A 63,650-nucleotide genomic window follows, 5' to 3' on the forward strand; every position below is an offset into this window, starting at 1 on the left:
ACTCCAAAGGTAATCATTTAAAAAAATATATCTCCATGCCCCGGCTGCAGCTGAAACCAACTAAATCTGCATCTCTGAGAATGAGTTCCAGGCACTGACAGTTTCAGAAGCGATTCCAACATGCAGCCCTGGGTCAGTGCTTCTCCAACTTTGATGCGACACAAATCACCCGGGAGGCATTAAAGTAAAGACGTGGGTTCCGTAGGGTGGGCTTTGAGATTCTGCTCCCAGGTGCTGCCAGCACTCTGGGTTTGTTGATCACACTTTGCTATCCAAAAGAGGGTCTTCCTGGCCTACCCCAGGTTCCGTGCCCACCATATGGGGGCAGAGGGTTCTGTGCCAGGTCACCCTACCAGGAACAAGGCTTCCACCAAGAGAGAGTCTACAAGACACAGAGCTGCCCGCTGCAGAGAATCTTAAGGAATCTGAGGATCCTGTCATTTTCAAAGTCTAATGAATTCATGGTTGGAAAGGACGTGAGAAACAGTGAGGCTGCATCTAAGTTTGACAAGATGGGGGAACAAGTGCACACGAGTGCTCACAGTGGGGGTCAGCAAACTTTCTGGAAAGGACTAGGTATTTTTGGCTTTGCGGGGCCTACAGTCTCGCTCCCAAGTACTCAACTGCATGACTGTGGTACAAACACAGCCACAGACAATACATAAACAAATGGCCGTGCTGTGCGCCAATAAAACTGATTTACACACACAGGCCTGGTCTGTGACCCGTGGCTTACGGTCCGCAATCATTCACGTGTGTTGTTGAGGAGGGATGCGCCCTCTGGTAGGAACATGAGAACCTAAAAATAGCAGTCTCTCCTGGAGAGGAAATGTGGGTGTCTGGGGGACACAGCAAGGAGACGTCCTTCCACTGGTTAGCCTACGTTATCTATGGAATTATGTATTGTGTTTATCACCTATTAAAAAATGAAAAACAAAGAAAGGACTTCCACACATGACACATGTGCAGACAGCCTCCTGGGAGGACATGCCTGCTCTCACTTTCACCATCTCTTTTTCTAAGTGTCCACAAGCCAGAACCCCGGGACAGCCTCCACATCAGAGGAGGACAGCCCTCGCTATGCAGTTCTCCTTACCTCTCCTGGCTTTTCCTCCTCCTTCTCCTCCTTCAAGGTGGTGGAGGCTACCTCCTGCAAGGCCTCCCAGCAGCACAGGAATATCGGCCTCACTCATCCTTCCCGTCAGCACGGCTCCTTTGGCCACCACCATAAAGAGCAGCAGAGGCACCACGTGCAGGGAAGAGCAGAGTCTGGAGCCGCAGAAGGCCCGGGTTCCGGTCCCAGCTCTGCTGATTCTCAGTCCGTTTCCCATCTCACCAGCGGCTGCCAGGATCCCACGAGGAAGTGAAGGAAGGCAGCGCCACAGGAAAGCCCCATCTACATGAAGATCACCAAGCCCACCTCCCCAAATAGAGGTGCTTCCTAGAGGGTCAGTGTGTCTCATCCTTGCAGGCCCTGGCAGGACGCTTGGCACACAGCAGGCACTCAATGGTGAGAAAGAGATCAGCGGGCGCAGGCAGAGCTCCTGCCTGTCACCAAGCCAGGGAGGCCGAGGACAGACCAGAAATCCATCCCAGCTCCAGGTAGGTGTCCGCCTTCTGGTGCCTTCCAGGGCTTCTCAAATATCTGTCCCCACCAGATGTCAGCTGGGCCTATTTCTAGCAACAAATAGCCAAAATCTCTCGTACATAATTTGCTTTGTAAAAATACAAAGTCAGCTGCCTGATTAAGAGGAATCTTCAGGAAGGCCCTTATCTGGCAGAAAAGATCAGTTTAATGTCAAACCTGGCAAGGACCTCTGTGTTCATCTAATTCACTCCCATGGTTTACAGATGGTCGGGGGAGGGGGGTGGCGGAGGTGGGCAGTGTTCAGGGAGCAGAGAGGGCAAGGAATTTGCCCCAGCCCCATGGCCAGAGCTCCAACTTCTCAGAGGAAAGGTCTGTGACCCATAACAATACGTAGATCAGGACAGGCTAGAACAGCCTGCGGGTAACACATGACCCCCAGACCTCAGTGACATGTGACAGACCTGTTTCTCACACCACATGGCCGTGGCAGGTTGGCTGCAGCTCTGCTTGAGGTCGACTTTGGGCCAGAACCCAGGGGGATGGAGGAGTCTCTACCTGGAACGTGGCCAGTGCTAGTCGAGAGGGAGAGGACACGTGAGCCATATGCTGGTTCTTGAAGCATCCGCCTTGAGACGCACACCCGTCTACCCATCTTTCACGGACCATGCCCGAGCTCAGCAGCGCTAGGATGTGCAATCCCACTGCGTGGAGGGAGGATGAATTTTTGGCAAGGAGACATCCTCTCCAGGAGAGATGCTCAGCCTGATCGCTGGTGTGTCAGGACAAAGACAGAAACATTCAGAGGTGCAAGGACTCGCACATGTTCTGAAAACAAAAAAATTCAAAGAAATACTCCAGAAGAAAGCAAATCAAAATCAAGAACTCAGAAACAGGTTTATAAGAAACAGGTGAGCAGTGAAGCTGGGTAAACAGGGAGTTGGGCCAAAATATTTTTTAATAATATGACTGACATTTAGTGTCACTATTAAGAGATTGAGATAGAGACATTTGTGAAAAGTTTAGAATTCTGAACTGTATTCTAGATGATTCCAGCGAAACCCAGGAGAGAGAGAATGTGTGTGTGCACTTGTAGGAAGATGGGCAGAAATCTGACTTTCTGCTGAGTTTCTTGTTCAGGGTGAATAGAGGCCTTAAATATGTGAAATTGAGAGAAATATAAATTCAAACATATTTAAAACTTTAAAGTTATCCACCAGTAACACAGCAAGAAGATGTTGAATGCTCAATTTACTATAGGAAAATTTTTTGATCAAGCAAATAGGGGAAGCAAAAAACCCCCCCACCAATTAGAAAACATAATAGGAAAATGAACTTAATGGCAAATAACATTGCAACAGTGATCACAAAAAAACCAGTTAAATTCACCTATTAAGAGACTGTCTGAATTTCACTAAAAAAAAAAAAAAATCCAGCAATGTGTTTATAAGCCACCCATCTAAAGTTAAATGACAGAGAAAAAGGATGTACAATTCAAAACAAAAAGCACCAAACAGGATACCAAAGATATTTTACGTTGATGAGAAAATACCATCCATGAGCTTTTTCAAATTAAGCAACATATAACTGAAACTTATAAAAGAAGCTAAGAAAAACAGGAAAACGTGACAATACCAGAATCATTTAATGTACTTTTCTTAGAAATGGACAGATAATACAGACCAAAAAAACGAGGGAGAGGGCAAGAAAGAAAAACAAGAGATTTTAATACTTCACAAGCCCAATTTAATAGATTACATAAAACTTTATACCAAACCAATAATATGCATTATTTTAAATTGTTGATAGAACATCTGCCATGATCCCCTCCCCCCAAAATCATTCTCAAGTTCATCTGGAAAAACAATTGTGCAAGAGAACCTAGAACTTTTTGATAAGATAAGAACATAGATGTAAGGCTGTTGGTTTGGGTGTGGTGATCCATGGGGTAGCCTAGTCCCACGCCGGCCAGTGTGGCATCCCCTCCTGAGCCACCTGCGGCTGTTGAGCACCTGAGCTGCGGTTAGTCTGAAGAGACAGGCCGGAAGTATAAAATATGCACATGAGATTCCAAAGACTTAGTATGAAAATACTGTAAAATATCTCAGTAATATTTCTAATGTCCATTACATGCTGAAATGAGATACTGGGTTAAACAATTATCAAAATTAATTTCACCTGTTTCTTTCTCCTTTTTATTGAGGCTCCTAGAAAATTTTAAATTACACACATGGCTCATACTGTATTTCTATAGGACAGCGCTGATTTAGAAACAATCCAGACTTTCTATTTTTTGTTCATACCTTTTGACACCTTCCAACGGAGACTTCGTTTTCCTTTTATTCCATCACAGATTTTAAAATGCTCACTCTTCAGTCTAGATCCTACAAGTTTCTCCCGGCTTTGTTTACATTCCTTAAATTTTAGCTTTTATATACGCAAAGTAATTAATCTCTCCTGTGATAGTGTTTTTCCCATTCTCAGTTCAAAACTTTCCTACGGGCTGATCATTTAACCACCGTGGCATTTATTTGGGGATGAGGAATGAGGCACAATCACCCCCAGGCTACTTCAGGGGAGCCGTGGTTAAGAGAACCCAGCACAGACAGCAGCCCAGCTCCGAGTCTCAGCTCCACTCCACCCAAAACCACCTTCTAACATCACCATCTTCCACGTCCGGCATCAATCCCTTCCCCTCTTGGGTGTCATGAGGACCAAGTATTACCTGTTAAACAGCATGGCGTTGGACACAGTGAGCTCTCCAGAACTCTAGCTATTAATCTTGTTCTATCTCAGGCCCATAATGGCTAGATGATGCCTCTAAGTGGCATCACTGAGGTTGTATGAGGTGTCGCAGTAGCTCCAAAACCCAGCCTCCACGCTGGCACCCTATGAGGACCGGCCACTCCTCTCGTACCTAGCAGGGCCCCAAGGACCAGAGGGGAAGTAGTCGACACAAACACCCGGATGAGCACAGGTTGGAAGCCCCCCTACGTCCAGCATCCCACCTCTCTCTCCTGCGCCTGGACAGATCACCAAATCTCTCCAGCACCAGCTTCTCCCACGAGTTTTCAAACCACCCGCAAGCTGTCCCCTGCATGGCCCACAGGTAATTCAAAGAACATGTCTAAAATGTGTTCACCCGGAGGGCCAACATCCAGAATGGTGGGGCTAGACTTCCATGAATCTGCTCCTCCGTCAAAGCAACAAGATTACTGGCAAAATGGTCCAAATCAACCTTTTCAGAACTCTGGAATAACCGAAGGCCCACAACAATCTGAGACAGAGTTTATTCAAAGAGTATGTGCCCTTCACCAACCTCAACTCGCTTTTCCTCCCGTATACACAAAACCTTGTTTAACGGACCCATCCTTGAAGGCTAACACTGTAAGACCCGAGACACCAGCAGCAGCCCACTTCCTCATCCTCACCGCCCTCCCCCGCCAGCCCGGGGAGTTTTACCCAAGGATCCTGACCCTATCACTTGCTGCCCCAGGACCACCCCAGAGGAAGCCCCTCTCTCATCTGGACCATCCTGGCTTTGATCCACCATCCACCTCACCCATCCTCCTCCCTGCACCAGAATCCTGTGGTTCCCTCTGTTTAAAACCCCTCAATGGCTCCCAAAGATAAAGGACAAATCTGGACACCAAGCTTTGCGAGTTCTCCCCACACTAGTTTGAAGGCTCCCAAACACCTTTTTCTGCTCCAGCAAAGCCGAGTTGTACAGAAAAAGCTTCAACCTGGGTGTAACAAGACTTAGCCAAAGTCAATGACCAGCGGGACTTAGGGCTCCTAGCAGCTAAGACCACATAAGAGCAGGCTGTGGGCCAATCTCCACACAAGCAGAGGACACTTCCACGATTTCACTTCATCACCTTATGGGGTGGGTACCATTATCTGATCCTCCAGATGAGGGAAACTGAGGCTTTTAAGCAGCAGGGAGAGTGGCTGCAGCTCTGTGGGAGGATGCCTTTAGCATGAAGGACCCTCAGGCTATCGCTGCTCTCTAGAGACCCCCGGAGGCCTGGGCCAAAGGGTCAGAGCCTGCCTTTAAGAGGAGGGACCGTTAAGTGAAGACTTTGTTCTGCTCTCACCATGCAGATAGATGCATTTTTTACATCCCTCCTACCAATACAGTAGATTAAAAACTTCACAGACCTATTAAGAATGCACAGCCAAACAATTTTGGAAGCCTGGCTATTTGAGACATTCACTGGGGATAGCCAGGGGAAGCTCAGCTGCCACCTGGTGGGGCAAGGAGGGGAAACACCCGATGGACATTGCTGGCTAAACTTTATCTTCAACGAGCCATGGGTCTCCTTTAGACGGGCTCCTCCAAGCCCACCACACTCACACCCACCCCCATCTTTTTCACCATGGAGAAAATGTACTCCAAGCTATCATGTACACAGTCCAAGATTTATCTAAGTTTAAGTGACTTATTTTAAACCGCACAATGCTGAAGCCAGTCTAAAAAAGAATCAAACGCACACCACTGCAAGGTAATTCAATGAGTTGCTTATTTTTTTTTAACAAATTTGTACAGCAAAACAGGAAAAAAAAAAAATCCCAGGATCAATCTACCCCATACAGTCGGCACGTCCAGTCTGCAGGAGCCACGGAGCCGAGCCCGTGGCAGGAGCTGGGATGGGCAGCTGTCCTCTGCAGAAGTAACTTCTGCTCACAGGTGACATGGGCTGTGGAAAAATCTTGAGTTCCCTTTGTTCTCCAGTGTATCTTATACAAAATATTACATTTTTTTAAACACATATTTACAGAGTTTGCACAAATAGAAAATGGTTACAAATTACAACCAGGCTTGGCAAGATAACAGTTCCCTCCCTGACGGACCAAGGCCAGAGGCGTGACTGCCTGGTATCTACATATGCATTAAAAAGTCTGCCTTCTGAGAGACCTAGATGAAGTTTATAAAAACTGGTTAAACATCATAAATTCATTTACGTGAGCGGTATAAGTGATCGATACCAGTTAGTTAATTCATGTCTTGCTCCCTGAAGAAAGATTTTAAAGCAGAAGAAACCCTCTCGAGCAAGCAACACATTCCTTGGTCTGTCTGCTACAGCAGGTTTGGGTTTGGGTAGGGGAGGCGGGAAGGAATAAAGGGGAAATAGGACAATCTGGTTGAGATTGTTTTCTTCCACTTTTTTTTTTTTAACAGCTTGGAACCAGGTTAAACCAACTGGCTTGTTAAACATCATCCTATGGCTTGAAGAGAACCCACCATTCCTTCCTTGTCTCAGAGACAAAATGTCTTAACGTGACTACAGTATGAAAAAAAGGACTTTCTGGGGAGGACAACGTTTGTTATTCTGATGTAAAGTCTTTGCCTTGAGTGCCAAGCCCAATTTCAACAGTGCAAAAAGGACTCCAGCAGCGGCTGTGAGGACGGGGTCAGAGGCTCGAGTAGTAGCTGTCTACCCACTGAGCAAGTCCTCGCTCCACCAGCGACCGGTTTATCAACACCACCTAGAAGACAAAGTCCCCTTGAGAGCTTTGCCCACGGCATCTCGGGGTCATTTCTCAAGGCAGCCTGGGCCCTTCCTCTCCCAGTCCCAGGCCACCACCACAGGCAACAGGCACAAGAGTAACAGCGGTGGGGGCATGACTCATTTTCTAGGCCAACAGGGGCGTTTACTTAAATGTCCTGTTGGCATGAGGGTAGGCTTTTCAATACACTGAAGAAATCTAAGTTTTAATACCATGGGATGGAGGGGAGGAAACCCAATGGACAGACGTCCAGAAAGGCCCACTGGTGTTTTATGATGCCATCACACCATTGTATAGTGCACCATCGCTGGCCTCTACTCATTAGATGACACTAGCATCATCACCCCCAACTGTGGCAACCAAAAATGTCTCTGGCTATTGGACCAGTGCCCCCCAGGGGACATTTAGCATAGTTACATCCTCCGATTAGCTTACAAGGCAGCAATGGTAGAATTAATTCATTCCTGCTGGCCCATAACTTAGAAGGAAAAGAAGGACAGAACTTACTTCATCTCCAACCACACTCCATAGCTGAATCAGAGGAAGGCCATTCGGGCTGTAACTTGTCACCTGAAAAAACAAAACAAACAAAAAAACCCCAAGCATGTTTAGAAGCTACTCCATGCACCTCTCCTTAAAAACTGCCGGCCAGGGCTGGCCCGGTGGTACAGTGGTTAAGTTTGTACACTCCGCTTCTCAGCGGCCCAGGGTTCACCAGTTCGGATCCCGGGTGTGGACATGGCACCACTTGGCACGCCATGCTGTGGTAGGCATCCCACATATAAAGTGGAGGAAGATAGGCATGGATGTTAGCTCAGGGCCAGCCTTCCTCAGCGAAAAGAGGAGGATTGGCAGCAGTTAGCTCAGGGCTAATCTTCCTCAAAAAAAAAAAAAAACACAACACAAAACTGCTGGCCAACCCAGGAAGAGGGAATGCAAAGGTCAGTTCCCGAGAAGACCAGATGCATGAAAAGCGAGGGCAGGAGGCACTGCCGAAGCTGGCAGGAGGCTCCTCAGACAGACTCTGTCCAGCCTGCCCCGCTCCCACCCGCCAGCCACACACCTGAGCCAGCAGGGCAGTGTTTCCTGTCATCTCGCTCATAGCTGCATCCGCCTCAGGTGAAAAGTGGTCGTCATCTTTAGAATGAGAAGGGAAAGTGACATTTAGATTCTCACTGAGGCAAAGCATTCTTGTCACACAACTTCCAGGAGTCTTCCAAGTAGAACGCTCCAGAAGCTGCCGTGGAACTGGAGAAGAGCCCAGGCCTCCACCTGAACACACTCAGGGTCCCTGCTACGTGCTACCTACCCACTGGGGAGAGAGGACCAAAGGACAGAAACTCTGCCTCCAATGCAAAGATCACCACCACCACTATTTGGGGGCTGATCACGTTGTCTGTGTTCTTCCACCGAATCAGTAACACCCCATGAGATAGCAGGTGTTATCCTCGCTTTACAAGGGGGAACAGAGACAAGGGTTGATGGCCGAAGGTCAACCAGCTCCCAGAGAGGTGAAGGTAGAAGTCAAATCCAGGCAGCTGGCCACACAGCCCAAGACGGGCAGTGACTCTACAGTGGGCAGAGCACTGAGACAGCGCTCTTCATAGATTATAAAAGTTACGTACAAGAACACGCTCACAGCAAGAGCTGGTAAGGATGGGAGAGGCAGGTTTATGAAGGTCTGGGAAAGGCTCATGAAGGAAGGAGTGTTTCAGCTGGGCCTGGACAGACTGTTGAGATGCACAGAAATAGAGAGGAAGGCTGGACAGGAGCAATAAAGGAAAATCAACAAAGCCTCTGCCCAGTGTTCTAGCCAACAGGACTCCAGCTAAACTGTGGTGTTTCTAATGCACTTTGTTGCTGTGGACAAGATCAAGATTAGAGAGGGCAGGGGCTGGCCTGGTGGCGCAGCAGTTAAGTTTGCACGTTCTGCTTCTCGGCGGCCCGGGGTTCGCCGGTTTGGATCCTGGGTATGGACATAGCACCGCTTGGCATGCCATGCTGTGGTAGGCGTCCCACGTACAAAGCAGAGGAAGATGGGCATGGATGTTAGCTCAGGGCCAGCCTTCCTCAGCAAAAAGAGGAGGATTGGCAGTAGTTAGCCCAGGGCTAATCTTCCTCAAAAAAAAAAAGATTAGAGAGGGCAAACGTGGGGAGGGAAGAGAGTGGAATGAATGGACTGGTGCCTACAAATATGACCTAGGACACACCATGAATAGCCGCCATGTGATCACTGTCCACTAGCAGTTGCTGGGTTAATGCAATTCCCTCAGCCACCCTGAAGAGGGGTGCTGCCCCATTTCCCAGAGGGCTAAATAACTTGCTCAGGATCGTACCACCAGTCCCCCTCCCTCTGGTGATGTGATCACAGTCCAAGACACCACATAGGTGAGTGTTAGGACGGTCCCCACAATGCCACCAGGGGCCAAGGCCCGGCTGAGCAGTGCTGTGGTCCTCAATGCCACCTCCAACCACAGGTGCAAAGACTCTCGGTCTCAATTACATTCTGGAATGTACCAGTATCAGAAGCCTCTCAAAGTTGGAGGCCTGGGTCAAGTCTAGAGCAGGGACCTGACAAGGGTGGTCCATGGACCAGCAGCACTGGCATCCCTGGAGAACTTGTTAGAAATGCAAGTTCTCGGGCCTCAGCCCAGAACCAGTCAATCAAACAGATAGAGGCAGCAATCTCTTAGCATAAGCCCTCCAGGTGAGAATGAGGGCCCCCAAAGAGAAAGGCCACCTCTCAACAAACAACTGCCTCCCCAGGCCAGAGGCCCCACCTGTTACCTGACAGGGGCATCACGCTGTCCAGAAGGACCTCTGCTCCCTGGAACGGCAGGGTCACAAAGTCAGACCTAGAAAGGCAAGAAAGAAGCACATTTAACATGGACTTGAAGGCTGACTCCCTCCAGCTGATATTTGCCTTCTGCTTAGCGCCATGACCCCCACAACCCAGGATGAAGTGAAGCATGTGACGGGCAGCAGGCCACAGCGCCCGGCACGCCAGAATGCAGCCCGCCAGCCCTGCTGCAGCCTGACCTCAGCGGCACTTCTCGCATCAAACTCCCAGAAAGAAGCCTGCTTCCCTTTGCTGTGTGACACTGGGGGGACTCCCTCCACGAGACAGGCCTTTCTAGCTCAGCTTGGCTGAGGTGAACAATGGAGTCTGTTAACATCAGACTCTGCTCAAAGAGAGTAGGCAGCAGGCGGGGGAATTAACTCGTGCCCCAGGCTTGGAGGACTGAGCCGGCTGTGCAGAAATCACACATCCCCCAACAGGCAGGCCCCATGACTGTCTGCCTGAGGGGTCTCGACTCACCGGATTTGCCGGAGCACGTCCACTTTCACTCTCTTATAGCCGCCGTAGTCCACGTAGCGAATCTCGACTTCGTTGGTCTCCTCGTAGGAGGCTACCACTTGGGCTCGCCACCAGGCACCATCCAGACCAGGGGCAGCACAGATGACCGTTACTACAGGGCAGGAGGAAAGTGTGTGGACACGCCTGGCCCAGGGCAGGGCAACAAGGGTCACGCCGGTAAATGCTACCCACCTCCCCACGTTCCTTCTCAGAGGCCTGCACCTTCACAGGGCAAAGGAACGGCAAGGAGTCCCCAAAGCCTCCAAGAGCCAAGACTGGCCAATGGAAGGACCCGGACATGTGACATTCAGCCCAGCATCTATGTGCTGCCCAGAAAGCTATCCAGACCAAAAAGCACGCATCCAGATGTATTTACTCTGAAACTTTCCGAAGCCTGAGATGAATGCAGATTAACTGAAATAAACCAAGTAAAATCCAAAACTCAGGGACTGGGGACTTGAGAGAAAGTCCAAGAAAGAATCAAGAACCCCAAGTGCAGCAGATCTCAGGGGCCTGGTATCTCAAGGGTGCTCCAGCCCATGACAACTCAGAAGTTGATCAGAAGGGGACTCCCAGGCCTAGAGCCCACTTCTTCTAGCCTTGGCTTCAGGAAGGTGCTGAGGGCACTGATGCCCTGGGGAGCCAGTAAGGCTGGAGAACAAGTGCCCCAATGGTCACCAATCCTACCCTGGGGCAGGACAGAGGGAACCATGGGGTGAGGTCACCCAGTAGTGCCCTCAGCAGCTGCCCCAGGCCAGTGGGGATGAGGGCCTGTGAGACACAGCCCACCACACTGTGTCCTGACCCTGACCCCTGGTGCAGTCACCTCTTGGACTCCAGTTTGGTCTTTACTGCTGGGTTGAGGCAACATTAGAAAATCTGATGAAAACTAAATCCTTATTTCTCCAAAGGAAAAAACCATAACAATGCTACAGATAATGTCAAACATTTTCCTAATGCCTGGAAGCCCACTGGGGGGCTCCAGGTTAGGATTCCCTGATGGGGTGGGTGGAGAGATGTCCTGACATTCAATTCTTGCTAACAAGGACAACAAGGATCATAGTGACAAATGACAGGCTCAGGAGTGCAACTGGGTTCAGATTCCAGCTCCTGCTCAGTTGTCACTCAGGCAAGTCACTTGCCTTCAGAGGCTCAGTTTTCTCATCTGTCAAATGGAGAGAGCTAACCCACCACAGGGGTCTGCTGCTCTTAGGGAGCTTCTACGGGAACCAGCATCTGCACCAGGTACTTAACACATAATACAGTATCCAACCCCAATTCCTGGAACAAGTGGGCATCAGGCCCATTCAACAGGTAAGTGGCACAGTTGGGATCTGAATCCATGCGTCAATATTCCACTCCAACCCATCTGTCAACCAATGGAAACACCAGCTTGGGCTAGCAGGACAATCAGTCTGGAGAAACTCCAAACCAATGGTAAGAGCTCAAGGATGCTATTCCCACAAAGGATCCCAGAATGGCCTCCTCTAGTCAAGAGCAAGGGCAGAACAGGCCACCCCAATGCTTCTCCCCCTGGCCTGGCCAGAGCCCAGCACTCCCCTCTGACTCCCAGGGCAGCACTCACTTTCCACTGGGGTGGGCAAGGTAGGGATTCCAGGCTGGGAGTAGCAGAGGTACATCTGCTGGTCCAGGCTGCGCAGCGCGTGGAAGGTAGGGTGCGTGTGCTGCTGCACAAACAGGTGCCCAGCATTGACCTGGTTGACCACGATCACCTCCACAGTGATGCCGTCGGGGAGCATGAGCTGCAGAGAAGGGGAGGGGGCAGTGGGCACTGCAGCAACCTTTCTCAGGTCTGGGAGAAGCCCCGAGGCCCCAGGGCAAGTCTCTGAACCAGCGTATCTTTCAAAAGGCCATGGCAACCCAAAGAAACCCAGATGGTAGAGGGTCAAGGAAAACTACTGTAGCCATGGAAAGTGTGTGACACCACTGGAGCCCTTGTCCTGCAATACCACGAGCAACCACCAGAGGCGGCCTCATCTCAGGGTGGTAGGAAGGCTGTCAAGAGCCAGCTGTTAATGGAGGGTTGGGGTGGGGACCTGCTGGCTTGGGCCAGGGCCACAAACCAGAGCTTCCCTTGCCCCCACCTCTTTTGATGAGTCAGTAACATCCAGGGAGGGCAATCAGGAATGAGGTGGCCACTGAGAACAAAGTACCCGAGAAAAAGAGGTGGGCAGGCCTCACACCCTGCAGGCAGCTCCTTTGGGCCTGCAGCTGACCCCAGGAGCTTCAGGTTTGACAGCATCTCTCTACTCTGCCTTTCTGCTGGCAAGGGTCCATTGTCAAGGTCTGCAACAGTCTGAGCTGTATTTGCTCTTCTCTACACTCCACAGACACCCTTCTAACCCATTCCCACTCTAGGATTTGCAAAGTAGGTTTGCTCAGTGGCCAGGCCTCACATTAAAGGCCCTAAAAGAAGCCAAGACTGGTTCCTAGAAGTCTTGTTCTTAGACGCCAGTTTTGCTGATGCTAAGCTACAGGCAACACACAGGGCGACTAGACACAACAGGGCTTCTAGTCCACTTTCCAATCAGGTGGCCCCAAGAAGTGTCCTGGCCTCCGCCCCTGCCCCAACGCTGCTGGTTGAGGCATCTGGGATCTCCTCCCCAGTCCCACCAAGCCACACAGAGAACAAGGGAAGGAAGCCTTACCAACCACTCAATGATTTAGAAATAGAGAGTGGGCCTGGGGCCAAGCCTTCTGCAAAAAACCCTGATTCCGAAGGGAAGCATGGAGTGGGGTTCAGTTCCCAAACATCCATCCCTTCCCCCAAAGCACAAGGGTCTTTGGAGGTGAAGATACAGAACCAAAAGGTCAACCGTCCTGAACAAAGGTCAGGGAGGCAGCTTTCTTGAAGCAGCACGTTCAGCCCACTTGTGTGAAATGCAGTGGTCTTTGGCCTACAGAACCCTTCAATTCTATTCCCAATGAGATGAGGCCCTAAAAGGGCTGGAGGCACGCCGCAGGATATGAGTGGCAGGCCCCAAAAGACCCTGCAGCCCCCAGCACACAGCGGGCCCCGAGATGTCAGCCTTTCCTCCTGCCAAACTCCCAGGACAACCTCCAAAGAGCCAGCTGGCTTCCGGGGCCTCGGGGGGATTCCTTCTCCTTTATAATCTAGGTACGTCCTGTGAAGAGGGAAGGGGAAGGGAATCCTTCACCAGGGCCACCACCACACCCGCTCATCAGGGAAAAAGGAACATGACGACCCATTACAAGCCCATCCAAGCCCACAATGGTGGGTCTGATCCAGGCCTCAGAGGTGTTAGACTGTGACTCTGGACACGCTGTGGAGTCCCACGCCAGTCTGGACACACCATGTCCCCCTGGATGGACTATAACCCTTTCTAGGCAAATGCCTTGAAAACACAAAGGGTGCCCAGGCGGCAGAGCCAGGGGCAAGGGGTCCTTCAAGTAGGGACAGAGAGGCCTCTGGTTTCCTACCAGCATTCCAGCCCCGATCCTGACCCCAGAGAACACAGGCCAGAAGAGGAAATGACCGGAGGTCAGAGCTGAGAGGACACTGGCATCAATGAGCTCTTGGCCTTGTTGGCCCATGGTCTTGGGAGTTTCTTGTTTTGGGTAGGATGGGGGAAAGGAGTATCGGAAGTCCTGGTTCCCCAGGAGCATGCTCACCCAGGAAGTCATTGGGAGAGAAGGCAGTGCCAGTGAAGGCAGTGGGGGAGCGTAGATATTGGTGAGGTTCAGTTCCTTGAACTTCTTCCCAATCAAGTTCAGTGCTTTGTCTACGTGATGCTGAGAGCCTAAATGGGGGTGGAAGCAGGACACAGTCACAGTGGGTACGACAAATTCTGCAAAACCAAACTCAGGCACACTCCCCATCCTTCAGGACTTTTCCTAGAGTTCACGTACATCTTTAAGGTGCCAAAATGCCAAGCTTTGCCTTAGGAAGATAGGCCTCTAAAGGGGCTTCAAACCCACTGACCTTTCAAACGATACATCTGCTGTTGTGACCCGTGCTTTGAATGCAACAGGAGGCAAGGAGATGGGCAAGACTTGGCCCTCATGGACCAGAGGGGACACATTTCTGCTCTGTGATGGAGCCATGTGGGGCAGGGGGTACTGTAACCCTAGGACCCTGGCCCTCCGTCCGAGTGCCCTTGCCTCTCCTTGCCTCAAGCACCTAAACTGGAGACAAGGGCTGAAGGGAAGACACCCAGTGCTCCCTCCACCTGGGTGAGCAGGGCTTTCTACTCAGAGGCTTAGAGGCCACCAGGGGAGCAACTGAGGCTCAGACGGCTTTACATTCCAAGGAAGAAAACCAAACACAGGGCAGCAGCGGCCCCTGACCTTCTATGTGGCAGATCTGGATGTTCTGGGTGTAAGGCAGGGTTGAGATGTAGATCTTGGCACCAGATGTTTGCTTCAGAAAACTCACATACCGTCCCTGCTTGCCAATTAGCCGACCGACTAGGTGCTTCCAGAGAGAAAGAAAGAGATATGAGAGTTAACGAGAAACCAATCGCCTATATTCCCAAAGACCTGCGTCTGTTTGACACAAGGGCAAGCTCAAACATTATTAACGGTTAACATGTCAGCACTCATTTGCCAGGCACTGTTCTAAGCACTCACATTTACTCATAGTACCTATGAAACAGAAACCTTTGTCACCATTTTACAGATGAGGAAACAAGCCCAGAGAGACTAAGTAACTCGCCCAAGCTCACACAGCTACGAAGCAGTTATACTAGGCAGTCTGGCTCCAGGACCAGGCAGTTCCCGTTTCATCCCCGACAGCATGATCCAAATCCAGACAGCTGCGAAGGCAGCATCTTCTCTTCCCAAATCCACACTATGAGATGTTTCCCCAGCACAAGGGCCGGCTTACAACTCCTGCATCTCTTCCAGTATACTCAGGTCCAAAGACAAAGGGGCTCAATTTGAAAATAAAGGTCCAAGAAAGAACCCTTGGGCTCCTGCTGCCAAGTGACAGCAGGCTGGAGCCTTTAGAACACAAGGGCCAGCAGACCAGAGTTCAAGGCGGACAGAAGCAGCCAAACTTAGCCATGACGTAAGAGGAGCTCTGAAATAATCCCCAACGACCCCACCCCAGCAGAGCCACCAGGGCCGTAGTCCCTCGGCACCCAGAGCTGCCTGGATGTGCCCTTTGCAACCACTGTAGGAGAAGACTATAGGATCACTCACTCTCAGGGTCACTGGGGGAGGGAACAACCGAGGGAGCCAGCATCCCGGGTCACAGCAGCCCGCATGACCCAGAGTTCAAACCCAGCCAAGCCTCTGCCGCAGCAGGGAGCTAAATGCCCCCAGAGATTGCAATTATTTCTGAGCCCCAGAGATAAACATCAAGATCAAGCTAGCAAGTTGTAAGTTAGAACAGCAAGAAGCTAGAAACCGCTTAAGCACCCTGGAATTGGGGACCCGTGAAGTCAATTGACATTCACACAATGAATAATGCGGTTAAAATTACATTTTCAAAGAATAACACAGGGAAATTAAATTGTTAAATATTTAAAAGCATTAATTAAAGCAACAATATCAGTTTTGTTTAAAAACCACAGGGTGCAAGAGGAGGAGGAAATAAAAGTCTTCGCACTCTCAGGGGTAGGATTCGAGCTGATTTTTATTTTCTTCCTACATTTCTATGCTTTTCAAGTTCTCTAGAATTTGGATTTACGCTGTGCTTAATTAGAACTACACTCTGCCTTGGAGAGCTTGAGCAGAGCACAGTGAAGGGACTCCTGGCCGGCCCACGTCCTCAGTCTGGTCTTTGCCGGCATCTCCAAACAGATCTGAGCCTGAGCACACAGGGGAAAAGCCCCAGGGGAGGCAGGCAGGCCTGTGAGTTGGAAGAGGACAAGAACAGGACGCCCCTGATGGCAGCGGGGGGGAACTCCCTTCTGCAGGCAGCTCTGCGAACCCTGCAAAGTGTGGCGTTCCCTTTCCTCCAGCCTCTGGCTCACTCAGGGGCTTCTTCTGGATTGCTGTCCCTCCCTCGGACCCCACCCCATAAACCTGATGACCCTGGCCTCCAGGGAACTGTGAGCTGGCAGCTCTTACCTTTGGCACCTCAATCTCCCAGATGATGAGGTCGACCTTGTTAGGAGTGGAGCCTGCCTGGGCATTCTGGAAACCGTCCGTCTTCCTGAGGCCGCAGCAGCCATCCACCGAATCCATGCTGTTCCCGTCTGAACCTGCAGGGGAGGAAGCAGCAGACACAGACACACAGACACGGGCTCAGAGCAGTTAATAATGCACAACTTCCAAACTCACGCTCCCGGGAGTCCCCCGCCCCACGCCCCCTCCTCAAGCTTGGCAGGTGACTGTCAAGTCACAGTCTAGAAGGCTCAGAACAACCCCAATGAAAGGAGGACTGGGGGTGTAGATACACCTAATTTTAGCCTGTCACTTACAGTCCCACTTGCTTAATTGGCAGCCACACCCAGCCACAGCTGCTGGAGCAGAGACAAGTGGTGAACTGGGAAGAAAGACGCTGGCCCAGGAAGGAGAGTCCATGGCATGGGGGAGGGGACAGGCCAACAGGTCCACACGGTCCCAGAAGCCAGGTATTTGCTGCAGCCCTCCACGAAGGCCAACCAGTCACAGCTGGTCCACACCCTTCCAGCTATGCCAGCCCCTCAGACGAGGGGTCCCCAGTCCCAAAGGCCCCAGGCCTGGGCTAATGGGCAGTGGCCTTCAGCCACGCCGAGCTACGTAGCGTTCTCCCTTGCTCTCATCCGGATCAGGGCCCTGCCAGAAGGGGATGAGGGAAGCCCTCCCTTCCCTCTGCTCAGGCCTGACTTGTGCAACTCTGAATGCTCTTCCGGGCTCATGGCGGGTCTTAACCCCCGGTCAGAGACGGAGCTGAAGCTCATTCCCAAGGGGACAGAGTGGGAAGCAGGGCGCTGGCACCCACTTAGCAGCTCCACTCTCTCTCAGGAGTGTGCCAAAGGGACTAGCACAGAAAAACAGGGGCCAGACCAGCTTAAGAAAAGTGGCTGCAGCTTAAATATGGACGACTCAATTGCCAGAAATAGATCACTCCTGAGATTCTACTAATTGGGTTATTTTCCACATGTTTCTCCAAACCCTGGATGTGATCATTTGCCAGGCAATCCATGTGCTGGCTGGATGCAGAGGAGTAAGGCTTAGATGAATTCCACTCCCAGCTAAGGAAGAGTCACCTTCAAAGTGACCTCCTCCCTCCACACCAGGGATGGGTTTCAGGCAGGGAGAACCACCCCTCCTTAGGGCAGCCACTTAGCCAGCCTGCTAGACACAGAAGCAGGCTGACAGGCGCTCCGCTCACACACAGCCCCAGCCTCTGCCCGACAGAACAGGGCTGGCTGATACCTGCCACCCCAACAACACCTAGGGGTGGCTCAGACCACACCGGGACTGCAGCGGGTTGCACTCAAAGGCCAGGTTCTGCTCAGCTGGGTGGTCCCTAGACTACCCGAAGTTTCAACTTCCTCACACACAAGGCAAGGCTACTGTGAGAATGAGCGGAAGGCACGAGCCTGGAGCTTGGCGCGAGTGAGCGCTCGGTGAATGGAGCTCCCAGGCTTCCATCTGCCATCCCCACGCCTCCCCACCCACCACCTCGGCTCGGTGCAGTCACAGCCTCTGCTCCTGCAAGGCCAGAACTCAGATGCCTTCCACCCATCAGAGTAGCTACTACAATCAACCTAGAGTTGGCAGGATGAGGCTGAGGGGCTTGTGAATTAGCTGAGGGGCAATAGACAAAGGGAAACTCCTTTATTCTTAAAAGATTTTCACCAATTTTAAGATGCTTTTTTTTTTTTTTTAAGAAAAACATTTTAACATCTCTGAAGTTAGGGTGCACCTTACAGTCTCTGGTCTTCTATACCATAATCAGCAGCATTTATTTCTCTTTTAGTGGTACATAAAACAGCAGCGTCTTAATCAATAGCATCTTAGAGATTACAAAAAGCAGTGTGTGGTACACACAAGATGCTGCTGAAGTACTAACGCTCCCAGGCTTTCTGGAGTTGAAATGGTAGGGAACGGCTCCAGGGCAACAAGCCAGAGACCTCTGCAGGAACTGCATGGCCTCTTTCTAGGAGATAAACGAAAATACCCCGGGGTAGCTGAGAAACCAGGGTCAGGAGCTGCTGACCTGTACGTTAGCGGTCTGAACTGTCTACGCTGGGGTCAGCACTCGAAAAACCCAGTGGACACTTCGTTACCAAATTACCCCTCTTTTTCCCGGGGTGGGTGGAGCTGCAGCTGCACAGAAAGAAAGTGGCTGAGGCTGTCTGCGAAGGAGGAGCTGACAACAACAAGGCGGGAAGCATGAGCCTCCCGCAAGTACTCAATTCAAAGCTGGGGCCATTCTCTGGGCACTTACCCGGAAAGAGCTTCTGGAGAAGGAAAGCAGGTGAAGACGTGGGAACAAGCACATGATTAAAAGGAAATAAACCATTAAAAAAGCTCACACCCATTCTTGGTACTCAAGGGAATTAAAGCTAAGGCTGCCTCTCCATTAAGAGGTTTAAAAGAGAGAACGAGGCACACATAGGTTCACTGGTGAGGCCACCTGCGAGCTGGTTCCTTCGGAAGGGCTGGGGAGGGTCACTGGCTGCTGAATCAAGTTACAGCTCCCATGGCTTTGGGGTTCAGGGTAGCCTAACTTCCCAGTTACCCACCAGCTCTATGCTGTACCCAACTTTCTGCAGGCCAGCTGGGACAGAGTTGAAGAGACCATTACTGGAGAAGTAGAGAGGGAGAGGCAGACCAGCACCCTTTCCCTATGGAATAAAGGGACACCACCCCCGGTCCTCTAAGTGAGGACCACCCAAGACCCTCCTACCTCCCGAATGATCTGCTTCCGCATCCACAGGCCATCCATCCTCAGTCCCCAAGTCTGACAACTCTCCCTTCAGCACCCCATTACTGAAGGGTACAGTACTTTCTGGCAGCGGCGGGGTGATGGCCTTGTCCCTGGGGCTCAAGTTGGTCTCAGCACAAGAGTCTTCGAGCCCTGAAGTGCTGACAGAATCTGAGCACTGCCCAGAGGAGGCCACTGAAGTCGGGCCACCCTGGCAGTTGTCGGACATGCAGGTGACACAGCCCGCATCTTCCACCAGGACATTCGCCTCGTCTAGCGACTCTCTGGGGAGGGTGGCCGATGGTGGGCAGGGGGCCAGGGAGATGTGGTATGCGGAGCTCTTTGGCTTCCCATCCTTGGTGGGGCTGGACAGAGGGCTGGTCAGGCAGCTCACATAGGTCTTTGGTGGTGACAGGTCCTCTGCCGGCAGGCCTGGAGAGGGCAGGGCAGCGTCTGACGGGCCTGTGGCTGCCTCTGCTGTGGCCAGAGTGGGCTCCCCGGCATCTTGCCCCAGGGAGGTTTTCTGGCTGACCAGGGCACAGCTCTCCTCCCTCTGCCCTTGGAGCTGACCAGCTGAAGCCTGATACACCCGACCTGCAATCTTGCCCATCGTGGTGGCCAGCACTTCTTCAGTTGCCTCCACGATCACTTTGGAGATGATCTCGAAGGCAGCCTGCTCAATCTTCTCATTTTTATCCAACGTCTCTTCTTTGCGCAGTTCTCCTGTGAAGTCTCCATCCCGAGCTCTGCCACCTCTGACCTGGGGTGCCGGCGTCTCATCATCCTTCGCCAGCTCCACATGAGCTGACTCGAAGCTACTCAACAACTTCCCTGCTGCATCCTCCTCCAGCGGGGGCGGGCTGCTCTTCCCTTCCTCTCCCCCTCCTCCCAAGGGAGCTGGGCGGGGAGCCTTGCCGTTCTGCAATTCAGAGCCATGCTCCTGGGACAACATACCTTCTTCCGGCAAGTTTTCTCCCAACACTGCGTCACCAGTGCCTTCAGCCCCGCCTGTCTCTCTTGCCTTCTCTCCGAGGCCAAGCTTCTCATTGGGGGCTGCGCCACCTTGCTGGCCCCGCCCTGCTGTCCTGCTGAAAGTGGACTCTCGCTTACATGCCTCAACTGCTTCATGGGGGAACAGAACACCCTTCAGGGATGGAGAGGGACACTCTGGAGGAACAGACTTGGCTTCATCACCCGTCAGGGCTAGTTCTACCCTTGTACTGTCGTCTTTGCGCATTCCCGGTCGAAATCTCATGTCCGTGGCATTAGGAAGGCTGCCTGAGGACTCTGATCTGCGACAGGCTGGATGCACCCGCAGCAAGGCTGGGGGCTCCGTGGAAGGACTGCTCGCGGTGGACAGCTCCTTCTCTGGCGGCTGTGTGACGCTGGGGGGTGTGGACACTACTCCAGGGCAGGCGTCTTCCCCAGGGAGTGGTTCACTGAGGGCAGGGTCCGGCCTCAGCTCCACGGCACTGGCCTCCACCTGTTCGTCATGGCTGCTAATATGCTCTTTTTTACGAGAGAAAAACCACCACCAGCCGAGGAGCGCCAGCATTCCAGGCAACGCCAAGGGGAAAAGCGAACGGAACTGGATGGCCATCCTGCGGGCTTGAAGCAATTACACCTGGGGGAACAGGAGGAGAGGAGAGAGGGATGCTGTGAGAGTCACCCGGGAGGATCCTGATGCGAGTGCATGGGAAAGACAACCGACAGGTGTGCTTTCCCTCTCCCTGCCCCCAAACGAGCGCCCCCCCTCTGTTCACACCCACGACTCTGCGTGATCTGCTGGAGGAGGGTGGGCAGGAAGAGACACCTCCCCCTTCTGCTTCCTCATCCACGCACACTCCCGTGAAACAAGCTGAGACTTCTCTTGAATCCAACTCCCTTTCTTCATCACTTCTCGACACCAAATTCTCCCTATTTTCTCCCAAGGGGCAAGTTATGTTTACAGATTTAGTTCTCTAAACTCCCAGAACACTTATCTATTCAGGTGACATTGGAGCATTTTTAAACACCCATGGAATCAACACATACACATGTCCCTCATATGTACCCACAAGATCATGAGTCAATGAAGCAGCAGTTACACAGTAATAAAGAACCAGAACAAGGGATGAATACGATTTTTTAAAGGATAAAGGGATGCTCCAGGGTGAGGAACCAGCAAAACACACACAGTGGCATGGAGACAGAGGTCATGCTCAGACACTCAAGTTGTTTAGTGGGCTAGAAGAGGGTCCTGGAGTCTGGACTTCATCAGTAGGCAACAGAGAACGAGCGTAGGTCTGCAAGGCTTACACACCAAACTACATTTCCAGGTGATTCTGGGAGCAGAAAGGAGCGAAAGGTACCTGGAGACCTAAGTCAGTCAGATCCAGGCAAGGAGAAACAATAAGGGCCTAGAAGAAGGCAGTAGACACGTAAAGGAGATAGAAAACTCAATTTTCTTCATCTTAAGGTGGAGACACATCTCATAAAGAATGTTTGGCACAAGGATTAGTTGAGATATGTATTAAGTGCTTCACAAAGCAGAGTTAGCTCTCATTAGAGGTATGTGATGGACTTACTCTAGAATCCTTGTATTCAGGCCCTCCCACGCCAGCAAATTTTATTCTGTCTGCAAAAATAATGTCTTCTTAAAACCAAAAATCAGGGGCCAGCCCAGTGGCACAGCAGTTAAGTGCACACGTTCCACTTCGGCGGCCCAGGGTTCGCCAGTTCAGATCCCAGGTGTGGACATGGCACCGGTTGGCACGCCATGCTGTGGCAGGCATCCCACATATAAAGTAGAGGAAGATGAGCACGGATATTAGCTCAGGGCCAGTCTTTCTCAGCAAAAAGAGGAGGATTGGCAGCAGTTAGCTCAGGGCTAATCTTCCTCAAAAAAAAAAAAGACTGGCACCTGAGCTAACATCTGTTGCCAATCTTTTTTTTCCTTCTTCTCCCCAAAGCCCCCCCCGGTACATAGTTGTATATTCAAGTTGTGAGTGCCTCTGGTTGTGCTATGCAAGATGCCGCCTCAGCATGGCCTGATGAGCGGTGCCATGTCCGCGCCCAGGATCCCAACCGGTGAAACCCTGGGCCACTGAAGCAGAGGACGCGAACTTAACCACTTGGCCACTGGGCTGCCCTGGAATGTATTACCATCTTAAAGGTTAAAGTAACTCAAGGTCATACAGCCAAGGGACTGGAACTCATATTCTGCCTCACATTAAATCCAGAACCCGCTAATTAATGGGTCTGTGGGGACGAGGCATTGTACGAACCAAGAAAAGGGGAAGTTTGTACTGCTCGTAAAACTTTATGACCATACCCTATGACCCAGAAGTCTCACACCCAGAATCTTTTCCAAAAAGAAAAAACAGCTCTGCACAGGCAGAGGTCCATATATAAGGAGGTCCTCGGGGGCGGCATCTGAAACAATTCAGAGGAATCACTGCTGAATAGATTACAGAACGCATGGACACACCAGTGTTGGAAAGGGAAGCTGATCTCACGCACTGACATGGGAAAACTGCTGTGAAACAGAAAATGAAAGCTGTAGACCATGTGTGTGTGTGATGTCTACGTCCACATAATGCCAGGGGAAACTGAGGAGGATGCACACCAAGCCTCTCAGTGTTGGAGAGGGGAAGGTTGGCACACTGATCTGGTAACCCACAACCTTGCTGACCTCATTCAGCAGTTCGAATAGCTTCTTCTTATCTGCGAATAGAGATGGTCTTCATTTTTCCTTTCAGAAAGAGAGATTTTTAATTTCTCTAACAGTGGTTCTCCAACTCGGCTGCACATTAGCCCCACTTGGGAAGGTTTAAAATCCCAAGGCAGCACCCAGACCCATTAAATCAGAATCTGAGGGTGACGCCTGGGCAGCGGGTTTTTTAACCCCGGTGATTCCAAAGAGCCGTTAAGTTGGAGAATCACTGTTCTGCAACAACTTGCACACCCCAAAAGAGTGTAGATTACAGGAGATTGGCTTTATGTTCAATGTCTTTCACGTAAAAAAAACAAAAATTGAGAAGGCAAAGAGGCTATGGGGGGAAGGGGCTCTCAGGAGAAGGCAGCACGCACCTGATGGGGCCTCTTGTCGGGAGATCAAGTCCCACCAACAGGTCGCACGCAACAGGAGTGGGGCTGGGGTCTGAACCTAGGCTTTCTCCTCGTCAGTAAATTTAGGTTGACTCCTTATTAACTAGGCAATCCCATTTCAGCAGAGTTCATAGTCGTGACTACCAGAGTATTGCAGCAATTCTCTGATCTCAGAAAAAGAGGAAAAGGAATGGGGGACAAACAAAGAAAAAGAATCCTCTGTCTGAATGACCCACAGGCAGCAGTCTCCCCTTTACACACCAAGGGCCCAGGATCACAGACTTAATTAGGTGTGCACGTGTGTGTGTAATGGGCAGAGTTGCTACCCAAGACACAAACTGCCTCTCAGAACAGCTGGGAGAGTCCCTCACCCCACTGCCCCTTTGAAACTAAGGGCTGATCCCAGGGGTTCTGCCCCTCCAGCAGTTGCCCCCTCCCCCCTCAGAACTTGGCTCTACTACTGTAAGAAGGCAGAGGCCCAGCACTCAGACATACCTTCCAGTCTGGCTTTGGTCCTTACCCCAAGAGATCCACACCATAACCCAGACCTGGCCCACATATTAGTGCCACGCCCCCTCCGCCCCCTCTACCACCCTCCCACCCCCCTCCTCCACTTTCATCTGTTCTGTTCCCAGTCCTAGTTCACACTGACACAGAACCAGCTGCCTGGGGCCACAACACAGGCTCCCTGCCTGCTGCTCCGTAGTTCACGGGCACACTGCTGCCACCCACCTTCCCAGCCCAGCTTGCTCCCAAGAGACCGAGGCTCTAAGCCCCGAGACCCATGATCTACAGCCCCCTACAGACAGGTAGCTGTAACTACTCAGCTAATTACAGCTCAGGAAGCACTGTTTCTGCACCATTTCCAAGCCAGATACCCCCTGCTGTTGTGCCGGGAGGGCCCCCTAGAAGACGTTTAATACTGCTACCCTGAGGCCACGTCACTCAACCCGCGAAATCCTGAATGTCCCACCTGGATCCCCAGTGCCCACGGCCCACCACTCAGACTAGAGCTGAGAGACTCTAAGCTGAGAACTAGGAGCCACTGCTTCTATGCGGTAAGAGCAGCTCCGGGCAAAGCCTTCCTGCCCATGACTGCCTCCAGGGACAGGGACTGCCTGACTCGGACTTGGAGTGCTCTGAGAAGAGAGGTCTGAGATCCCCAGATGGGGGGGAAGACATGGTTCATTCTTTCCCTGCTGTCAGGGGACCATGATTAGTGACACGAGCCATCTCCACCAAGGACAGAGCCAAGTGGCCCTAGGATTAGAGGCCGCTCCACCCAAAAGCGGCATGTTCACGGAGCCCAGCTGGGTTCTGCTAAGGGCGCCGGGTGCCTGGAGGCGCCTCACTGGGAACTCTGGGTGACCGAAGGCCCCACTTCCTGCCGGTCAAGAAAAGTCCCTCCCCAACTGAGCCCTTCACTTTCAACTCTCTGGGCCAAGCTCATCCGTCAAACAGACTTGTTGGGAGTCGGTAAGGTGCCATTTCCCTGCTTTACGCGGTCTGACAGGCCAGGATGAGGTGGTGTAGGAAGCCCTGATCCCCCCGAGTTCTCAGAAAGGGCTGCCTCACGCGTGCACGTGCACACTTCAGCCTTAAGAAGGCTCTGTGCGATACAACGCCATCCCAATCAGAATCCCAATGACATTCTTTACAGAATTAGAACAAAGAATCCTAAAATTCATATGGGGCAACAAAAGACCCCGAATTGCTAAAGCAATCCTGAGAAAAAAGAACAAAACGGGAGGCATCACAATCCCTGACTTCAAAACATACTACAAAGCTACAGTAATCAAAACAGCATGGTACTGGTACAAAAACAGGTGCACAGATCAATGGAACAGAATTGAAGGCCCAGAAATAAAACCACACATCTATGGACAGCTTATCTTTGACAAAGGAGCTGAGGGCATACAATGGAGAAAAGAAAGTCTTTTCAACAAATGGTGCTGGGAAAACTGGAAAGCCACATGTAAAAGAATGAAAATTGACCATTCTTTTTCACCATTCACCAAAATAAACTCAAAATGGATTAAAGACCTAAAGGTGAGACCTGAAACCATAAGGCTTCTGGAAGAAAACGTAGGCAGTACACTCTTTGACATCAGTATTAAAAGGATCTTTTCGGACACCATGCCTTCTCAGAGAAGGGAAACAATAGAAAGAATAAACAAATGGGACTTCATCAGATTAAAGAGCTTCTTCAAGGCAAATGAAAACAGGATTGAAACAAAAAAACAACCCACTAACTGGGAAAAAATATTTGCAAGTCATATATCTGACAAAGGCTTAATATCCTTAATATATAAAGAACTCTCGCAACTCAATCACAAAACATCAAACAACCCAATCAAAAAATGGGCTGGAGACATGAACAGACATTTCTCCAAAGAAGATATACTGATGGCCAATAGGCACATGAAAAGATGCTCATCATCGCTGATCATCAGGGAAATGCAAATCAAAACTACACTAAGATATCACCTTACACCCGTTAGAATAACAAAAATATCTAAAACTAATAGCAACAGATGTTGGAGAGGTTGCGGAGAAAAAGGAACCCTCATACACTGCTGGTGGGAATGCAAACTGGTGCAGCCACTATGGAAAACAGTATGGAGATTCCTCAAAAGACTAAAAATAGAACTACCATACAATCCAGCCATCCCACTACTGGGTATTTATCCAAAGAGCCTGAAGTCAGCAATCCCAAAAGTCCTGTGCACCCCAATGTTTATTGCAGCACTGTTTACAATAGCCAAGACGTGGAAGCAACCTAAGTGTCCAGCAACAGACGAATGGATAAAGAAGATGTGCTACATATATACAATGGAATACTACTCAGCTGCAAAACAGAACAAAATCATTCCATTTGCAATAACATGGATGGACCTTGAGAGAATTATGTTAAGTGAAATAAGCCAGCAAGAGAAAGATAATCTGTGTATGACTCCACTCATATGAGGAATTTAAAACTATGGACCAAGAACAGTTTAGTGGATACCAGGGGAAAGGTGGGGTGGGGGGTGGGCACAAAGGGTGAAGTGGTGCACCTACAACATGACTGACAAACATTAACGTACAATTGAAATTTCACAAGATTGTAACCTATCAATAACTCAATAAAAAAAAAAAAAAAAGAAGAAGGCTCTGTGCTACCTTCCTTTTCTGGGCCCAGACTCTTGAGTTGCTCTCTTTGCCCTGGTTTTCTATGTGGGTTTTCTTTTTAACCTGAACCTCCCAAGACATAAGTGGCATTTAACCCTGTGAGTCTAAAGGCCTTCACAGTCACAAGCTAACTGAAGGCGGTCCCCACCTCCTGAGGCCCAGGATACTCGGGCAGACCTGCCTCCAGAAGGAAGCAGAGCCCTGCCATCGCGAGGGTCGGGTGGAGACTGGGCTATTTTGAATCTGCTGGAATCAAATAGCTGCCTGCTTATTTTTAGCAGGTCCATTTGCCTGCGAATAGATGCATGCTGGCTGGCTGCCCAGTGGTCACACAGGGCTGAAGGCAGGCACGAGCCACAGCCCCACCACAGGCCTCAGCTTCACCTGCTCACTCCAGCTTCTAAAGGGATTCCTTCTTCTCCCAGAGGAACCTGCACTTCTCAGAACAGCTTACCTCTGCAGAAGCAATGGCCTCCCAACCCCAACAACCAACGGGTCACCACAGTCTAGAGCCTTCTGCTAAACAAGAAGACAAATCTCCAGGAATGGTACAAAGAGTGTTGGTCCCAGTGACTAAGCCAATTTGGAAAAAGAGCTACACGTAATTAATTGATGGGAAAGTCAATCATAAAAACAAGAGTTTAGGAGCCAAGAACAAGTCAGGGCTTGGGCCTGGTATGGGATGCCACACCCACTCTGTGTTCTGAATGGACTTTTACAGACCCTCTAGGTTGAAATTTGAACATATCTTCCATTATTCCAGGGTTATGTGTTCACACTGCGAAAGACTGTCCCCAGTGTTCACCAACAGGAGGAGTCTCAAGACACTCCCTCTCTACTGTGCCCAGCACATCAAGTCCTTGCTGAGGGGCTTTCCCTTGAAGAAGGCCTTCCAAGGAGAGGCAATAGCCACATGGTCCAGAACCGAAAGCCCAGCACTGGCTGCCTCGCACTCAGGCCAAGGCCCCTCCCTCCCTCCTCCCCTTCCCTCCCCAAGTATGCTGGAGGAAGACCACAAACACAGAGGTCTTTGCAAGACCACAAGAGTGCCTCTTGGTTTGTAGAGGGTGCAGTTACCTAATTCCGCACCAGGCTGAGATCAGGCACACACATTCAAATATGTTTAAGTTGCTGCAAGAAAAAGTTTCTGTCCACCAGAAGCTCACAATCCAGGTGGAAGAATCTCTGTGTGTGCGTCTCTCTCACACATCCCTGCATCAAGCTGAGCTCGATTTCAGAAGTGGGCAAAGAGAACCCAAGGAAGGCTGTCTCAAAGAAGGCGAGAATCTCCTGAGGCTGCTGCAATGGCGGGTTAATGACGTAAATTAAGGTTCTAAACCCAAGGTGCCTTTGTGGGTGGAAGCAGGCAGCCAGTCCCAGAGGAGAGCAGAACAAGTCCTAGGAGCTGAAGCTGAAGAGCTGGGAGGGGCCAGACAAAAGGAGTTTGACCTTTACTGTCAAGGCAATGGGAACCACAGGGTCGCAGCAGTTGTGAGATGGCCAAAGCAGAGCAGGTCACAAGAGGCAAAGGTCTGAGTGATCCCCAAGTGGCAACTGCAGTCTAATATTGGCAGCCACTTAGTCACAGGGGGCTACTAAGCACCTGAAATGTGACCAGTGTGACTGAGGAACTGAATTTTAATTTAACATTAATTTAAATATAAGTAGCCACAGAGAGCTGGTAGCTACCTAGTAACGCAGCTCTAGAGGGTGTTCCCAGCAGAACTGAATGAAACCTAAGAGCTGGATAAATGCGACCGTGGCCAACGCCTACCTTGCTGGGCAGTGTTTGGTCCTGCCACTGAGGGTGAAGGATGATGGTAAGCTGGGCCACTCAACCTCAGCAGCATGGCTGGGGCCCAGGGATCAGAGTGCTGGAGCCATGCCTCAGGTGCGTTGGTCTCAGCCCAGCCCCGGTGTTCACAGGCTCGTTACCTTCATCCTTAGCGGGCCTGAGTGAGCTGTGACTTACAGTGGCACCCTATAGATTCCCAATTAGCTCACAGAGGGGCTGTGAGGTCCTGCCCAGGGCTGTCCCCCACACCCTCCATTGTGATGGTCCCGCAGAGCAGCCAGCTGCCCAGTGCAGCTAGACCAGCCACACGCCCCGTTCTGGGTAAACCAGCTGTCCTCACGTCACAGAACATTTTCCAGCCTGCTCTCCGGGAGACTGGAGGCTTAAGCCAGTAACATCACCTGCTCGGGGAAGCCTTCTCCAGCCAAAGTGGAAACCTAGAGTTAGGTACCAGGAGCTCCAGGTAAGAAGAGACAGAAGTGAAAAATCCCATCCTGGGCATGGGCTCAAGTTAAGAGCTCCTCCTCCTCCCGTTCAATAAAAAATTAAACTCACTCCCAGTTTGGAAAAGTTGGTACAACAGAGAACCACACCAGGGTGAACTGCCCAGACCCCTCCTCCTCTGCTGACCAACCCCACGGCAGGTCCAACCTCATCAGGCTTCAAGCGATAAAGGAAAAAACCAGCACTTCCTACAAAGGTCTTCCCATTGCTTCATTTAGAGGGTAGGAATGTGGTTTCAGAAAACTTTAAAGACTGCGCCACGTCCACCCTGCCCCTCACCCCCAGCTTGTGGCACTCATCTTGCTTTACAAGTGAATTCGGACAGGTTTCTGAGAATGGCGAAAGCAGGTGCCAGGAAAGCCTTCCTGGGTACACAGAGTTCCCGCCCACCACAGAACTCTCCACGAGACGGCCCAGAAGGTATGAAGCTGTGATCCAACAACGAAAATGACGTCACTTAAAAGCTAATAAAGATGACACATGCCTCCAAAAGGAATCAGAAAAGATGTCAGTGTGAGGCGAAACCCCTTCACACCACCACCTCAACGGGGCAAAGAGGTAAGACACTGATTTCCCAAAAATTAGTGCGAATAGTGCAATATGACCAACTCAGAAATCACAAAGGCATAAAGTAATTTCTATTCAACCAATTTTATTGGCACTTACAGGGTACAAAGCACAGTGGGACACACAAATGAATCAGACAAATGCACTGTTCTCAAGGCACTTTCAAATCTTCCAGTTTCTTTTAGGGCAAAAACCCCCAACGACTTCTCCTCCAGTGGGCCTGTTACTGTCACCCCCTGCCACTGACCAACTGAGAAGTCTGGTCCAACAGTCAGGCAAGCGTCTTAACTAGGGTTGGGGGGAGGGTAAACAGGAATCAGGCTGCCAGTTTCTCCAGATTAGAATGTTCTAATGTCCTGGGGTGGGAGATGAGAGGATCTCAGCCTGAAAGCCAGCATGTGGGAGCCAAGGGCTAGTTGACCTGCACCATTCAATACGTAGACTTTCATTCAGCACCCATTTTCACCACTACCTGGTGCTCAAATCCAGATCCCTCTCATTTAAGCTACTCCATAAAGTAAAGCCAGATCTTCTACTGGAGTGGCAGAAGGCATCTGGGGGCCTAGTCATCTCTGTCAACTTTCCACCAACCCTTTTGTCTTCAGCCACCCACCCCCAGCAACCCCGCAACCCATGCCTTCAAAGGGGCCTGTCCCTGTGCTTGAATCAGCTTGCTTCTTGTTGGCTGCCCACCCTCACACGCTTTCTCAGCAAGCTGCCGGAAGATGGCCTCACCAAGACAAGGGAGTAAACTAAGAAAGGAGGGGGCACCAACCCAGGAAGCTCCACAAGAGGAGGGAAGAAGGACTTCCCAGGATGAAGGGGAAGCAGAGCCAGGGACGGGGTGCTTCCCAGGAGCACCGCACAACTGCCACGTACCCCGAATGTCGAAGCACAATGAGAGGCGTTTCCCCTCTGAGGACAGGAGCTCGACAGCATGGCCAAGGCCCAGGGAAGAGTCAGAGTACTGGTGAGAGACACAGGAAACTAAGCTAAAGACATAAAGGAAATTAACTGGGAGAGGAGAATGGAAGGGGGGGACAAGAAAGCAAACATGGAAAACTAAGAACTCTGCAGCCAGAAGCAACATCTATAACAATGTACACTCCGAACAGCAACTTGACCACGCTGTGCTACCTCTGCACCAAGAGGATGAGGGCGGAAAACGTGTAGGACTGAGCGAAGCAGAAAAGCAAAACAGACAACATTAAAAAGGAAGGAGAGGAGGGCATACTATTTAGAAATAGAGGTAAACGGCAGAAAGGACAGGGAATTGAGAGCAGCTGCCTCTGGAAGAGAACAGGATGGGTGGGGGGCACTCAGGGCAAAGAGCTGTTCTTCCAAACCTTGTTCAGAGTCAAAAGTCAAATCCTTCCACCAGCAATGCTCTGATAGAAAATAAATACATTCTTAAGCTATATAGAAGTAGCAATGGATGCTCCATTACCATACAGCTTTGTTTCTTGTTAACCATTATAACAAATAAATACGTATTAAGTCAACTCATTTATGTACAAATTTGTAATGCTTTATTTTCCCATAATAATTGATGCCAATTTTGCTCCAGAGATCCCCAACTGCCCTGCTGACAAAACAGCAATAATCAAAAAAAGGACGTGCTTATTGATAGTTGGACCCTTTGGAGCCAAGGGATCTGGTCTCTGCACTCCACCACCAGCATCAGGTAGCAGGACCCCTCAGGGCTAGTCATTTAATAAAGACTTTAATACCCGCTGTGAGCTGGGTTCCATTGTAGATGCAATGGAAAGAGCCCTCAGGAAGCAAAGGTGGAGGGAGGGGTAGGGAGTCACATTTCAGATAACAAGATAGCAAAGAAGATTCAACAAGCAAACATAATAAACCTGCAGCCTCTCTCCACCGGTTCAGAGAACTGAGCCCTAGGCATCCCGTGTATGTAATGAATTAACTATACTCCCTGTGCATCCAGAATGGTACTAGTTGGGAGAGCTGAGAAACAGGCACTGGATCACCTCTGAGTTCTGTAGCTTAGATGAGGAAACCAGGGTGAGAAAGGTGGATAAGCATGCTGGGGAGAGCGGGGAGCTTTCGATACAACAGTCTGGGAACGCCTCTCCGAAGAGGTGGCTGCAGAGCTGGAGCAGCCGTGCCAAGATCCGGGAGGACAGGGAAAGGAGAGGGGGAGAAAGTTCCAGGCAGGGAGAACGTGTGCCAAAGTCCTAAGGCAGGAACAAGCTTGGCTGACTCAAGAGACAGCAAGAAAGGGAGGCGAGGACGAGGTCAGAGGGCTGCTGCCAGAAAAATGGCTTCCCAGCATCACCGGGCAGAAGCACTGCTGAAAGTCAAGAACCCGGAGGAACAGGTTCCCCGAACTTCCTCCAGAGAGGGGAACGGACTTGTACCAAGAGCCAGGGGGCGGTAGTTTCTTAATTAATAAACAGAAGCTGATTCCAGAAACAGGATGCCTCTGTGGCTGGTAGCATGACAGGTACACAATGTGTAAGTACACAGGGACTCATTTTTCACTTCGAGTTCTCAGCAAGTGCATTTGCCAGGAAGACCTGGGCTTGCATCACACAACAGTCTTCGAGAGCCTCGGCTAGACCCTTACCCTCAGCTCCCACCCCCTCAAAATAATCTGTTCCAACAAGGTGGTGTTGCCCTGGGGTGGGGGGTGGCTGGGGACAGACACACACAGTGCCCCACACCAGCCCTTGCTGCTACTTCGAATCAGACTTTGTGAAAACAAGCTCGCTCTCCAGCCAACATAAACCATAAGCAACAGAGGACCTTATATGGCTCGAAGCTTTCTTAATCAGAAACAAATAGATGGGCTGGAGTTGGCAGCTCCAAATTAGACAGAAGGAACAGAAAAAGAAAAAGAAAAGAAAGGGTGGTGGCGAAGCCCAGAACTTGTGTGTCACACTCCTTGTTCACATCTCCTCAGCCTCAGTGGCTCCCCACTAAGACTTCCTACTGAGGGAAATGGTTTTGCCTCCTCTTATGCTTTTCTTTTAGTTTAAGCCAAAGGACTCCAGTAATCAGGCTGCCAGCAGATCCACAGTTTTACAGAGTTTTTAGTGCCACTTTAATAACCTGCCCTTAGGTTGGGTCACTTCCCATGAAAATGGGATTACGTGATTTCCTGAGATTGGCTGGTGAGGCAACAAGGGGTCCTCATGCCCCTCCACAGGGAATTCCTGGCTCACTGGACTGCCTCGGTCACATGCGGGCCTGGCCCAGGAGGCAGGGTTGGGTCCCTGCCACAGAGCTGGAATAGAAAAGGCAGTTCCAGAGACCTGCTAAGGGGCCGCCTCCCACACATACACACTCCATGACAGTTTCTAGGGAGACTTTTCTCTCCTTCTTCTCCTGATTTGGAGGCAACAGCAGCTTTGGCACCAGGACCTGCCCTGTACACTGAAGCCACATGCACTTGGCCCTCCTAAAGGATGCCACCTGCTAAAAATAGCACAGTAGCACATTCCTGGCCGGGTGGGCCTCACCAAAGTCAAAGGACAAAGCAGGAAGGTTATTCTCAGCACGGCCTTTTCTAACCAGAGACAGCTCAGGGCACATCTGAGTGCAGGCCTCCTTCCAAGGCAGCTCAAGGCAAGTCACTCCTGCTCCTTTCTCTTTGGAGGGACAGCAAGGAGGTGCAAGAAGGAGATCTCCAGAAGACTGCACTGGCCTTCAGAGCTGTTGTCCCAGGCCAAGGCTGGAGGAGAAGGGGCGGGGGTGGCAGTGCAGCGTGGGGCTGATGGCTGGGATTGAACAGATCCTGTTTCCTCCTCCAACAGGGACCAAGCTACTCCCAGGTGACAGCCTGCTGAGGGCCAGGGGATGGTCTCATGACCTCCATGTGAGGTCTGACAGGCCACATTATTATTAGCCGGGGAATCAGTTAGTTCAAGGTTGTCTTTTCAACCAGGCAGCTGAGCTAAACCATAGCCTTCAGAGCAGTTTTGCAGGCCCTAAGGCACAGCTACCTAGTCTAGGAGGCTGCCTTAGTCATAGTCATTTTTTGTGTAGCTCAAAGGCACTGAATGGTTGCATAACATGATGATAAAACATGGCTTAGCAAAGCCAAGATCATTAAAGATCCTGAAATTCAGTTTCCTGGAAAATGAAAATATTCTGTAAAATGGGATACGATCACCTCCCTCATAGGGCTGAAATGACTCAAAACACCCAACAGTCTGACTCAGTTTGTGGGATAAACGATTTTAATCTTTTAAAAACCCAGTTTCATTTTCCGGATAAGGATGGAGGGATAATGGGGCAGTAAATATGAAACAGTCTCTGAGCATTAAGCTGGAGACAGAGCCTCGATCTACGTCCAAGGTCAGCCCAGCCTTCACTGTGCCCTGGGATCAACTTACTTCCTCAGAGCCTCAGTTTCCTCATACAGCCTAGAAATACTTAACCTCATAGGGCTGAGGGAATAGAAAAGGGAATCGTTTGGAAAAAAAAACCCCTAAGATGCCAGGTATACAGTAGATGCTCACTAAGTTTCTGTTATGCATCTTAAGCTGTCCGGCTCCAAGAAAAGAGAGATCTCACATTACATGTCAAAGGTCAGTCTAGCAGAGTTCAAACTGAGTAGGCCGAGGACTGAGATAAGGGGGCATCTGGAAATAAAGTCTGCGTCCCAGAGCCAGCCCCACACCAACACTTCAGGATCCCCACTGCGGCCCGACTCTCCTCAGCGCCTTCTGCAACAATGCAGTGGAGGCGCAGGATAAAAATGAGGCTGGTTAGCAAGGTGTCTGCAACTGGTCTAGCAGAGGGCCCACATTGGGATCCTGCAGGAAGTCATCAGGTGGGTGAAGGACCAAGTAGCAGATATGCTGACGTGTGAAGACCAAGGACAGTGAGCGCGGGGCTTGGAGAACCAGCAAGGACCTTCATGAGAACAAACAGGGTCTCACGCCAAAACAGCTTCCCAAGGGCTTGGCATCTGGTCCTTCTGCTTCATGCTCCCATCCCCAGACCCCTCACTATGCTCCTCTCTCAAACTGTTTCATAATTGATAACCGCCCTCCCAACTGGCAGGCCGGAACTTGCTTCTTAACATGCCATGGAGAGCGCTGATACATAAATAATTTGTCACCAAAGCTGTTGGGTCTGTGGACTATGGAAGACTAAGCCCAAACAACCTTTCAGAGTTGGGCAAAGACCAGCACCATCCAATAGAACTTTCTGTGATGATGAATATGTTCCAGACCTGCACCGTCCAGTACTGCAGCCACTGGTCACAAGAGGCTACTGAGCACTTGAACTGTGCCTGACGTCACTCACGAACTGATTTTTAAATTTTATTTAAAATTTAGGATTTATTTAGGAGATGAGAATAGAGGTATCTTAGAAATCAAAAATATTTAGCACAGCAGCACCTTAGAGCTAAGAGAACTTGAGATGCACCTGAAACAGTGGATTGAGGGTTCTTAGTCTTGGACTGTACTACCCACTGAGCCATGCGTCAGAGCCCAAACACACCCCTCCCGCCCAATACACAACCCTGCAGGCAACTCCACCTTCCCGCAGCCGCAGGCACCTGACTCTAACGCCAGGGCTTCCAGGAGCATAATCTGAACACCTTTGATGCTGACCAACTCTTTTACCAGCTAAAGAAATAGACCCCAGGGGGCCAACAGACCTGCCTAGAACCACCGCCAGGTTTCAGCCCTGAGAGCTGCACCAGGCCCACCCCTCCAGTCCAGGGCTCTAGTCAGCTAAACCCAGCCATGAAACAGGTCTCCTCAGCCCTCAGCACTGCATACCTTGACTTCCAGAACTCACCTGGGGCCCTGCTTTGTTCCTCAATGCATGGGCCTCAGCGACACCCTGCTAAACCAAGGCAGCCAGCCAGTACTACCAGATGGGAACAGAATGTTTACTGTCAACAGCTGCAAACTATCAAATTGAGCTGTAGAAAGTCCAAACAGCGAGGACCTGGACAGAGCGAAGACCATTTAGTAGAACCATCTTAGGAGGAAAAGAAACTTAAGGACACCTTGAAAGCTACTTATTACTGAAAGCCAGTCCTCTGATGCTGAATAACCACACACACTCCTTCACCGCAACAATGTGCTTAGAAAACAACAGAAAGATTAGGGGAAAAGCCCACAGACTTGACCTCCTTGCTGCTTCTCACAAAAGCCCTCCAGAGGAGCTAGTTTAAGTCCGAATCCACACTTGTCAGTTTCTCTACCCCTCGATTTGCATTTTCATTAGCCACTGAAACAATCCCAGATGACCTCCAGCTTCACCCTCCTCCTCAACTGTACAGAGGTGTGAGGATTAAAGGATTAGGGATATGTTTGCTTGAAACTCATGTAGCACAGTTACTGTCAAGGAAAAGGCATCCTCTCCCACTCCCCCCCCACCACCTACTTCTCAAGCTAGACTCTGTCCTACTCAGAACATTGTCATTGATCATGTTTTCCACGGCCCAAGTTTAAAATTGGGTACTAGGGCCAGGTTTGCTCACTGGAGTGCCACATATAATGGGTACTTAATGTTAAGTGATCACAAAGCAAAGCTGAAACCTGTGTGAGGTATTACACCACAAAGAATGTGGAAGAAACAGAACTTGCCCCAAAAAGCAAGGTTTAGGATTAAAACACATCCCACATATATTAGCAACTCAAACAATATGAGATGATTTCGGTGGGACAAGAGGCCCATAGGACTCACCACCTCCCCAGAGCAGAAGAAAACTCTTCAGAATGGCAAGCCGAAAGCATTAACACAAAACTATCAACTTCCCCACAACAGCACAACAGACCAAGGTGCACTCACAAGGAAGATTAGGAAGGAGTGGCCTGGGGAGAATGGGCTAGCAGGCACCACTGGCTAGGCACATGGGGTGCCCGCTCCCCCAAGCCCTGAAACATTCACTCGATCCAGTTGCGTGGTTGCAGGCTAGAGCCAGGAGGCTTGGCTGGCAAAGTGTGGGGAAACCAATTTGTTTTCCTTTTCCCTCCAACCAAGTTTCCAGGTCAGAGGCTGGGGTGAGGGGAACTTCTAATAAAATTCAAATCATTCAAGCGATTCCAGAGAAACTTAACGTCAGTCTCAGAGATTCTTTGGCGGGGGGGGGGGGGGAAACACAATGTTTGAGCACTCATCATTTACCAGGCACAGCGCCAAGCCTCACAATACTGTGTTATCTCAATGGGTCTTTGAGATGAGGAGAGAGAACATTGTAAAGGCTTAAAACTCACCTTCTCCCACGAACATGGCTATAAGCCAGCCTGGGTCCAAAGCCCAAGAATAATCTGGGTTACCAGGTGGAGCAAAACAAACTGATTTAAAATATTGATGCTCAGCAACCTTACACTGGAGATACATCCACTTGGCACCTGAGCAGGCCACTTACAACAGACACCTTCACTGTCACCCTGCAGTGGCCAGGTGTGAATGCATTTCCTAGAAACAGCTGGGAGAAGGAACTGATATTCATACAAAGGGCTCTAACTAGACACAAATCCACTCACAGGCTTGGATTAGATCAGTTACTTGCAAATTCTGGGCCATCACCTAACAATACACGTGACAATACAGCCTATTCAATCCAGGTAGGCACTGAAATTTCAGTGATTTGCATGCCTGTAGGATCCAGAGGACCTCCGCTCACCCAGGGCCATACTTAATCTGTGAATATATATACTCAGGAATTATTACCCAGAACCCACAAAACTAGTTAAGTGGTGAAAGACGAAAGGCTCAACACAAGTCCAAAAGCTCTCAAAACATAACTTCACTTGTTTCCAGTGCTCAGAAAGTCTTAAATAACCAGCAGGTGAACCACATGAACGCCAAGAGAAGAGGAATCTGATAAATGATCAAATGATGCTGCCCTCTCTCCATTTCAAAGATGCTCTGTACCTTTAAAAGCAAAAGGGATGGGTGGTGCTAAGATTCCAAGCTTTGTTTTCTAAATACTTAAAAAAAACAAAAAACTAATTTGGGAAAGACTTAGCTACAAGGGCACAATGAGGGTACTCGTTGCCAAAATTACTAGCATTTTTGTGGACCGTGTACCTTGATCAGTAATTGAGACCAACCAACAGATTGTACAGGTGTCCAGCAGCCCAGATTTTCCTGCAGGAAATAAATTTAAACACCAAGTAGCCTGCACTTCAGTAAGGGAAAGATGGCTAGTTTAACCTAATTGCCGTGCCCATACCACACCCTACCCGGCTTGAGAGGCCTCCACTCACACCTGAAGCGAAGTCCACCGGGTTTGTGATAGCGGCGGCCGAGGAGCAGGAAGGCGCCCACCAACCTGGGCATCTCCACCGGAGAGGAAGATCGCGAAACGCCCAGGGCTTCCAAGCTGTCTCAGATCGGGTCGGCACCGCCCACCACCACCAGCTCCTTTCCTTCCTTAAGCCTCCCTTGGAGAGGAAACAGGAGGAACCGCATCCCAGGGCGCAAAACAGTTGAAGCGGTGGAAAGCCCGCCCCCGAAGCGTCCAGACCACAGCCTCTCCAAGCATAATTTTGATCCTAACCCCGAAACCAGTGTGGTCCCTCCAGACCGCCGGCCGGCGGAGGGCGGTGTGCAGGCGGAGCGCGACATGTGACCTACGCGCCCTGGGGCATGAAGTCAGCGGGCACACCGGGCAGGACGGCCTCCGCCTCTCCAGTCACCCTTTAAGGGGCTGCAAATGCGAATCCTCTCGAGACACCAAGGCTTGGACCTTGGGACCCTAACTCGGATCAAGTGGTTCCTCTACCCGAGACCGGTTCCAATAACAATCGGTCTGCTAGCCTATCCTCCCGGTTCCGCGGACAGAGCCCTTACCCCTGGTTCGCCGCACTGAACTCCCAGGGGCTGAGCTACCTGCTCGGTTTGGCCACCGCCGGGCCTATGTGGGGAGCAACTCAGGGCGAGCTCAAGGGGCCAGAAGTTGGGCGAGGTTCCTGAAGTGACCAACTCAACTCCAACCCTAGGGCGGGGAGAGGAGTGTCTGCGGGCCCTAGGGGACCTCCTCGCCCTTCTGAGCACCTGGCCCTGCCCACAGCCCGCCCCGCCGCTGCCTCTCCCTGCTCAGACTGGGTACACACGACCTTTGAAAAGTAAACGCGTGTGGGGTTGGGCGACCTTGGGTGGGACGCGCCCAGGTCTGTGTCAAGGGAGGGCGTGCGCGCTCGGGGAAAGTTAAGCCTCAGAGGGGTGGCCCGGCGGTCGCGTCCTCGCCCCCCGCCCCCGAGGATGGTGACGGGCGTGGGGGGCACAGGGCGGCTGCAGAGCGCGCCCCCAGCCACACACAGGCGACCTGTCAGCGGGAATCCGCGGGCAGACAACCCCGGGGGGGAGGACGAGGGGGCGCGCAGGCGACGGAAGGGAAGGAAGGGCCTGCTTGACAGCAGGCGGCGGGCCGGAGAGCCTCCGCACGCGCTCGGCGTCCGGAGCCACTGGTCCCCGGGACACCTGGAACGCGCGTCGCACCCCGCATCTGCACCTTCGGCTCCCCATCACCCAGACGACATGGCCCTTAGGGCCCCGGCAGGTGGTCCACGGGCGGCCCCAACTTACCAGCTCCTCGGCGCCCGTCGGGATGCAGAGCCCTCGCGCCGCCGCCCCCCGGCTCCCGCCTGGGCCCCGCGGTCCGGCCCCGCAGCGCTGCACCCCGGCCGCTCCCCCACGTGCTCGCCCAGGCCGGTGGAACACAGAGACATTAAATACTGAGGACGCGCAGCGACGTGCCCGCGGCGCGACGCAAGGCCCCGCCCCCCGCCCTCGTGCCCCCGCGCTCACTCCGCTCACCTGCGCGTGCGCGCCGCCGGCCGCTCCCGCCCGCGCCGCTCCCAGCTGCGCCAGAGGGGGCGCGGTATGGAGCGCTCGGCCAACATCCCGCCGCCGCCTCCCGCAGCCGGGCCTTGCTCGTGCTCTCGCGAGATGAGCTGTAATCTCGGCGGGGCTCGGGAGAGGGGCCTGGCGGGAGCGTTCGGAACCCCGGGAAGCAGAAAGGAGTGCTCCGCGTTTCCCGCGCGGGTTCTCCCGCCTCGGCTCTGAGCGGACTGGAGGGGTCAGTTGGACCACCTGCCTGCGTCGTCACGGAGGGCCCCCTGGAAAAGGCGGAGGGGCGGGTGAGCGGCAGGGCTCCCGTTGCTTCCCCGTAACTGGCCTTACATTGTAATGCATAGCCCCGTGGCCGTTAATAATTGCTTAATAATAACCGCGTAATGGGAGTGCCTGGCACCGCTTAAACGCAGCGTTCGTGCCCGTTTTCACAACTTGGTGATGTCGAAGTGGAACACTTTCCTCTAAGTGGGTTTGGCTTTTGGAATAATTCCCGTGAGGACATGATAATCACCATGAGTCACTGACTCCTCCGGGAAACTTGGGAAAATAAATTGCCCCCAGACAAGTGGGTGGGGTCCCGGCTGGCCAGGCCTGCGCCCGGTCCTAAAACATAAGGACTTGAAGTGAATATTGGTTTGGGCAAAATATAGAAAAGAGATCGTGCTAAGAACTCACCATTACTTGGGAAAATGCTTCACTAGTCAAATGCAAATTTAAAGGACAGTGAGATGCCATTTACCTATTGAGTTTTAGGTATCAATTCATGTAGTATATGTGAGTCCTGATGCACGGTGTGATTAGTGCCATGAAGGAAACAAATAGGAAGCGGAAAGAGGAAAGAAGTAACAAGAAGAGACGTACTTTAGGTCCTGTGGTTAGAAAAGGCCTGAGGTGAAATTTAAACTGAAACCTGCTGGCTGAGAAGGAGCTGGCCTTGCAAATTGTACTTGGGAATAAGAGCTGGGGAGTATGTCCTGCAGAGGCAACAACACGGGCAAAAACAGGACACAGCTTCTGGTGAACTAGAAGATCAGTGTGGATGGAATGGGGGCGGGGGGGGGGGGGGGGGGGGGACCGGAAAAGAAGGGAGAGGGAGGAGGTTTTGTTTTTTGGAGGGTGGCAGTGAGGGAACTGGGCTGCCTTATAAACCATAGTAAAGCTTGAATTGTATTCTGCTCTGCTCAGCACCCCCAAGCCAGGCGTGCTTCCACCTCAAAGCCTTTGCACTTGCTATCCCCTCCAACTGGAATATTCTGCAGAACTCTGCAGAGCTCACTCCCTCACCTCTTTCATGTCCTTTGCTCAAAGGTCACCTACTCAGTCACCTTCTCAGTGAAGTCTTCCCTGGACTCTGTTTAAAATTGTAACCACTCCTCCTCCCCACCTCCACAATTCCCTGTTTCTCACCCCTTCTTTATTTTTCTTCATAGTACTTGCCGCTATCTACATACTGTTTACCTGACATTCATGAGAGGACACATTATTGAGGGCATGGCACATGGAGGACACTCAGTAAAAATGTGTTTAGTGAATGAATGGGAAGCCATTAAAGAGAGTTAAGTAGAGATCGACATAATATAATTTCTGTTTTTAAAAGGGAGCTGTTGCTGCTGTGGAAAGAATGCATTAGGGAAAGACCAGCATAGAAGCAGGAGACCAGTTGGGAGGCTGATGCAGTGGTCCAGGTGAGAAATGATGCTGGCCTGAGCTAAGAGTCATGGTAGTGGGTATGAAGAGGCTGCTTGGGACTCAAGATATATTTTGGAAGTAGTAGCAACAAGACTCCATCATGTTATTGGGGGTAAGGAAAAGGAGACAATGAATGATGCTTCCTCTGGCTTAAGTTACTACGTGAAATGGGGTACAGTTTATTGAGGTGGGGGACGATAGGGGCAGAGAATCATTAGTTTCATTTTGGACCCATTATGTTTGTACTGTTTTTGTGACATCTAAGTGCAAACAGTACTTAAGTTGGATGTGCAAGTCTGGACCTCAGAGGAGTGGTCTGGGTGGGAAATACAAATATGTATTGAAAATCATGTAAAAAGCAGATATTTTAAGGAAAGACAATGCCCTGGTGGTGGTGGAGGTAGGAATGGTCTACAGGGAAGAAACTGAGAAAATGATGTCCAGGGAGGGTAAGTACAGGAAAGCGTTGGTAGGAAAAAATGGGGAGAGGGAGGGAGTAGAAGAAAGAGGGAGATGAGGTTCTGAATGTGGTGATGGGAAGGAGGGACAGAAAGCAGGGGGCAAATGAGATTAATCTGTCAGTCTTATCCTGTGTGTGGGGACATGGGCAATGCCTGCCAGGATGAAAGGAATGAGGGAAGAATAGAGGAGAGAGGTAACTGGAATATGAGAGAAAGTACAAGACAGGAGTCAAAGGGGAGAAGATGAGAGCACAGGATTAGCTGAGATCATAACCAGAGATCCAGCAGCTGTGGCTTAGGAGGTGGCCACAGGTCAGGGCAGTTCAGAGGTCATGGGGTGGCCCTAGTTTAAGATTAGAAGGTGGAGGAATGAGAAGAGAGGTGAGGGTGGAAGGTGATCCTAAGAACTTGGCCATGAGGAAAATAAGATGATGCTGTTAGACTTAAACTTTAACATCAATTCTAAATGGGCAAAGGTCCGCTGAAGGCAGGGATTTTAAGCTAGGAGTCATAAAACAGCTTCAAGGACATCCACAAACCCCATGAAATTGTGCAGATGGTTTTATAAGGTTGGCGCTTTTCTGCAGAAATAGTTGTGGATAGCTTCTGTCAGATTCTCTGATATTATCCTGATGTTAAAAAAAAAAAAAGAATAAGGATCTGGTAAGTAGAGCAAGAGAGAGGGTAAAGCCATATCTAAAAAGGAATATGTCAGTCAAAAGGAGATGAATAATAAAGCACCCAAAGGAGACAAAAAAAAAGAAGCGGGCCATGCCCACCTAAGGGAGGAGGTCCCCAATGTGATCTAATCTAGAAGCTGCCATCTTGGATAAGTGGAAACGGTCAGATCAGAACCCGATGCAATGATTCATTGACATTATATAACTCATGCCCCTCGTTCTGACTCCATACCCACCGAGCAACATTCTGATGAGGCACTGTGGAAGGCACTGGTCCACCTGACAGGTAGATTTTTGTCATTGTAAATTACGTAAGTGGCTGTCTTGTTTTCTGCATCTGGTACACATCTCGTGAATGTTTTTTGTTTGACTCAGCTTTCAGTTCTGGGACTCCAACGTGGTGAAGTTTCTGAGTCTGGCGAAAAGCTGAGTGAGGGCTTGATACAGGGCCGTGGGGAATTTCATCAAAACATCATCCATGAGGCTCTTTAAAAAGTCAGCCCAGTTGTCTTCCCTTGAGAGCGCCTCCAACTTCAGGGGGCACATAGTTGAGAAATGTCCTGCCTTTCCTACAGGAAGGATCTACAGAAGGAACTTTTTCAGTGCTCACAAATATGAACTGTCCCCTTTATGGGCAATACAGTGAAGGAGTGTCTTTACTCCTTCAGTTTAACTGAATAAACAAGTGGAACTCAACCCCTCCCACTCTCCACCCAACTCCCTATTCCCTTAAACTGAGGAAGCACTTGGCTATGCCCCAGGACTGTGTGTGTCTGCAGGGAAGAATAAATGATCTGCTCCTAGACAAGTCAATGGAAAGAGCTGGGGAATAAACAATACTAATGGCCAATACTTAATGAGCACTTAATGCCCAGCACTGTGCAAAGTACTTTATCTTAATCCTCTGCCAACCTCAAAAACTAGATACTCTTGTTATATTATAGTCTCGTTTTATAGCCTTTAGTCACACAGCAGCAGAGGCAAGGTTTTAACCCAAGCAATCTGACTTGAAGCCCATGGATTAACCAGCTCACTCTAGTGCTGCAGGAGGCACACCTAGAAAACCAGGGAGCAGATTTATACAGAAGCATGGCTGCTGTAGATTGACTTGTGTCCCCTCAGAAAGGATATGTTGCAGTCCTAACCCCAAGTACTCAAAATGGGACCCTATTTGGAAATAGGACCGTTGCAGATGTAATTAGTTCAGTTGAGGTCGTAGTAGGGTAGATTGGGCCCCTGATGTAATATGACTGGTATCCTTATGAGAAGGCAGCTGTGTGAAGACAGACGCACAGGGAGACCACCATGTGACAACAAAGGATTGGATTTATGCATCCACAAGCCAAGGAACACCAAAGATTGCCAGCAAACCACCAGAAGTGAGGCAGAGGCAAGGAAGGCGTCCCCTACTGGTTTCAGAGGGAGCTCAGCCCTGCTGATACCTTGATTTTGGACTTCTTCCCTCCAGAACTATGAGACAATCGATCTATTGTTTTATGCCACCCAGTTTGTGGTACTTTGTTGCAGCAGTCCTAGGAAACCGATACAGTGCCCTTCTTTCTTGAACCCATGGATGCTGGGTAGAAAAAAGGAATGTGAAGTCATTCAGCAGATAATAAAAGGTGGCTGTCCCCTTCCTCCCCTCCAGACCCAAGATGCTATGGCTTCACAGGGCATAGGCCCCACCCAAGTGGCTATGATGAAGGGGCCTCAAATAGGCACCACCCAGGCTCCAGCACCATCATCACCTCATACTTTTGGGGACATTTCCAGCCGTATAGTTAAGATCTTAATTCTGGTTCTGTTCAGTGGGTGGCTGGCAGTATGGCTGGCTATTTCCCAGAGCCCCCTTCACTCTTCCCAGCTTCTTCCACTGGCACTTCAGTTTGGAAGTTAAGCCTAAGAAACTCTACAAACTACTTCAGGCAGGGTGAAGTTCTAACGCAAACCAATTTAGGTCCTTCAACTACAGCCAAGCTCGTGCATGTAGAGAAGCAGTTAAATCATCAGAGACTCTTACCTACCTCATTTTATTCCATGGAAGGTATCTCTTTCTGGCCCAACTATGGGAGTCCCCGCAGGAGGCCCCCGACCATGCTGGGTGCCTGTATATGGATGCTTGAATTGCTTGGGCTCTATAAGAAAACTGTTGTGAGCCCTCTCTGGGTGGGGTTTATGACCTTTTGTGCAGTGTTTCTGTTAGTTTGCATACCTTTCTCTGCACCGTTGCAGCTGAGATGGTCCAAAACCACAAGGTCCAGGAGTGTCAAATAACTGCAGGGAGATGGGAACTCCCCTGGGGATGAGACCTTTAGCCAAGATGATCCACTCCCAGAAGTGATGAGGCAGAGCATGTAGCAATACGGGAGCTCACACACTTCACCCAAATCTTCCATTGTTCCCAGCCTCCACACACCCCCTGCCATTCCATTGGAACCATTTCACTCACACTATTTATTCTAAAACCTGGGAAGTTTCTTAGTAACCTCTGTCTCCTGTTTGATCAGGCGCTGCGCTTTCCCACAGACTAATGTGTTCTACCCAGGTCTGCCACTAGCCCACACAGTGGCATTGTGCAAATTAGGCAACAGGTGTCCCTGCCCCCAGGCAGATACTGCCCTGTGCCAGGCTCCATGGTGAGCAGAGTAAAATAGCACATCCTGGATTTCAGCTGCCGCTGCCCTTGGGCCGGATGCCCTTGTGCAGGACATGACCTGCATGACCCTCCACGACATTCCTGCAGTTGGGAGCAAGTCCTGACAGAGCTAGTGCTGTCTACCGTGACACAATCAGCCAACCAGACTTCTTGGGGTTTGGTGCACCACACTGCCATGGCTTCATTCATTTAATTGCTGCCAAAGCCTGAAGTATTGCCATGCTCAGCATAAGTACTTAAAGAACAGTTATTATCTAAGTAACGTTACCTACCTTCTCAGTTTCCTCATTTGTCAAATGAAGATAATAATCAGACCCTTCTTCATGGGGTTGTTGTGAAGATTACATGAGATAATCCATACAAAATACTCTGCACAGTGCTGAGCCCAAGAAATAAAAGCTATTATTCCAAGTGCTTTCATCAATCAATCAAGAGCAAGTCAAGATTTATTCAACAAATAGGCATTAAGCAACTATTTTCTGCCAGGCTTTGTGTAAGGTGCTGTGGTTACCAAGGTGAATACCCCTATCTGGTAGGGAAGGTGGATGTGAACATACGCAAAGACCGTGTGCGGCGGGGTCAGCGCTGTGACAGAGGTAAGTACTAGGTGGGATGAGAAGTGATAAATGTCCATGAGTTTCATTCTGCTTGTTTTAGGGTCAGGGAAGCTTGAATGTATCACTGGTACTCTTTCTGCATTTGACATTCACCAAAATAAAATATATTTCTTCGGTTATCTATTGTTGCATACCAAACCACCCCCAAACATCCACTGATTATTAGCTCATTGGGATGGTTTGTTTCTGCTTCACATGTTGTTGGCTGGGGGATTTGACTGAGGTTGGAGGATCCAAGATGGGGTCACTCACATGTCTAGTACCTCAACTGCAATGGCTGGAACAGCTGGATGGCCAAGCATTTATTTCTTTCTCCTTGTGGTCTCTCCAGCAAGGAATCTGGACCTCTCTACATAGTGGCTTAGGACTCCAAGAAGATGAAGGCTAAAGCTGCCAGGTGTCTTAGATCCAGGCCCAGACCTAGACACCATCACTCATGCTGTACTCTATTGGTCAAAAAAAGTCCCCGGGTCAACCCAGATGCAAGGGGAACATCCATAGACCCCGCCTCCAAGTCGGAGAAGAGGTAGAGAATTGAGGACATTTTAAACCTACCACTTCTATTATCATATTCCACTTTATAGCCAATTTATGACTTAGGAGGTATCTAATTGGTGAGATTCTGTGGCTGCTTCAGGAACCAGTGGTATGAAATGCAGTGTGGCATAGCAGCAGCAAAACACAGGATTCAAATGCTCATTTCAGTACTAACACACTATGTGGCCCTCAGGTGAGTTACCAAGCCTCTCTTCCCACCCTTTCCTCCTCCGTAAAATGAGGGGCAGTAAGATCTAATTCCGCATGGTTATTTTGAGGATTAGAGAGAATGCAAGAAAGCACTGCACACGGTAGATGAGATGGTTGAGCAGAGCCTTAATACTGGTGAGGTTGTTAGGTTTCGTGCCTTTCTTCTTAAGCAGAGTGATACGACTGGTACGTTTGGAGCCACTCCTGTCTGTCCTGGAAGCACCCAACAGACCTCTAGTATTGCCTGCCCCTCCCTGAGAGCCTCAGCAATTAGGCCATGGAGTTGGGGCATGGCTTCTCAATTTTCTTCAACGTTTTGGAAAACAATTTAGTAATCATTAACAAGAGTCATAAAAAGCGTTCATATCCTTTGACCTAATAACTAGATTTCCAGAAAATTATCCCAAGGGAATTGGTTCAAAAGAAAAGCAAAATCCATACACATCAAATTCTTCATTGCCATTTTCTCTAGAGTAACTAAAAAGAGAGAAACAGCTTAAATGTCCCATAGTAAGGGAATTGTAAGCTAAGTTATGATACAAAGAAATACTTGCTGAGATATTATACAATTCCTAAAGTGACAAGTATTATCACTATAGGATAGCATGGAAATTTTAAAAAGTAAAATGCTAAGTGACAAATTCAGAATTCAAAAATTTCTTCACATGAACAAGGACTAGAGCCAGATGTGGAAAAAATTTGTTAGCATTTGGAAAGTGAGTTTGGAATTGATTTGTTTTCTTTAAAAATATTCTTTTTTAATTTATTTTTTTAAAGATGATTCTAATGGCCTCCTTTTCTTTTCTTTTCTTTTTTTTTTGCAGGCTGTTTTTTGGTGAGGAAGATTGGCCCTAAGCTAACATCTTTTCCAATCTTCCTGTTTTTATTTTCTCCCCAAAGCCCCAGTACATGGTTCTATAACCTAGTTGTAAGTCCTTCTAGTTCTTCTATGTAGGGGGCTGCCACAGCATGGCTTGATGAGTGGTGTGTAGGTCCATACCCAGGATCCCAACCAGTGAACCCCGGGCCACCAAAGCAGAGCATGCAAACTTAACCACTATGCCACTGGGCTGGCCCCTGTTCTTTATTATTTTAATCAAATTTAGAAGGAAAATTTAGCCAAGCCCAAATGGAAAAATGGTTTGTTAAAAAAGAAAAGCCACAAAATAAATACCAGAGACTAAATTTCAGGGCCTTTAAAAGTACAAGTGCTTAAGCTGCCGCCTGAAGATTCTCATTCAGAGGGTCCCAGGTATTTCTATTTTTTCAGACCTCCACAAATAATTTTGATGTTCAGCAGGGTGAGACCCACTGAGATAGACATTCATCATTATCCTGTCAAATGATCTAATAAACACTCTGATCAGAAATAGCAGTACAAAGAAAACTTCCATAATTAGAATTTTTTTACCCTAATAAAATATGTTCCTACTTGTGGGTTTTTCCATTTCCATTTATTTAGCTGTACTCTGACAAATTTGTAGCCTTTGTACGTAATCCAGAACACAGAAAGGACAGCTTTTGATAAATATGTGTGGTTCTGTACAATGTAAGGAAAAAATATGGCATAGGAGTGATAGCCAGGGGTTAGCAGGAAGAGGAATAAAAGCAGAAAAAAATGTCATCTGCATGTCACTCAAAAAGTATTGATGGAATTATAAGGATGATCTCCCACTGTGACCAGCTGTGGCCCTTTCCTAAGGAATAGAAGTCTCAAATAGTCTCATGAGATTGATATGCATATTTTTCTTTCTTTTATAATGCTGGCATTGAGTCATAGGGAGTTATTGTTAAAGACTAAAGAGTAGAAAGAAAAAGCCAAATAGAGCCTTGTCCTACCCAGCTTAGCTTCCAAAGAATATAATGAAAAAGATGGTCGATTCTTTGAAAAAGTTTTGGCGTTAACTAGTTTTCATGATGACTATGTTTCGACACCATCATTTCCCAAAGTGTGCTCTTTATAAAAAATAGTTCCTCAGAAGGCTAGAGGTATTACTTGAAGGGGTTCCTTGATGAAGTACATTTGTATTGCAGGATTTAACCGAGGTAGAGAGGTTTCTTTGAAGGACTTCTCAGGGCCTTTGTGAATTGCCAAGAAAAGAATATAATATGAAATATGAAAACCTTCTCTTGGTTGATGGAACATACTTTGCAAAACACTTCCATAGACCATGTGATTTCCAGTAAGAGCTAAATAAATGTTACTTATTAAAGCAGGGAAAAATTAATACTGGGTATTATGGTCCTAAATTTACATTACTTAATTTGTATTTGTCACCTAAGGAAAATTAACTTTCATGTGAAAATTATGAGATAATATATAGAAAATTCAACAGCCTCTCCAGACAAACCCTTAGAACTAATGAGAAAGTTCATTAAAGTTTCCAGACATAAGATCTTTGCCAAAAAGAAAATTGCTTTCCTATACACCAATAGCAAACAATTAGAAAATTTAGTTTTAAAAATACCATTTATAATAGGACCAAAATATACACACTATCTAGGAATAAGTCTAATAAAATATGGTCAAAACTTCTACGGAGAAAACTTAGTCTTTATTGATAAAGACATAAAAGAATTCCTAAACGAATGGAGAGGTACCATGTTTGTGGTTTGGAAGACTCAATGTGGTAAAGATGTAAGTCTCCATCTGTCACTCCTTTTGCTTCCTAATTAAGATTTACATTTTTCTCCTTACCCTTTCATTCTCTTGTTTCTTAGAATATCCACAAATGAAGAAGGTATTAGCTCTTTCGTTGTTAGAATTCTGCCTGTCTTAGCAAGTCTCTAATGAGACATGTTTTAGCGTTCCATCTAGAGATGCCCAATAATAACCTGGGGGTTGTTTGTAAGGTTTCCAGTATAGTGCAAGAAGTTCTTAAACATTAGTGTAATATCAGATTCCATGAGCGGCCTAGGCAATCTATTTGTGTCTTCCAACTGCTGGATATCTCTTTGGTACCTTAGCTAAAAAGAACTTTTCTTGTGCTCCAAAGTGCCCAGTTTAACTTACAAAATGGAATGCAGTAGATGTAATGAAGGCAGCTTCTTGGCTCCCAACAATACTCCCAGTGGCCACATTTGTGCTACATTTCCTCTGATAATTGACTCGACCCTGCGTCACAGAGGTGGGCAAGTGATCCAGGCTGGGTCGGTTCCAATGCCTCATTCCTCTGGCCTGTGATTGGACCAGGTAGGGGACACTTGACCAACCCTGGGCTGATCAGTCTTTCCCGATGGAGGAAAGAATAAAGCTAACATGAAAAGAGCAGAAGAGATAAGAGACCAGTAGTTTTTGAACCCCTGGCTCCAGTCACCCCTTCATTTGAGTGGGTTGAGGATATGAGCCAATAAAGGTCCCCTTTTTTGCTTAAATAAATTCAGTATGGCTTGCTGTCTCTTACAACCAAAGACTCTTCACAATAAATAAGCAGGTGGAAGCTTCAGTTTCCCAGGAGTCTACACAGGCTGCTAGTCACACAGCCAGAAGTTATTCAGGGAAGCTGAAACACTACAAGTTACAGGAAAAGAAATTATTAGAGGAAGGAGATCTTACATAATGGTGGGAGGAGCTGGGGAAGTGAAGGATCAGGAGGAAAGTTGGTGATCAGAAGAGAGGTCACCATTTGGTCAATCATAGAAGTTAAGCACATCCAGCACTGAAATGGCATGGCTGAGGCAAGGCTCGTGAGGGGTCAGTGGGCAGCTGTGCCTCTGGGTAGCTAGCACCTTTGTGGATCACTGTCAAGGATCTGGTGGTGAGTTGAGGGCCACTGTCAGTCAAGAGGGTCAGCAGTTGGAAAGAAGACGTAGATCAGGAGGAGAGAACAAGGACAGGCTGGAACCCATGGGCACCTTTGCGTCTATCTGCAACCACTTCTAACCACAACAGTCTTCAGAAGGCAACAGCTGCTGCTCCACCTCCACCTTCTGTCTCGCGCACATTCCTCTTTGGACCAACTCCTGCCTGGACCTGTACAGGGAGAGAACTCTGGGAAATGTAGATCCCAAGTTATTCAAGTTGGCACAGTACAAACTGCCCTAACCTTTATCCAGGCAGCCACACACTGAGAACTTCCTGTAAAGGTTCTCCTGTAAAGAAGGAGAATCAGATGCTACCATACTTGACTTGACCGGGGCCTCTGCAGCAGTCTGACCCCGAGCTGCCAGCTGCGCTTCTCCTTGGGCGATTTTTCTCACACCTTCCCAGGTTCCTAGCTCTGCAGCCCTCTTCTCTATACCTAAGCACCTTCGATCCTCCTCTCAGATCTGTAGGCTTGGCCCTGCCATAATTTTTAGGACTGATTCCAACTTTAGAACAGGAAGGTTAAGGATGGGTAGTCTGCTGCCTGGCGACATAGCACAAAGGTAAGTTTGCTCCGAGGTCAGCTTTGACTTCTTGCCCCTGCCCTGGGTTCTCTTGGCTGGCTTCTGCCTTGCTCCAGGAGCCAGAAATGCCATTTTGATTATCTGCTGAGCATCCCCTCCAGGGCTCCCAGGACTAAGTGCCTGCCTAGCTTCGTTGCTCCCCAAGCCCCACCTGAGTCCTGCCTCTGAACTCCAGCTGGAGCAACAGCTGCTACCTGCAAACGCGCTTTCCCAGATATCAGCTCCTACAAGTTTGATTTCTGATTGCGGCAAACCCATGACATGCTTGAGCAAGATTCTCCCAAGCCATTGTGAACCCCTACATTGTTTGTGCAGGTGACTTGTTCTCCAGAACCAAAGGGTCACCTGTTTGTTGTGCATAGCCTCGCACCACATATTCACCTCCTTTTCAACTTTCACTAAAATTGAACTCTCCCTTGATGACAGTTTCTGTGCATACTCAAACAGCTTCTTCAGTCTCTTTTTTTGTGTAGAGGACAAGTGGACCTGTTCATCCCTCTAAGCCCAACCCGGCTGAGTTCGACATTCAGTTGTATTTCATTTTCTGGTTGAATTTCTCTTCAGTTTGATACCGGCGGCAGCAGCTGACTTTCTGTTCCAAAGAAAAAACTATTGTGCTTATTGTTATTTTGTAATTACCTAAGGAATGTTGCTGCATGCCCAACCATGAGCAAAGGACCAGAGTCGAGGTGAGATGGAATACCGATCATTCACTCAACTCATTCCCATGTGCGAGGTGTTTAAGATGCCTGTCTTGGCAAATGACAAATGAATGCATGTCACAGATCCTTGGGGTCACTCAAAGGTATTTTAAGTGGTGAGTGGCATCCAAGAATGCCAAGGGTGTTAATTTATTACTGCTCTGTTGCTACCCTCTATCCTCCTCTTGTCATATCAGATGACCCTGATGCCTCCTATTTTACTGAACAACTGCTTATCATCAATTGCCCTGCTCCCTAGATTCTGTGTTCTGCCTGCCAAAGTAGACCGCCTCCCAGCACTCACACCTGTGAGCTGCATTCCCAGGACATACCCTGGGTGGGTGTGTCAAGTGTCAGGTTCCCACCCCTTCCAATGTGCCTTGTTTCTTCAATGCTCTGGAGCAGGTCGGCTAGGATGACCATCATTACCAATAACACATTGAACACTGGTTGTACTGAGTCAAGGAAATACTTTTAAATACTTCTGCTTGCTGCAGGGAAATATACCAAGAGAAAATAAAGGCATCAGTGAGATAGCTTGGCTCATTAATCATCTCCTATGAGCCATCCTAAATTCTAACAAGTTGAGTGGGGTTATCACTGACTACATGATAGCCATCAAATTGGGCTGTAGTTCAAACATATGATCCAATGGCACTTCCATGCACTCTACTCCTCATTGGACTCCTTGTGTAATCATTGTGCAGAGTCCATCTAAGTCCATTTTGCAGAAGTTGGAGCAGCACACTTTTGTTCTTCTAGGTGATTGCAGATTTTATAATCTTTTCTCTTAGCATGTTTTGTGTGTGTGTATGTGAGGAAGATTGCTTCCTCTTTTTGCTTGAAGAAGATTGTCACTGATCTAACATCTGTGCCAATCTTCTTCTATTTTGTATGTGGGATGCTGGCACAGCATGGCTTGATGAGCAGTGCTAGGTCTGCATCTGGGATCTGAACCCACGAACCCTGGGCCACTGAAGTAGAGCGCACAAACTTAACCACTATGCCACCGGGCTGGCCCCTCTTATGATGTATTTTTTACCACAATTCTGACTTATTTACTGCTGAGTCCTTGGTCAGGAGCCCATTGTCCCATTTTAGTAGTATTCTTTTAAGAAAATGAAGTGTATTTTAATTTTTTTTTTAAAGATTTTATTTTTTTCCTTTTTCTACACAAAGCCCCCCGGTACATAGTTGTATATTCTTCGTTGTGGGTCCTTCTAGTTGTGGCATGTGGGATGCTGCCTCAGTGTGGTTTGATGAGCAGTGCCATGTCCACACCCAGGATTCGAACCAATGAAACACTGGGCCGCCTGCAGCAGAGCACGCGAACTTAACGACTCGGCCACGGGACCAGCCCCTATATTTTAATTTTTTATTCAATGAGTATTTTAATTTTTAAAAGATCCACTCTACCGTGAGCATATTGTGAGTCCTGCCTCTGATTTGTGCCCTAAGGGGGTGTGCGTGTGTAGCAGATAGTGGGGGAGGGGGTGGCGTGGAATGAATATGGTCCTTGGAGGAGAAGCTCTATTCTAGGACTGATAACTGTGATGTTTCCTAAATGGCAAAAAAACAAAAACAAAACGGGAGAGGCTGCTAGTTGGGATAACCGTGAGCCAGGTTTTCCCCTTAAGACTCAACAACACCTTCAGCTTCCTCTAGTTTTCTTCCAATGGAATTTCAGCTCATTCTTGTTCTTACTCCGGGCAAAATGGAGCTATTCCTTCTTTTCCTGACCCTATTTTGGCTAGAGGCCCTGACACTTTCCCCCGAAGCCTCAAAGCCTCTCCTAAATACCTGTGGTAGACCAAATAATGCCCCCCAAAGATGTCCACATCTTAATCCACAGAATGTGTGAATATGCTACATTACGTGGTAAAGGGAACTTGGCAGGTATCGCTAAGTTAGGATCTTAAGATGGGGAGATTATCCTGGAATATCTGTGTGGGCCCAATGAAATCACAAGGGTCCTTATAGAAGAGATGCAGGAGGGTTAGAGTCAGACAAGGACATGTGACTACAAAGCAGAGGTTGGAGTGATGTGGGGCCGTGAACCAAGGCATGTGGGCGGCCTTTAGAAGCTGGAAAAGGCAAGGTAACAGTTTCTCCAGAAAGAAGGCAGCCTGACCCATATCTTAGCCCAGTAAAATCCATTTTGGACTTCTGACTTCCAAAACTGTAAGAGAATAAATCTGTGTTGTCTTATGCTGCTAAATTTAAGGTAACTTGTTACAGCAGCAATAGGATACTAATACAGTGCCCCAGCCAGCATTGTCTGGACGGTAGAGGCTGAGGGGTTATCTAGAGCTGTGCTGACAATGTGGTAACCACTAGCCACATAGGGCTGTGGAGCGATTGAAACATGGCTAGTCTGAACTGAGATGTGCTGTAAGTGTAGAGTACCCACTAGATTTTAAGGACTTGGTTAATGTCTTGGATACATTGGGTTACCTAAAAAACATTATTAAAATTACTTTCACCTGTTTATTTTAACTTGTTTAAACCTAGCCACTAGGAAATTTAAAATTACACATGTGACTTGCATTATATTTCTACGGATCAGCACTGTTCTAGAGATTTGTATGAATCTCGCTACCGCAGTTTTTGATGTCACTGTGAGACCCAGCTGAGTGGCGGAGACCTTCTGCTTCTAGTGCCCCTGGTTCCTGTTGAGTACTCCTGGACGCTGCTGGAAGGGCACCTGCCCTGAATCACCCTGAACCTGTCTAGCTTGGGCCCTGGCTTCCCACCTTAAGTCTTTCAACCTTAAGTTTTGCGAGCTGGGGGCCAGCTTTAAGGAAAAGAACACAAAATCAGGCTTGGGTCTTGGAGCAATCTGTGCAAGGGCGGGACCTTGAAGCTTAAGCTTCATTAGCCTCATGGTCTGTCTGCCTCTGCCTTCTCTCCCAAATCTCCCCTGGGGTGGCTCCTTTCTCCCAGTCTCTAGTCTGGGAGATCCCCACTCCCAAAGGGATCCTACTCTGCAAAGATCTCTCACTAGTTCCTAAGACAGCAACCAAATTGGCCACTATTGCCCTTAACCCAGGCAAAGGGGGTTAGACCTTGAGCTTTGGAGGATCCCACATATCACAAACACAACAGGTGTATGAGGGAATGTAAGGGGGCCCGTCAGTGGGGATTTGGCACTCAGGACTGGCACGGCACACTCCATAAACCCTAAACATTTGTTCCCATCACTTACACTGTTGAGGTCCTAAGAAATTGCTTCGTTAGCATTTCTCGCCCTATGTCCTTGGAACAAAAAGGACTGAAATCTAATGCCATGAAGGTTTCTAAGTTGCAGTGCTGCTAACAGAGAGCTAGACACTGCTTCAGAGTGCAAGGAGGAGGAAGCACTTAAGAAAAAAAGACAAATCTATTAAGTTGTCAAATCTTTCATCTCAGCTGGCATGAATGCAGTAGATTCTTGCATAACAAGGTATCTTTTCCCAGTGGTGCATAGTTCTGGTGTTTGCAACAGTTGCAAATGACAGCTAAGGAATAATTTGTAACATTACATAACTCATGTAACTCAGATTTGTATAAATGCAGGTCTAGATGCAACACTATATAAACATTATATGAATCGTCAACTAGATGCACATTGAATGCTAGAATTATAGTTCTTTATAAAAATTTTAATAAGATGTAAATTTTCCAACAATTTAGATATTAATTTCAGCTTTATTTAAATAATTTTGAAAATGAGTACAAGTCAAGATCACCATAGAGATAGAAAATACAAAAGTGGAGCTCAGAGAAGAAAAAGGCTGAAGGAAAATGAAATAGAACATAGTCTTCTTAAATGTCTAAAAACTGGAAACAATGGGAGGGGCAGACTTCTCTTGAGTGTGACCCACTTAAAGTTTGCAGACAGGACTTTACACATTCTTTGTTTAATAAAGATTTCATTACTAATCAAATGAAAATGAACAAAAATATCTTCCAACCCACAATTTGAAACCTCAGATGAAATTCCTGCAACTTCATCTTCTTCACTAAATGCAGACTTAATTATTGACTAAAACAATGAAAACAACAAAAGAATTATTCATAATAAAGTCATAACTCAGAAAGCCAAATGCAATTCTTGCCTGTCCATTAGCATATGAAGAAAATTGCATTTATAAGAGCTGCAATTGAATGTGAAAACCGAAAAACCTCTGGAGCTTTACTACGCTTATTGGATAGAGATCCTGAAAAATGGCTGTCACATTCTGACAGCGTAAATATGTTCCCAGCAAAATGCAATTCAATTCAAATTAATGATTACAATTTTCCATTGCCTGAACATGACAGAAAATTTAGTATTTAATTTTACAGCAAAATTATTTTAGATAGAGAAAGAAATTGTAGAAATAGTTTTTATATGTTTTTACATCCTAGGTAGCAAATATTTTATTACTGCTGTGACAGAGTTCTATAACCAGTCCACAAGATCAGTTTGGGCCAGTTAAGGTGTTTGTGCCTGGAAACACTTAGGTTCTTGACTAAAGTGAAATATCACTTGTGCACACAAAAAAAAATGCATACGCGACTATTAGAATTAATTTTTTTAAAGACTGAATAAAGGGCCAAACAAAAATAGTATTCAACAGAGACAAATGATGTTCTTAAATGATGTAGGATGTCCTTATAAAATAATATTTATCTCCAATACTTAATCAAACATGATGCTTTTTGTGGCAATGACAGCTCAAAATTTACAGAAAATAATGGAAATTTTCTAGGTTTCGTAGAAATTATTTCAAAATGTGATGCGAAAATATTCAACACATAATATAGGTTTAAAAATGCATCAGATGATCACCATATAGAATGGAGAATGCAAAATGAGATTATTAATTTGTTTTAAAGTAAGAGAACTCATACACAACATATTTAGAAGTAAATCTTACTCAATTTAATTAGATTATATTACAAACTATAATCAAAAGTAGTATATTTCTTTTTCTTTATTATTATAAAAGTAATATATTAGATTTCAAAAGTCATGCAAACAAGTAATATATATATTGATGAACCACCAGAAAGAAAAAAACCCAAGGAAATTGAAATTAATATTCCCTGAGTTTACATTTCCAGTGATAATTACATTCAATCGTATTTGCTGTTTTGCTGGCTTTCACTCATTTAAAAACCACAGCTTTATGGATTTTTTTTATTTTGTTGTCATGAAAGTATGTTCTCTTTGTTGTGATGAAACTAGTTAAAGCAGAGAGTTAGGATGTGTTTTATTTAACCGTTTGCTAGCTTGATTTTACACTTTAATTATTTAGACATATGGTACATGAGTCTCTATTTGTGTTGTTACCTGGGCCCAACAAACGTTGGCAGGAAGCCTGGTTGCCACCCACCAGATCTGACTTCCTCAGGTGTGGATCCTCAGAGCCTCCTGGAGCTCGCTGTGCAGCCACATCAGTTTGCCAAGCCCTGGTCACCCCAATCCCCAGCTTCTTCCTCAACCTACCTAGCCCGTTGTTGATGTACCAGCGCGTCTCAGGATCAAGTGCACGTGTGTAATTACAACAGAGTTCTGAAAGTGTGAAACGTACTAAACCAACCATGTGTGCGGAGTGGCCTCACAGGCGAACTCAGAATACTCAGAACTCTTTTACCAGCTGAGGAAACCATCCTACTCCTTTCTCCCACCCTCCAGACTCCCAGGTCACCAGTATTTGGTATTTGAGAACTGTGAGTACCAGTCTTGTGGGAAGTGAAGAGAGATTTAAGTTTATGCTAATCTTCCCCTCTCAAAGCCTAATTACTTAAAGGCCATTGGTCTGTGTGAACTCCTACAGCTATTAAGAGTTAGGGAAGTTACATATTAATTATTCAAATGATTGATCTGCTGGATGAATTAGCCCCTCACCTTCCCCTCATGTCCCAGCCTCTGAGGTGCTTTCCCCATTTGTCAGCCACTGTGTACCGTGGGATGCAAGCTGTCCCTAATTGTTGGAGCAGTACATCTGCTGATCCAAAAAATAAGAAGTACATGCAGATGGTAACATTCTGGGTTCAGTTGCTTAGAAGATTTCTCGTGCATTACAGCACTGCTCCTTTCTATTACCACAGACCCTCAAGGGTAGCTGCGAAGGGAAGAATTTAGTGGCAATCTGTGCCCACATCCAGATAAGGGATGGACTGCTCCAGGCTCTTTCATGTCAGAAGAGCCTAGAGTCTGTGGGGTGGGATTTCCCTGAGAGCAGTACTTCCATTCCTCAAAGACAGCCTGGGAGAGTGAAAAAACAAACACACGGAAAAATAGGACAACTGAAGCCTGACGAAATAAGCTGGTACCTTACCCACCCCAGGGCATCTTGTGAGTTCAGCTTTGCTGGGTCTTGCAGAAAAATCACTCACTGTTTCTCTGTCTTTTATAGAGACATGTTTTCTTATTATTCCATAAGGAGTGGCTATGTATTGTACAAACTACAGGAATCACAGATAAGCAAAATAACATACAGCTAACTGCAGATGAGCAAAGTAAAATATAATAAAACAAAAATCACCTGTAATCCTACCCATACTATCACTGCTACACTTTGCTATATATCCTTCCAGTCCTGTATTTGTGTTTGTGTGTGTGTATGTGTGTGTGTGTGCATGTGTTTTAGTAAAAATGAGGTCATATTGTAAATGCTATTTGACAGTCTGCCTTTTTAATCAACAATATTATGAAGGCTTTTCATGGCTTCAAATTTTCTGCTTTATTACCGTTATTATTGAAAATAAATTCTCAATATATGGTAGCTACTTTTATGCGCCATGCACTATGCTAAGAGCTCCAATTAAGTCATGTCATTTAGTCATTTCTGTGACTCTAGGAAGTGGATATCATTATCCCCATTTCACAGATTAGGAAATTAAGTCACAGAGCTTGAGTAATTTAAAATATGCCACAAAAGTGGTAAGTGACATCACAGATTAGAGCCCAGTTCTGCTGAGAAAGCTCAGGTTTTTAATCAATACGATAAGACTTCCGCTTAGCATCATCTTCTAATAATCTTTTGAGTAAAAACAGGGATAGATCAACAGGTAGTAGGTGAATCAGGCAACTGACAATCAAAAGACATACAGAAACAAATGTAAGTATAATCAAGCATATCATCATATACATGGATGTGCAGGGGTGTTTGTAGATCACAGAGATATAACGATACAATCCGGGATCAAAAGAAGGAAAATCAGAAGTGAGAGTGAGGTCAGAGGAAATGACATGGAGAGTGTTTTTCATCCTTTCCCTGTTGAGGAAAGTTGAGGACATCTCTGAGAAGTAGAAACTACCCTTTATCTCCTTTTCATCCTTATAACCAATCTTCTTCAGTCACATTTGGTGGCTCCCCTTCCTTGTCTCACCCACTAGCTGGGGATATTTCCCAAGGAAGACCACATTCTTTTCTTTCCTTTTCTCCCTCAGGTGTCTCAGGCCTCCGGATAGCCTACCTCTTATCATCAGATGATTTTCAAGTCAATATCTAGCTCTCCCCTTTATCCAGAGTTATGCTTCTGCAGCTCCAAATGCCTGTGGATTGCTCTACGTGCATATCCCAGTCATTTCAAATTCAAGATGTAGAGCTCAACTCTCCCCTCCAAAATTGATTCTCCTTCTCATCCCTCAATTTCTGTTAGTGGCATTATTGCTCTCTCACTCTCTGGGCTCCAATCTCAACTTATCTTTGATCATTCCTCTTCCGTAGCCCACTTCTAAGCAGCTCCTCCCCGCCACACCTTGCTCAGAGAAGTAAGCCCTAGCCTTTCCTTGAGCATAAATTGAAGGGCGGTAGCAGGTATAAGCCTGGGGTCACACATTCCAACAGGATTCCATCACGGGTGCATCTGACCCACCACAAAAGGGAAGAGAGAACACGATGAATATCTTTTGTTTTGGCCTGCCCAGTGTCCCTTCTTCTAGTAATGGAATCATCTCTTCATTTGGAGAAGACAACCCTCCCCCATTATCCATCCACAGTTTTCAAGTGGGGCTGACTCACTTCCCAGCTCCAAAAGCCTGGGCACCTGAATCAGGCCAGACTAATCAGAGTCAGAGAGAGTGGACCAGGAATGGACATGTGACTCAATCTAGGCCAATGGAAATCATTCCAGGTACTTTTGTGGAACAGAGTGGGAAGAGATTCTCCCTTTTTTTAAAATAATTTTTTCTTTTCTCCTCAAAGCCCCAGTACATAGTTGTATATCCTACTTGTAAGTCCTTCTAGTTCTTCTATGTGGGATGCTCCCTCAGCATGGCTTGATGAGCAGTGTGTAGGTCCATGCCCAGGATCCGAACCAGTGAACCCCGGGCTGCCAAAGCGGAGTGTGCGAACTCAGCCACTATGCCACCACACTGCCCTGAGACTCTCCCTTTTATAGTTGATGGAAAATAATTGTGAAACTGCTGATGGCTATTTCTGTCGTGACTTGGGAGGCCGCTAGCTGAGAATAAGGACCAGACAGAAGAGAGATGGAACACTGAAGACGTCTTTGACTATCTAGATCCAACCGTGTTTGAAGCCAAACAACCCCTACACTTACGTGAGTCAGCAAATTCCCTTTTCTGCTTCGGCCAATTAAAATTTGGTTTATGTCATTTGCAACTGAAAGAGTCGTGTAGTATTCTCAGGCTCTTCACAAACATCCTGTTTCCTTCTTTCCAGACACGTGATGGGAGTATACTTCCATATCCTCTTTGAAGTTAGATGTGGAACGGGACCTGCTTTGACCAATGACATGGGAGCAGATATTTTAAGAGCCAATACAAATTCTCCCACTTCTTTCTCTCTCCATAGCAACCAGCGGTACTCCAGTTAGTGTTTCTCACGTCAGCCTGGTGTCCAGAGTGAGAGTAACGTGGAACAGAGCCCCCAGCTGACCTGTGACGGACACATAGCATGAGAAAGAAATAAACCTTATTTTTTTCAACTACTGAGATTTTGGAGTTTTTTGTTCCCACAGCTTAATTTAGGCCATCCTGACCAACTCTAATGCTGACTAGTTTAGAGAGGAAAGGGATTGTTGGTTTCTTAATCTCTGTGTCGTTGTATATGGCACAACAATGTGAATGTATTTAATGCCACTGAACTATACTCTTAAAAAAGGGTAAAATGGTCAATTTTATGCTAAATATATTTTACCTAAATAAAAAAAATATCATCAGCAGGCAATCAGATGTTTATTAGGGGCCTAGGAGGTAATTCTATGTAAATGGCTTTGATGGCCAAAAACATATTCTTTCTTGCATTCATTCGGCAAACCTTTACTGAGCACCTCCTCTGTGTCCATCACCATGCTAAGCACTCGAGGTACAGACACTTCTGACCTGGAAAAGCTTCCTTCCAGTCTGAGGGCACTTGTCACAGCTGTTTGCCATCCCAGCCCCACCCCTCTCCCCCTTTTAGCTTCTTCCTTTATCAGCAGACCCATCTATCACCCTCATCAAGCAGTAATAGCTGAAAGCCATTGTAGCCATTTAAGGAACACTTTCTGTAATCTTTTTGCCCTCCTCCTCACTAGCATGGTGATGAAGACAACAAGCTCTGGGGTCCAGCAGGCCAGGTGCAAATCCCAGCTCTGCCACATGCTAATTTTGTGACCTGAGGCAAGCTACTGAATTTCTCTGTGCCTCCATCTCTTCGCCTATAACATGGAGGTACAAATAGGGCCTGCCTATTATGATTGTTGTGAAGATTAAATGAGATATTTTGCATAAACGTGTAGCCCAATGCCTGGCACAGAGTAAGTGCCGAATAAACATCAGTTACCATTGATTAGTTGTTCTAAGCTCCGGGTTTACCCTGTGACAATACTGGCATATCCAGGCCACGAGTGGAAGTTACAGTCAAGGATTCTGTACCCCAGACTCCTCCGTGCTCTCCATGTACTCACACTTATATACTTACGGTTTGGCTCACACTTCTTGCCTCTCTCTGCAGGGACCATTGCTGGTCCACAGCCACTTGGGAGCACCCTCGAGTTAGGCGCAACCTGTTCTTCCTCCTGACAGGTGGCTCTGTTCCCAGCCCACAGAGTTCAATGAGAACCTTTCACTTTCACATCTAGCCAGAGCTGGGAACTGGGTGTGGCCTCCCAGACGCTTGGCCAGAAGCTGGTTCCCAATGGTTACAAAGCAATAAAACCAAGGCCAGCCCGTCAGGGGAAGGCTTCTAACAGCACAGGATCCCAGCCTCCATGGAGGCAATTCCAACAAGTGTTTGTAAGTGTGGCTGGGTTGATATTTTAAAGTTCCCCCTCATTCTCATCAAATTTCCAGAGGGCCTCCCTGCATACCCCACCCTTTGTGAACATGAGTAACCCTCCCACAGAATCAGAAAACAAAGTTGGCGAATACAGCGCGGTTACATGCAAAACTACTGCTGGGTAAACAAAGAGATGGGAGGGCATGCTTGCAGAGTACATCTGTAGAGTAACATGATTGTGTGTTTTTGTCCATCTTTTTAATAGTTTTTGGAATTTCTATTTTTCAGGTTAACGTGCAATGAGAACTTGGAGTCACTCAGAGGAAACCTGAATGTAAAATCCTTCTAATAATTTTCTTCCAGTCATTCATAGTTATCTCAATTAAATCTAATTTCAATGATTTTTTAGCAACTGGTTTTTATTGAGAAATTCCAAAATATCTCATTTGGATTTTTTTCCTTCTATTTTCCTTACTTTTTAAGAAATTAGCAGACAATTTTTTAGAGCAGTTTTAGGTTTACAGAAAAACTGGTAGAAGCACAGAGGATTCCCATATACCCCCTCTCTCCAAGAACACATTTTCTCCTATTATTAACATCTTACATTGGTGTGATATATTTATTATAGTTAATGAATCAATGTTGATACTGGGTTATTATTAACTAAGGGCCATAGTTTACACTGTCTCATTCATTGTGTCATACAGTTCTATGGGTTTTGATAAATGCATAATGTCATATACAGAATCAGACAGAATAGTTTCACTGCCCTAAACATCACTTGTGTTCCACTTACTCATTCCTCCCTTCCCTCCCTACTAACCCCTGGCAACCACTGATCTTTTTACTGTCTCTATAATATTGCCTTTTCTGGAATGTCATATAGTTAGAATCATACAGTATGTAGCTTTTTCAGACTAGCTTCTTTCATTTAGCAATATGCATTTAAGGGTCTTCCATGTCTTTTCCTGACTTGGTGGCTCACTTCTTCCTTTCAGCTTTATTGAGGTATAATTGACACATAACATTGTATAAATTTAAAGACTACATGTTGATTTGATACATTTATAAATTTCAAAATGATTCCCACAGTAGTATTAGCGGCTACCTACATCCTATCACATGGTTACCATTTCTGTTTTGTGGTGAGAACATTTAACATCTTCTCTCTTAGTAACATTCAGATATATGACACAGTATTATTAGCTATAATCACCATGCTGTGCATTAGGTCCCCAAACTTGTTAATCTTATAACTGGAAGTTTGTAACCTTTCACCAATATCTCCCCATTTCTCCCACCCATAACCCCCTAGTGGCTCATTTCGTTTTATCATTGAATAATATTTCATTGTATGCAAGTACCGCAATTTGTTTATCCATTTACCTATTGAAGTACATCTGGGTTCATTCCAGGTTCTGGCAGTTATGAATAAAGTCGCTATAAACATTTGTGTATAGGTTTGTGTGTGGACATAAGTTTCTAGCTAATTTGAAACCCCGCCATCATCAAAATACAGAACATTTCTGTCATTCCCCAAATTTCCTTGTGCCCCTATGCAGTCCATCCCCTCCTCTGCTGCCAGTCCCTGGCCACCGCATCTGCCCTTTTTTTTGATGATATATATTGGCCCCCCCCCGCCATATTATTTTGAAGCAAATGTCAGATAAGTTATCGCTTATCTATAAATACTTTAGTATATATCTCTAAGAGATAAGACCTCCTTTCAAAAAAAACCGCAATGCCATTATCACACAACATAATAATAATTCCTGAATATTATCAAATATGTGGTGCAGATTAGGTGCACAGCCTATACACTAGTTAGAAGCCTCCAAGGGCTGGGGAAAGGGAGAGAAATGGAGATCGTGAGCAGATCAAGAAAGCAGCATCGATTGCTAGCTCCACAGAGCTTGGGAGCATTCTGCTGCACCCAGTTGTCCTTCCCTTTGCTAGATGCTAGGTACCGTCCCCTCCCAGTGTAGCCAAATTTAGGAAATAAAAAGACAGAATGCTCCACTGAACAGCTGAATTTGAATTTCAGATAAGCAATGGATACTTTTTTAGTATAAGTATATCCCATGCAATACTTGGGGCATACTTATACTAAAAAGTTATTCATTGTTTATCTGAAATTCAGATTTAACAGGAGTCCAGTACTTCATCTGGCAACTCTACCTGTCCTGCTTCCCTGCCTCCAACTGACAGTGGAAGGGCAATCTTTGGGCCCTAAAACACACCTCAGCTCCATGTGACCCTACCTCAGCTCCATGTGACCCTACCTC

At 47.9% G+C, this 63,650-nt stretch overlaps 1 protein-coding gene and 1 long non-coding RNA gene across 5 annotated transcripts; one reads left to right on the forward strand and one right to left on the reverse strand.

Moving 5' to 3' along the window:
• Positions 1-3,206: 3,206 nt before the first annotated feature.
• Positions 3,207-39,142, reverse strand: AKAP1 (A-kinase anchoring protein 1). 3 transcript variants are annotated; one of them, XM_046675268.1, is made up of 11 exons: positions 38,957-39,142; positions 19,285-20,926; positions 16,512-16,645; positions 14,784-14,910; positions 14,109-14,236; positions 12,040-12,217; positions 10,416-10,566; positions 9,884-9,951; positions 8,160-8,233; positions 7,604-7,666; positions 3,207-7,075 (listed from the first exon to the last, which is right to left on the reverse strand). In XM_046675268.1, exons 2-11 carry the CDS (start codon positions 20,900-20,902, stop codon positions 7,001-7,003), a joined length of 2,616 nt encoding a protein of 871 aa, XP_046531224.1. In that variant the 5' UTR covers positions 20,903-20,926; positions 38,957-39,142; the 3' UTR covers positions 3,207-7,000. The 3 variants fall into 3 exon arrangements, with proteins under 3 accessions (XP_046531224.1, XP_046531226.1, XP_046531225.1); XM_046675270.1 differs by lacking the exon at positions 38,957-39,142 and adding an exon at positions 37,701-37,913; XM_046675269.1 differs by lacking the exon at positions 38,957-39,142 and adding an exon at positions 37,638-37,913.
• A 209-nt stretch (positions 39,143-39,351) lies between these two features.
• LOC124246429 (uncharacterized) lies at positions 39,352-60,091 on the forward strand. Of its 2 annotated transcripts, XR_006890494.1 has the most exons (4): positions 39,352-39,449; positions 40,824-40,911; positions 45,199-45,308; positions 46,901-46,958. It is a non-coding gene; the product is annotated as an uncharacterized LOC124246429 (long non-coding RNA). The 2 variants fall into 2 exon arrangements; XR_006890495.1 differs by lacking the exons at positions 45,199-45,308; positions 46,901-46,958 and adding an exon at positions 59,959-60,091.
• The last annotated feature ends 3,559 nt before the right edge of the window (positions 60,092-63,650 follow it).

This window comes from Equus quagga, chromosome 11 (genome assembly GCF_021613505.1).
Source record: "Equus quagga isolate Etosha38 chromosome 11, UCLA_HA_Equagga_1.0, whole genome shotgun sequence".
NCBI classification, from domain to species: domain Eukaryota; kingdom Metazoa; phylum Chordata; class Mammalia; order Perissodactyla; family Equidae; genus Equus; species Equus quagga.

What these genes read in the sequence shown, in the direction of transcription:
- AKAP1 (XM_046675268.1), bottom strand. Translation starts at nt 20,902, where the DNA reads ATGGCCATCCAGTTCCGTTCGCTTTTCCCCTTGGCGTTGCCTGGAATG. An exon ending in CTTGCCCACCCCAGTGGAAA is followed by an intron (nt 10,567 to 12,039) that starts GTGAGTGCTGCC and finishes CCTGCCCTGTAG; the next exon opens with TAACGGTCATCTGTGCTGCC. An exon ending in GGAGTGTGGTTGGAGATGAA is followed by an intron (nt 7,076 to 7,603) that starts GTAAGTTCTGTC and finishes TTTGTCTTCTAG; the next exon opens with GTGGTGTTGATAAACCGGTC.